At 43.5% G+C, this 63903-nt stretch overlaps 1 protein-coding gene, 1 long non-coding RNA gene, 1 other non-coding gene and 7 pseudogenes across 3 annotated transcripts in view, besides 7 other annotated features; 7 read left to right on the forward strand and 3 right to left on the reverse strand.

The window, feature by feature from the left end:
• The window catches only part of LOC105378947 (proline-rich extensin-like protein EPR1), a 25011-nt gene extending 18950 nt beyond the window's left edge, over nucleotides 1-6061 (reverse strand). Inside the window, exons 1-3 of the mRNA XM_011542538.1 lie at nucleotides 5876-6061; nucleotides 3847-5514; nucleotides 2719-2820 (exon numbers count right to left, since the gene is read on the reverse strand). Of these exons, the coding sequence (XP_011540840.1) occupies nucleotides 2719-2820; nucleotides 3847-5514; nucleotides 5876-6061 (1956 nt within the window). The remainder of the gene's footprint in view (nucleotides 1-2718; nucleotides 2821-3846; nucleotides 5515-5875) is intronic.
• A 16082-nt stretch (nucleotides 6062-22143) lies between these two features.
• On the reverse strand, nucleotides 22144-23773 carry LOC101928626 (uncharacterized). Its single transcript, NR_125957.1, has 3 exons — nucleotides 23683-23773; nucleotides 22725-22987; nucleotides 22144-22587 (listed from the first exon to the last, which is right to left on the reverse strand). It is a non-coding gene; the product is annotated as an uncharacterized LOC101928626 (long non-coding RNA).
• Nucleotides 23826-24204, forward strand: MTND1P23 (MT-ND1 pseudogene 23; annotated as a pseudogene).
• Nucleotides 23917-24660: an enhancer, noted in NCBI's record as "OCT4-NANOG hESC enhancer chr1:564533-565276 (GRCh37/hg19 assembly coordinates)". NCBI's record gives its function as "activates a minimal SCP1, AML or CMV promoter by ChIP-STARR-seq in primed H9 embryonic stem cells {active_cell/tissue: H9 hESC(primed)}" and the evidence as "EXISTENCE:reporter gene assay evidence [ECO:0000049][PMID:30033119]".
• MTND2P28 (MT-ND2 pseudogene 28) lies at nucleotides 24404-25450 on the forward strand (annotated as a pseudogene).
• Nucleotides 24661-25404: an enhancer, noted in NCBI's record as "OCT4-NANOG hESC enhancer chr1:565277-566020 (GRCh37/hg19 assembly coordinates)". NCBI's record gives its function as "activates a minimal SCP1, AML or CMV promoter by ChIP-STARR-seq in primed H9 embryonic stem cells {active_cell/tissue: H9 hESC(primed)}" and the evidence as "EXISTENCE:reporter gene assay evidence [ECO:0000049][PMID:30033119]".
• Nucleotides 25575-26175: an enhancer, noted in NCBI's record as "OCT4 hESC enhancer chr1:566191-566791 (GRCh37/hg19 assembly coordinates)". NCBI's record gives its function as "activates a minimal SCP1, AML or CMV promoter by ChIP-STARR-seq in naive and primed H9 embryonic stem cells {active_cell/tissue: H9 hESC(naive and primed)}" and the evidence as "EXISTENCE:reporter gene assay evidence [ECO:0000049][PMID:30033119]".
• MTCO1P12 (MT-CO1 pseudogene 12) lies at nucleotides 25838-27380 on the forward strand (annotated as a pseudogene).
• Nucleotides 26602-27211: an enhancer, noted in NCBI's record as "OCT4-NANOG hESC enhancer chr1:567218-567827 (GRCh37/hg19 assembly coordinates)". NCBI's record gives its function as "activates a minimal SCP1, AML or CMV promoter by ChIP-STARR-seq in primed H9 embryonic stem cells {active_cell/tissue: H9 hESC(primed)}" and the evidence as "EXISTENCE:reporter gene assay evidence [ECO:0000049][PMID:30033119]".
• Nucleotides 26873-27167: a silencer, noted in NCBI's record as "tiled region #5852; K562 Repressive DNase matched - State 24:Quies". NCBI's record gives its function as "represses a minimal TATA promoter and a strong SV40 promoter by Sharpr-MPRA in K562 cells {active_cell/tissue: K562}" and the evidence as "EXISTENCE:reporter gene assay evidence [ECO:0000049][PMID:27701403]".
• MIR12136 (microRNA 12136) lies at nucleotides 27379-27449 on the reverse strand. Its single transcript, NR_162149.1, has one exon. It is a non-coding gene; the product is annotated as a microRNA 12136 (primary transcript).
• MTCO2P12 (MT-CO2 pseudogene 12) lies at nucleotides 27521-28202 on the forward strand (annotated as a pseudogene).
• MTATP8P1 (MT-ATP8 pseudogene 1) lies at nucleotides 28299-28505 on the forward strand (annotated as a pseudogene).
• On the forward strand, nucleotides 28460-29140 carry MTATP6P1 (MT-ATP6 pseudogene 1; annotated as a pseudogene).
• Nucleotides 28523-29498: an enhancer, noted in NCBI's record as "OCT4-NANOG hESC enhancer chr1:569139-570114 (GRCh37/hg19 assembly coordinates)". NCBI's record gives its function as "activates a minimal SCP1, AML or CMV promoter by ChIP-STARR-seq in naive and primed H9 embryonic stem cells {active_cell/tissue: H9 hESC(naive and primed)}" and the evidence as "EXISTENCE:reporter gene assay evidence [ECO:0000049][PMID:30033119]".
• Nucleotides 29140-29686, forward strand: MTCO3P12 (MT-CO3 pseudogene 12; annotated as a pseudogene).
• Nucleotides 41096-41597: an enhancer, noted in NCBI's record as "NANOG hESC enhancer chr1:581712-582213 (GRCh37/hg19 assembly coordinates)". NCBI's record gives its function as "activates a minimal SCP1, AML or CMV promoter by ChIP-STARR-seq in primed H9 embryonic stem cells {active_cell/tissue: H9 hESC(primed)}" and the evidence as "EXISTENCE:reporter gene assay evidence [ECO:0000049][PMID:30033119]".

Here is a 63903-nt window from a genome sequence, read left to right on the forward strand (position 1 = left end):
GCGCAAAGCGAAGGGGCGGCCTGTGGCGTTTTCCTGTAAAGTTGGGCACACGCTTCCCACATGACTCAGCAATTGCACTTCTGGGTATGTACCCGAGAGAAACAAAAGCTTATGTTCACACAAAAACCTACAACGCAAATGCACAAACAGCTCTATCCAACAACCCTGGAAGCAACCCAAACACGCTTCAGCGGCACAGGCGCCTCCACGCGGAACCCCACGCGGCGCTCAGCACGGACGAGGAGGGAGCCGCGCACGCGCGGTCGGCTCGGCGAGGAGCCGGTCTCCAAGTGCCGCCAGCTGCGGGATTTCCTCTGCAAAAGACAAACCACAGGGAGAGCTGCCGGGGCTGGGTGGGGGAGCGTGACTGTGAACGGAGTTCTGGGGGTGATGTAACTGTTCTGTATCCACAGTGTTGCTACATGAATCTATAAATGTGTTAAACTCATAGAACTGTACACCGAAAAATAGCAGTTTTGCTGAATGTTAATTCAGAAATGAAATTAAAATTTTAAATTAACAACAAGCAACTTTACAAGAGAAAAAAAAAAACCTCATTTCCTCCCCACAAAGCCACCTCATGAGCCTGGGTGGTGCCTAGCCAGTCCTGCTGCTGAACCTGCTCTGACCTGGCCTAAGGGTAGGACTCGAGGCTGGGAGCCAAGGGCCAACCACAGGACAGGCAGCAAGACCCGCTTCGCTGGTCTGTCACACACACCGCACCAAGTCGGTGTTCAGGATAAACCGGGGCACACTCTGAGCTGGGCCTGTCTCCGGCTTCAACCAAAAAGCCTGAGCTCTGGCAGGTGAAGGACCAGACGTTTCTGTGGGGCTATGGACTTGTCTGGGAGGCAGCCACCTCTAAGCCACCCAGGATGGTTTCGGTTGTGTTTGGATGGAGTTCTGAGTTTTGCCAGTTAAAATTCCCCCTTCAGGAGCTCTCTATGGGGGTAAAGTGCAAGATTTGGGGTAGAAAAATGACAAGTCAGAGGACTGGAAGGAACATTATGGACTGTCCTCCCTTCTGCCTGAAGAGATGGGGAGACTCTCCCAGGCCATGTGGAAGACCTCACAGGGGGACCAACTGCTGCCTTTCAGCCTGGCCGAGGGAAGAGCCCCTGACTCAGCCTCCGCAGGAGGAGGTGGGCTGGAACCAAGTTTCCCTGCATCAATCCAGGCAGGCAGCCCCGAACAGTGCACTCCAACATGGGATAGTGAGCCAGCTTGGGGGACAGCAGCTGTCTAAACAGGAGCATGCAACCCCCGTGCTGAGAGTTCCCCAGGGTCACGACTACCCAGAGTCAGAGCTGCCCAGGGTCACAGCTACTCGAGGTCAGAGCTGCCCCAGATCAGGGCTGCCCAAGGTCAGAGCTGTCCTGGGTCAGAGCTGCCCATGGTCAGAGCTGTCCTGGGCATCAGAGGCGCAGAGGTGGGAAGGGCTGGCTTCAGGTGGGAGTTATAGGTGGGAGTTATGCTACAAAGGGTCTTGAAGGCCAGTGTTGTTGACAGGGTAGGGTGCCTGGGTAATAGCAGAGGAAGAAAAAGGCTTAGAGTTGGAGGGAAAAACATGGAGTTGGGGGAGTGCACCTGCCCCCTCAGAGACCACAAAGCCTCCCCAGGGCTGGGCTGTGGCTGCTGGAGCTCCCAGACCATGCCAAGTGTCAGAGCCTGGGCAAGACCCTCTGGGGCAGCCCGGAACCACCAGAGGTCAGAGCTGGAGGAGGCTCAGCTGGGGCCCTTGCACCAGGCAGGAGGCCCAGAAAAGAGACAGTGCTCTTGAACTGCAGGAAGGCAGCTCCGTAGAGAGGCAAATCTCACTCCAGCTCGGGCAATACTCAACTACACGGACGTGGATGCTCTCAAGGGGGCTTTGGGGCATGTGGTGTCGGCATTGGACCCAAATATGGGCTCAAAGCTTTCCTTTACCATATTCCTTCTACATTTTTCTTGCAGATTGAGAAGGGATAGGGAGGAGTTTAGGGAAGTGAGTGAAGCAGGAAGATGTTGACCAAGGGAAGTTAATTCCATAAAGAGGAGGATGAGGGGACAGAAAGGCAGGAGGAAGAGGAGGAGGAGAATCTTTGCACAGGGGGTGTCAGCTGATGGGGGCAGCATGGGTGCCCATGGAGCCCTTTAGGGGTCGTTGGTTGTGTGCAGAGAGGCCACAGCAGGCGAGGCAGGCAGTGTCTACCACCCCCAAGGAGACACCAAGAATCCCTGTCCTTAGGAAGTCCCCTCTTCCTCCTCTTGAGTCTCATCTCGGAAAGAGGGAGCTGTCAGTCAGAGCTCAGGCCAAACACTGGGGCTAATAGGGGTGAGAGCAGGGACCTGTGGGGTCCTCACCACTGTCCCCTTCTCACCTTTCTGGCTCAGGCCAGGCTCAGCCCCCAGTGGTCTATTGTCTTTCTATCTGTCATCTATCTACCTACCCACCTATCTAACCATGCCATCTATTTCATCTATTTTTATCTATCAACCATCTATCATATATCTACCTACCTACCTTTCCATCTATCATCTAGTTCATCTATTGCTATCTATTATCTAATTTGCCTATCAAGTATCTATCCATCATCTATTTCTATCATCTATCCATCACCTGTTACCTATCACCCATATACCACCTATCCCTATCTATCATCTATCTAGCCAGCAATCCACCCATCATCTACTTCATCTATTTCTACCCGTCTCCCACCCCCTCTCCCCACCCCTCACCAGAGAGTATGCAAGCACGACCACGTCAACAGGCCCTGAAGTCACAGGTTCACACAGCACGTTTTCTGCTCCATCACGTGTATGGGGCAGGGGGCAGCAGAGCTGGGGGAGAAGAGATAAAGGAATTATGTCAAACAGGGACTGTCTTGTCTGCCCCAAGGGCCTTTCCTCATCTATAAAGCAGATTTTTCTTGTAGAGCACCACGAGAGCTGTGAAATGGGAGTGAGGGGTGAGGCAGGCCATGGGGCCTTCCACAAGGTGGGCAAGATGGTTGTCTCTGGGGAACCAGCTGGCCAGAGGGGGCCAAGTGCCAACCGGTCTGGATGAGAGCAAAGCAGCAGGCAGAAGGTTACAGAGGCAAGTGTCGGCACCAGGGGTGAACGCTGGGATTTTTCAAATCCAAGAGGCATTTCAAGTAAGGGGAAAACCTCCCCCGGGGCTGGGCTGAGAAGCTAGTCGGGTGATGGGATGAGTGAGAATGACAAGTTGCGTCTGATTGTCCTGGAGACCTGGCTGAGAACTCTGTGTGAGTGTCTTAGGTAGACGGTTACACTTGTTTTCAGTGAGAGTCAGTTTCCATAGAGAACTGCATGGTAGTCACCAAGAACCGAGGGGGCCCAGGAATGCCCCAGCAGTGGTCTGGAAGGGCTTGTGGGGCTGAGCAGGAGGTGGGTGGGGACCGGGTGCAGGCAGAGGGAATTCAAGGGTACAGAGGCAGAGAGATGGTGCCGCCTGGGGAACGCAGCGCACCCAGGACAGAACAGGCCTGAGAGCCACACACACTCACAGCGGCTTCCCAGAGTGTTTGTTTTCTATGTACCAAGATGCTCCCCCAAACCCTCTGCAGCCTGTTCCCTGCCTTGGGGGTCCTGAGGGCCACCCTTCGGGTATGGGGTTCAGGTCGCTATTCCTTTCTCGATGCCCCTGGTGTGTCCATGGGATGAGCTGACTGGCCCACCTAGTGGGAGCCTGTGCACCACGGTTCGTGTGGCCCAGGGGAGGAGGTTTTGCCTTTCCTGGACCCCACTTTATGAAAGGAAAGCCTGAACCCCTGGGCCAGCTAGGGGAGTGAGCTAGGGTGGAGGGCAGTGCTGGTCATGGAGGGCAGTGTCCAGCCCTCTGCTCACCAGCTCCAAGAGTGATTCTGGAAACGGAGCCCAGTCCCTGGGCCCAAACCTTTGCCTCTGTCCTTCTTTCTCTCTACAAATTAGAGGCCACATCCCTGGCCGCTGAAGCCTTGTACCCTGACCCACTGTCTGAACCTGATGGAGTCTAAATGCAGTGAGCGGGTGCCAGCCTTCCCTGGAGCTCTGCAGAGGCAAGGAGGGGGTGGATGGAAAGACGGGAGTCCCTCCCCTTAGGTGAGGGGGGGAACTAGGGCCCGGGGAGATGCCCAGGCCTGGCGGCCGGCACACGCGGGTTCTCTGTGGCCAGCAGGCGGCGCTGCAGGAGAGGAGATGCCCAGGCCTGGCGGCCGGCGCACGCGGGTTCTCTGTGGCCAGCAGGCGGCGCTGCAGGAGAGGAGATGCCCAGGCCAGGCGGCCGGCGCACGCGGGTTCTCTGTGGCCAGCAGGCGGCGCTGCAGGAGAGGAGATGCCCAGGCCTGGCGGCCGGCGCACGCGGGTTCTCTGTGGCCAGCAGGCGGCGCTGCAGGAGAGGAGATGCCCAGGCCTGGCGGCACACGCGGGTTCTCTGTGGCCAGCAGGCGGCGCTGCAGGAGAGGAGATGCCCAGGCCTGGCGGCCGGCGCACGCGGGTTCTCTGTGGCCAGCAGGCGGCGCTGCAGGAGAGGAGATGCCCAGGCCTGGCGGCCGGCGCACGCGGGTTCTCTGTGGCCAGCAGGCGGCGCTGCAGGAGAGGAGATGCCCAGGCCTGGCGGCCGGCGCACGCGGGTTCTCTGTGGCCAGCAGGCGGCGCTGCAGGAGAGGAGATGCCCAGGCCAGGCGGCCGGCGCACGCGGGTTCTCTGTGGCCAGCAGGCGGTGCTGCAGGAGAGGAGATGCCCAGGCCTGGCGGCCGGCGCACGCGGGTTCTCTGTGGCCAGCAGGCGGCGCTGCAGGAGAGGAGATGCCCAGGCCTGGCGGCCGGCGCACGCGGGTTCTCTGTGGCCAGCAGGCGGCGCTGCAGGAGAGGAGATGCCCAGGCCTGGCGGCACACGCGGGTTCTCTGTGGCCAGCAGGCGGCGCTGCAGGAGAGGAGATGCCCAGGCCTGGCGGCCGGCGCACGCGGGTTCTCTGTGGCCAGCAGGCGGCGCTGCAGGAGAGGAGATGCCCAGGCCTGGCGGCCGGCGCACGCGGGTTCTCTGTGGCCAGCAGGCGGCGCTGCAGGAGAGGAGATGCCCAGGCCTGGCGGCCGGCGCACGCGGGTTCTCTGTGGCCAGCAGGCGGCGCTGCAGGAGAGGAGATGCCCAGGCCAGGCGGCCGGCGCACGCGGGTTCTCTGTGGCCAGCAGGCGGTGCTGCAGGAGAGGAGATGCCCAGGCCTGGCGGCCGGCGCACGCGGGTTCTCTGTGGCCAGCAGGCGGCGCTGCAGGAGAGGAGATGCCCAGGCCAGGCGGCCGGCGCACGCGGGTTCTCTGTGGCCAGCAGGCGGTGCTGCAGGAGAGGAGATGCCCAGGCCTGGCGGCCGGCGCACGCGGGTTCTCTGTGGCCAGCAGGCGGCGCTGCAGGAGAGGAGATGCCCAGGCCTGGCGGCCGGCGCACGCGGGTTCTCTGTGGCCAGCAGGCGGCGCTGCAGGAGGGGAGATGCCCAGGCCTGGCGGCCGGCGCACGTGGGCTCTCTGTGGCCAGCAGGCGGCGCTGCAGGAGAGCTCAGGAGCAGGGGCCTGGGCCTGCTCCGGGGGAATCCGCCCACCCCACCGCGGCGGCCTCTCCTGAGGTTCCCTAGTGGCCGCGAAGGGTGGGCTCAGGGTGAGGGGTCAGGCCACACCAGTGGGTGCGGGGATGGCTGCGGCCACGGGAGGGCGTCCAGGGAGGAGGCCGGAGCTCAGGCCCACTCTGCACACCCAGCCCGCCACCTCCCCCGGCTCTCTCTTCCTTCGTGCACATTCTGGGGCTCATGCTTCTGCTGTGGTCCCATTTAGCCAACCTGGCCAGCCTTTCATGCCTGCTTCATGGGTGAGACGTGGAGGCCAGGTCAGCCGCAGAGCCCGGGGCACACGCCGCAGCCAGCACAGCAGCAGGTGGGCGTCTGCGGCCGGGGCCAGCGCAGGGCCCACTGGGCCTCGGAGGGGCCTCCCTGCCGACTCTGCCCCCGTCCTGTGGCCGTAAGTCCACCCAGAGCGCTCGATCTTCCGTCCACCAGGCCAGGGATGCGCGCAGAGTAAGGATGTGTGTGTCTACGCATGTGGGGGTGTGGGTGTGACAGGGTGTGTTCTGTGTGAGAACATGTGTGTAGTGTCCACATGTCCTCTGTGCGTGAGTCCCTGTGTGTGATGTTGTGTTCTCGGTGTGAGTTCATGGGTGTGATGGGGTGTGTGCTGTGTGAGAACGTGTGTGTAGTGTCCACATGTCCTCTGTGCGTGAGTCCCTGTGTGTGATGTTGTGTTCTTGGTGTGAGTTCATGGGTGTGACGGGGTGTGCTGTGTGAGAACGTGTGTGTAGTGTTCACATGTCCTCTGTGCGTGAGTCCCCGTGTGTGATGTTGTGTTCTCGGTGTGAGTTCATGGGTGTGACGGGGTGTGTGCTGTGTGAGAACGTGTGTGTAGTGTCCACATGTCCTCTGTGCGTGAGTCCCCGTGTGTGATGTTGTGTTCTCGGTGTGAGTTCATGGGTGTGACGGGGTGTGTGCTGTGTGAGAACGTGTGTGTAGTGTCCACATGTCCTCTGTGCGTGAGTCCCTGTGTGTGATGTTGTGTTCTCGGTGTGAGTTCATGGGTGTGACGGGGTGTGTGCTGTGTGAGAACGTGTGTGTAGTGTCCACATGTCCTCTGTGCGTGAGTCCCCGTGTGTGATGTTGTGTTCTCGGTGTGAGTTCATGGGTGTGACGGGGTGTGTGCTGTGTGAGAACGTGTGTGTAGTGTCCACATGTCCTCTGTGCGTGAGTCCCCGTGTGTGATGTTGTGTTCTCGGTGTGAGTTCATGGGTGTGACGGGGTGTGTGCTGTGTGAGAACGTGTGTGTAGTGTCCACATGTCCTCTGTGCGTGAGTCCCCGTGTGTGATGTTGTGTTCTCGGTGTGAGTTCATGGGTGTGACGGGGTGTGTGCTGTGTGAGAACGTGTGTGTAGTGTCCACATGTCCTCTGTGCATGAGTCCCTGTGTGTGATGTTGTGTTCTCGGTGTGAGTTCATGGGTGTGACGGGGTGTGCTGTGTGAGAACGTGTGTGTAGTGTCCACATGTCCTCTGTGCGTGAGTCCCTGTGTGTGATGTTGTGTTCTCGGTGTGAGTTCATGGGTGTGACGGGGTGTGCTGTGTGAGAACGTGTGTGTAGTGTTCACATGTCCTCTGTGCGTGAGTCCCTGTGTGTGATGTTGTGTTCTCGGTGTGAGTTCATGGGTGTGACGGGGCGTGTGCTGTGTGAGAACATGTGTGTAGTGTTCATATGTTCTCAGTGTGAGTTCATGTGTGTGACGGGGTGTGCTGTGTGAGAACCCGTGTGCAGTGAGATCGTCCCCAAAGGTAGTTCAAAGCTGGGGCCCTTTCATTTGCCAGGATCTAACCCAGCTACTCAGGAGGCTGAGGCAGGAGGATCACTTTAGGCCAGGATTTTGAGAGCAGCCTGGACAATATAGTGAGACCCTGTCTCTACAAAAAAATTTTAAAAATTAGCCGAATGTGGTGGGGCATGCCTGTAGTCCCAGCTACTCCGGAGGCTGAGGTGGGAGGATTGCTTGAGCCCAGGAGTTTGAGGTTATAGTGAGTAGTGATGGCATCCCTGCCCTCTATCCTGGACGACAGACCAAGAGTCCAGCCCTAAAAAAAAAATTTAATTAAAAATTTTTAAATCTTTAAAAATTAAAAATCTTAAATTTTTCTTTAAGATTTATAAGAGGACTCAGTAAAGGCTGTGCTGGCAATAACATCAAACTACTGAATTCTTTAAGAACTCCTTGGAGATTATTATTTTGCATGACATAACTAAATATCTTAATGATTGACTTAATTACTTAGATGTCAGTCTGTATGTTTTTGGTGTCGTAAGTACAAAGCTTAGAACTGCTACTTTTAGGGCCAGGAGCAGTGGCTAACGCCTGTAATCACAACACTTTGGGAGGCTCAGTCAGGCGGATCACCTGAGGTCAGGAGTTTGAAACCAGCCTGCCCAACATGGTGAAACCCCGTCTCTACTAAAAATACAAAAATTAGCCAGGCATGGTGGCAGGCACCTGTAATCCCAGCTACTTGGGAGGCTGAGGCAGGAGAATCTCTTGAACCCGGGAGGTGGAGCTTGCAGCGAGCTGAGATTGTGCCATTGCACTCCAGACTGGGCGACCAGAGCGAAACTCCGTCTCAAAAAAGAAAAAAAAAATTACTTTTAAAACCAAGTACTAGCTCATCTCTAAGTAATACTATTTAAGTAGGCAAAAGCCCCTGGAGGTCGCCTGAACTTTTTATACTCTTAGCTGAGGGGACAGAAGAGAAATGATATGACATTTACAGAAACCCCTATGTGGCCTGGCCTCATTGGAATTTTTTCTGTTAGTTAAATAAAGACCATTTGTTTCTATTGATTAAAAACAAAATTATTCATATAATGGGTTCAAGAAAACAAATTATTTCCCTAATGGACAGTGTAGGTCAGGACTAGAAGCAAACAAGGATCTTCTATCCCTCACACATCTCAACACTCAAGCAAAAACTCAAAGAAAACAATGATACTGATGGCCACGTCATGCACCGTGCTCACACAAGGATGCCAAGAGGCTTCATATGTGTTCCTTACCTGGACCCTTTTCACTGGATCAGAAACATGGATGTCTTAGTCTGATAGGCATCCTCTGCTAATGCATTTTAAATGATTGAATCAATAATTTGATGGGCCACTTTTTATAAGATGCTACGATATCCTATGAAGCACTATTAAAATATTCATTTTTCTGCACACCAGATGTGGCCCAATTGTTAATAACCAATATTGGTTCTCTGGCAAAAGGAGCAAAGGCAGCCCTCTAAGATATTCCTCACTGATATTCCATTTTTCAGTGGGTAGGGAGACATGAGTAGGAAGCAAATCTGGGTCCCTGCACCCACGATCTTGGTGCCATCAAAGTGCCACTGCTGGCAGGTTCCTGGGCACCATCTGAGACCAACCCCACTGTGAGGTTGAAGGAGGCTGATCAGAACAGTGGTCCTCCACCTCCTCCCTGACACCTTGGGAAGATGACTTCCCAAGTCATCTTCTATTTATGTGGTCTTATTCCCATAACTGGGGCCAGATGATCCCACCCTGGGAAGACTGGGGAAATACCCAGAATGCTGACCTGAAAGTCCAATTTTCCCAATGTTTCTACTGTTCCCATGTCAAAAGTCTTTGGGCAAAATCTCCCAGGCTTGAGAGATTTCAATCCAGCCTGGATCACCTCTCCACTTCCTCCATCCCAGAGTGAAATTAAAAATCCCATCTGCTGTCAATGAGGAGTCCCTTCAGGCCCTAAAGTTTAGGAAGAGGAATCCCTATCTTGTCTTCTTCACTGTCATCCCAGCACATCAGTTACTTAAAACAACCCAATTTCAAGAACTGATAGACCTTCATTTCTGGACACACCAAAAACAAGCAAATTCCAGAGGATCAGCTTCAGGGTGGCAGAATGGAAGGAGTAAAAGCCAACCACGGGGCCAGGTGCAGTGGCTCACGCCTGTAATCCCAGCACTTTGGGAGGCTGAGGTGGGCAGGTCACCTGAGGTCAGGAGTTCAAGACCAGCCTGGTCAACATGGTGAAACCCCGTCTCTATTAAAAACACAAAATATTAGCCAGGCATGGTGGCGGGCGCTGGTAGTCCCAGCTACTCGGGAGGCTGAGGCTGGAGAATCACTTGAACCCAGGAGGCGGAGATTGTGGTGAGCCAAGATTGCACCACTGCACTCCAGCCTGGGTGGCGAGTGAAACTCCATCTGAAATAACAACAACAAAAAGCCAACCATGGGATCTGTGGCACAGCTCTCACTTCACCATTAGCTCAGCCAGGACTGGCAAGGGAGTGCCGACTGGAGAATCTTATCCTCTGTTCCTTAGCTGTTTAGATGTATAAAGCCTGAGGGCTTGGCACCTAATTAGGGTTTCAGAGCTTTGTTTTTCTCTCATCTAATTACATTTGCCCTGTGGGGAAGAGCCTCTGTCCAGGAGGCATTGCTCTCTGAAAATCTGTCTCAGCCCAACAACAGGTGCGAGAAGGTGAGCAGCTCCTCTCCCCACCAATGCGGTGAGATGCTGAGCCAGGCCCTGGCTTCTTCTTCCTCCTCTCCTTTCATTATCTCTAACTCCAGTGTCAGCCCTCAAGCAGTCCCCTGCTTTGTCACCCCTGGCAAGGTGGGGAATGTTCTCTTAACCTGCAGCTTTCTCCTTCAGGAACAAAGCGCAGCCTCTTAGCAGCTAGCAATCAACTCCTGTGCTCAGGGCCTTCCAGCCAGACCTTCTGCAGTGCACCCTGGTAGGGGGTAAATTATCCTGAGCTTGGAAAATGTGACTGAAATCACCTCCGACAGAGGGAAATGGGTTTTCATAAAAGACGTTTCCTCACCTTCGGTTGCAACTCAATTCAACTGACCATTTCCCACCCTGGATCTCAAAAGAAATTTCTGCTTTGCTTCTGGGTATGAGCCTGGGTGATAATGAAAGGTACTTAGGAAGCCAGGCCTATTGAAGCAGCGTAGCCCTCAGAGGGGCATGGCTGACTTGGCTAAGAGTAGGACAGGGTGTGGGGTTGAGGAATCCATGGGGACTCAGGGCATCCTGTCGCAGACACAGGAGCTGACCCAGCCACAGGGTCACAGGACAGCCTGTGTCACCACAGTCTCTGTGCAGAGTCCAGAGTTCACAAATGAGATAAATGGACATTTGCTGACTGGGGTAACTCAGCATCTATTCACCCTATTTCTGGGAAAAGCCTCAATTTACATGTGGGAATGGACCACCCCCTTATTGTTATAGGAGTTATTAAGAAATTATTTTAGGCAGATAGAGAGGAAAAGAGGTCCTTGGGAAGTTTTTGTTTCTTTTAAAGCAGATCCAGAAACCTTTCTTGTCTAACAGGAGAGCGCCAGCTCTAAGAGTCACTGGCAAGCTTTGATATGCAAACGCAGGCCACTGGAAACTGAGTCCACCCAAACATGGAGATTCCAGGTTTCTTCCTTGCCCCAACAGGTGGCTGGCAACATGGCCGCCCCCACATATCCCCACGTGTGTAGAACATCATGGCGCCCTGCATTTGCATCTTAAAAGGCTAGACTGTGAGGGCCAGCTTTTTCGCAGGCTATGTGAATGACCTGCCTGGTCAAACCAATCCTCTGAGCCCTATGCAAGCCAGCACCGCCTCCTCCAGCCTCCTCATATAACTAGCTGATTACACCACACACACGCCCTCCCCCCACATCCCTTCTCCCCACCGGGGTTTTCTCTCTGTTCAAATCCCCTCTCCCTCTGTCTCTGTACTGGGGAGCTGTTTTCTTCTTCCTTCCTTCTTTCTTGTATATTAAACTTTTCGCTCCTTAAAACCACTCCAGGTGTGTCTGTGTCATTTTATCCAAGTGTGTGCTAGACCAAGAACCCTGGTGCTCCTCCAGTCATCTGAGCCATATCATTATCTCATTCTGTTTTTGATGGCACTAACCACCAGCATACCCTGCTCCATCAGAACACTCATCCTCCTGAGCTCTGTGAATGGCTCAGGATGCACAAGTGAGAGAAAAATGTAGCCAAGTGAGGAGGCAGAGAGAAACTGCCTCCTGGTAACACAGTGTGCGCCCCTGGATCAAGCCATGCCTGAAGGCAGTTTATTCTGAACTTTTACAATAAGTGCTCTTTTTGTTTAAATCACTTTGGATTGGGTTTTTGTTCACTTGTAAGCAAAAGCACACTATGATAAAAGGGGATACAAGACAAGTATCACAAATCCAGAAATGAGAAGGGCCCAACCCCAGAGCCCAGGCCAGTCAGGGAAGTGAAGAAACAGACAGCATCTGAGATGCCTATGCCCAGTATCCAGGGGCTAGGTCCATGGCCTTTGAGCCTTAAGATGCAGGAGATCCCTGTGGGGAACTTCACAACAGCGTAGATTCCCACTCATTCCCACAGCCAATTCTCATCCTTCAGTCTGGAAGGGGAACCAGAGGTTTGGTTTTTAACCAATATCCAGGCAATTTGGAAGCAGATAACACAGAGAATACTTTGAGAAACACTTCCCTACACTCTGAGCTGGGAGTTAAAGGACAGGGTTCCAGTCTCTGCGGTGAGGCAGTGGCAAGAGCTCCGTGGGCGGGAAGAATATTAGGCCAGAGCTTAGAACAGGACTGCAGAAGCAAGCATGGAATGGAAGCACATCTGGTGATCTGTGACATACAACGAGCCTGCAGATCACAGGCAATGATTTTTGGAAACTCATCACACAGTAGTTTGAAGCAGCAGGAACGATTTCATCCAAAGTGCCATGAGAACACTTCCGAGTCTACAAATGCTTTCATAGGTCAATCTAAGCTGTTCCTCCCAACCAACCTGTCTGGCAATTAGAAATTAGGAAATTAAAACTCAGAGTGTCTAAATAGCATGCACAAAGCCACACAGCTCACTGGTTCAGTAGCCTAGACCTGGGTCCCAGTCTGTCTGACACCAAAACCCACACTTTTCAAATAATTCTCCCTTCCACCGGGGGAAGGGCTGGGTCTCAGGAAAGGTCTAAGGGACACACAGTGCGGGGATCAGTGAGACCCTACTCAGCAGGCCCAGATGAGGGAAGGGGGTGCTCCATCTGACTGCACAGGAAGGCAAGGCCATTTTAACTTTGCAGCATCTTCAACTCATCTGGCTCAAGAAATCCCAGCCCAGCTTGGGGATGGAGAGTGGAGGAACACAGGGGCACTCTTGCAAGTGAAGACTAAGCTCTGATTTTTTTTTTTATCTTACCCAAATTCCCTATCTAAAGGGTCTGGGGAGTGATGTCCTACAAACCATAAATTCTCATCAGATGGATTTTATTTAACCCTATATATTGTGACTTACTTTCCAAACTGACTCTGTCATAACATTATGAGACAAGGAAGAAAATCAAAATATTTTACCCCAAAACATAGGCTTTTTTGTCCATATCTTGAAATGGCCCTGCAAAGCTGTCCTTTGTGGGGGAAAATTTGTATCTGTAAAGAATCTCTATTAACATAGCTAGATATTTTTCTTCCAGGCCCTCCCAATCCTAAAGAGATTAACTGAAAGTCTAGCACTTTGTTTTTTTTTTGTTTGAGACGGAGTCTCACTCTGTCGCCCAGGCTGGAGTGCAGTGACATGATCTCGGCTCACTGCAACCTCTGCCTCCCGGGTTCAAGCGATTCTCCTGCTTCAGCCTCCTGAGTAGCTGGGACTACAGACGCCCACGACCACACACAGCTAATTTTTATATTTTTAGTAGAAATGAGGTTTCACCACATTGGCCAGGATGGTCTCAAACTCCTGCCCTTGTGATCCACACCCACCTGGGCCTCCCAAAGTGCTGGGATTACAGGCGTGAGCCACCGTGCCTGGCCAAGTCTAGCACCTTTTAAAGATCTGAATAGGAAACATTTGCCATCTATTGTCTCTGAGGACAGCCTCTATAAGACTTCAAAAGAACCTTGGTCTCCACCATCTTTTATCTTAACTTGAAAATTCCCTTTCTATGGATCCCAGGTCTTTAGACAAACTCACTGAAATTTACCTATAGCCTGGAAGCGCCCCTCTCCTCCTGCTTTGGTCCCACCTTTCTGGACCAAACCAGTGTATTTCTTAAATGTACTTGATCGATGTCTCATGCCTTTCTAAAATGCATAAAACCAAGCTGTACCCCGACCACCTTGGACACATGTTCTCAGGACCTCCTGAGGGCTATGGCAAGGGCCGTGGTCACTCATATTTGGCTCAGAATACATCTCTTCAAATATTTTACTGAGTTTGACTCTTTTCGTCTACAGGAGCAATGGAAATGATTTTCTTTGATCACAGTGTCAGCTCCTGACATTGGGTTGCGCCCATCTGTGCTGTGGACTCTTCCCTCGGAATGAGAGAGGGAGATGGCTCCCAGTGTGGTTGGAAGTCACCCCGCCCCACAACAACACAGTGCAACAGGCCCCAGCTTCACGCCCATTCAGTTCAGGACAAGTTTTTTGGAGCATCTACTCTGGGCCAGGCCCGTAGGATACTAAGATGAAATAGAGACAGTTCCTGCCTTTGAAGGGTGGTGATTTACCGGTGGGGAGAAAGGAAGAGGCCCATGAAAAGTCGTGTCTGTAGAAGGTAAGAAGGGGCACAACCGCCATGGCAGGGGAGTCACAAAGGAGAAGCACTCAGCCTGCCGAGAGGTCCCAGGACTTTCCTGGAGGATCAGTCCCCAAACTGACTGTGACAGGGAGCTATACCCAGATAACAGCAGAGGCCCAGAATAAGAAAGAGTCTGTGAGTGGGCAGAATTCCCTCCAGGGTCATGAGGGGAGCTGACTTCTGATTAGGGCATTTCATCCTTCTCTGAAATGCAGCTGAGAACTGGTCAGCCTCACTCCCTTGCTGAGACCAATAGCAACCCCTGATGATCTCGCCACAGGTCCAGCAGGTGCCCCATCCACACTTTGTCCCCAGCCCCTACCAGGAAGCTCCAAACACCTACCTGAGGGGCCAACTCTGATTCCCAAGGAGGTGACACCTCCTGCCCCTTGTTGATAGAACATTGATAAGGAAATAGGACTGAGTTTTAAGCTTCTTTCCATGTCAAATATTTAAAGGCAATATAATGTTCACGTTTAAATAATATTTCATGTGTAATTAAACAATCCCTTATTGTTAAATAGATGGGTTCCAATTTTGAACTGCTATAATCTGTGTATGTGTCCTTGATTAAATCCTTAAGAGAAATCCCTAGAAACATTATCTTAGGGTCAAATGGCTTGGATATTCTGTAAACTGCTGATAATTATGGGAAATTGCCTTCCAGGAAGGTTATAACAATTTGCCTGATCCCCAGCAGCAACAGACTTTACAAAGTACTCAGTATCTAATATTTAACTTTGATAAAGATAAGCTTCTCCCTTCTTTTTCACTTAAAATGCTGTGTCCCACCTCACTTTTCAGTGTCTCTTCACACTGACTAGACGGTTGGCTAATACTTCAGAGCTTGCAGAGCATCTTTATACACTTTTAATCCTCCTAACAACCGTGAGAGATGGAGCTTACTATTATCATCCGTGTTTGCAAATGAGGCCCTGAGAAGTTGAGTGATTTCTGTAAGGTCTCAGAGCCAATAGACACTGGTAATGAAATAAAATGCAAGGCCCCTTATCTTTGGAGCCCAGTGTTCCTTCCACATAGGTGGTTCTCCACCCAGGCTGCCCAGGAGAATGTGGAATCTCCAGCAGTTCTGACTTAACTGGCCTGGTGTGGATGTCTGTGATGGGTGAACATTCCCAGACCCTTTTAAGAACGTGATAGAAGTGGTAGACCCACTTCCCAGAAAAAGGGACGCACAACAAAATAATTGTCCTGAGTGGGTCTGACAGAATCAAGTGAACCCTTTAAATCTGGATCTAGAGGTCAGAGACTGAGAATGTCAGAGATGCAAAAGAGATTCAGTGCAAGAGAAATCCTCCTACTGGTTTTGAAGATAGATGTTGGCACCCTGTGTCAACAACCTGAGAGTGGCCTTGAGTTGCTGGGAGCACCCCAGACTGACAAACAGCAAGAAGAATATGGGGACCTCAGTCCTACAACCACAGGAACTGAATTCTACTGACAACCAGTGAGCTTGCAAAGAGGACTTGGAGCCCCAGATGAGAAGCAACCCTGGCTACCCCGATCTCAACCCTGTGAGATCCTAAACAGACAATCCAGCCATGCAACACCCAAACTTCTGACCTATAGAAACCCTGAGATAATAAATGGGCATTGCTCTAAATCACCAAGTTTGTGGTAATTTGTTACACAGCCATAGGAAGTGAATCGACCCGATGTATCTGAGCACCTGCTAGGTTATCATTAAGATTACTCTTCAAAGGTAAAAATTATTTTTCAAAATGTTTCTGCCCTACCTTCCGTGAGCATCTGGTGATGGATGGACACACACACATAAAGGTAGACTGTGTTTAGGTGGGCATGGTGGTGCATACCTGTGGTCCCAGCTACTCAGGAGGCTGAAAGAGGAGGATCACTAGGGCCCAGGAGTTCAAGGCTGCAGTGAAGCTGTGATTGAGCCATTGCACTCAAACTTGGGCAACAGAGCAAGACACCAGCTCTAAAAAAAAAAAAAACTGCTGAATGCTATAAATAAGATTGGAACTTGCTCTGCTTTTACAAGACCACTGTTAGATGACCACTGACAAGAAGACTGTGAGCTGGTCTCTGTAGGAAGCAGGGGCCTGGGCAGCTCTGGGGGCACAGGAGACAGGCCTGGGGCAGAGACACCTCAGGGCATTTTCAGAAGACAGCCAAAGCAGCCATTCCAGCTTGTCCAGGTAGATGGCAAGTCAATGGGAAATCATTCCAGGAAGGTAGGGAAAGATGGAATTCTGGAGAGCATTGGACCTCAGATTGGGAGTCTGAACGTCTTTCCATATGCATCAGGAAGCCATGGAAAATTCACAGACTGGAGTGACTTTGGCAAAGGTGGGATTTAGGAAGACTGATCAAGGCACGGGATAGACCCATGGATGAATGGCCTTCTGGTCAGTTTGTCCCTGTGGTTTTCTATGCTGAGGAGGTGGGAATGTGCTGGGTGAGTCAGCTGTGGATTTGTGTCCCTGCCTCACCTCACTCCCCACTGTCGTGGATTTGTCGGCTCATCTTTAGTGCGCTCCCTGAAGAAACACTCAGTTCACTCAGCTTGTTTCTAACCCAAAACACTCTGCAGGGCCCATCCTCTTGTCTTTGCCTGGGGATGCCAGACCATGCACTGCGGATGCCTTCCGCCTTAGCACTAGTGGGCTAAATGATGACTGCCTTGCTGTCCCAACACCACCCATCAAAGGGAAGACATCACCACTGGGGTCAGTACAGCCCAAGTGACAAACTCTATTCCCTCCTTTCTCTCCATCCCATGGACCCTTGATTTGCTAAGTGGGAAGACACTTTCTCGTGGTTCAACATCACCTAATCTGCACAATTGCTTCTGCAGGCTAATTCAGCCAGAAACCCTGGATATCTGGGCAGAAGCGCATGGAACTTTTAGAAGGATTACTACTGCTTTTAATATTCCCTCTGTCTTGAGTCAGACCACCACCAAGATCAGAGTTAATATTATATATCAAAGTCCTGCCATCAGCCTGTAGGATTTATTACTAGCATCTCTCCACTTCAGAGCTATGGGAACCAATGGAATTGGATCTAAGGTTTTGAGTTGGCTCTTGTGCATGGAAATTTGATGCAAACACTCTAATTTATTGGCCCTAAAGGGCTTTGGCAAGTCATTTTGGCAAGTCACCCACTGAACACAGAGTGAAATTTGCAGAGGTTTCCCCTCTGCTCGAACAGTGGTGTTCTCAGCACGTACAGGGAAGTTCTGCCCCCTTCCAGCCAGGTGAGCTAGGGGATTTTGCCTACCCTTTCTGAACCTCAGTTTTCTCATCCATAAGATGGGAATAAAAACATGGTCCTGGATGTATGTCTCATGCTAGGCACTGAGGCAGGGTACTCTCTCCCCTGAATGCCTTGCTATTGATGCATCACCAGTAAGGCATGCATTCATTGCACAGAAACTTAGGCATATGCCTACCAACATGCCCGATGTTGTGTGAGGCCTGACCGCTGTGAGGATGGACTTCCATCTGTGTGAATGGATTCATGAGACCAGCCCTCACTCTCAGGACTGAGGGCATTGGTGCTCTAACTTGTCTGAATATGGAATCAGCTGGAGAGATTCTGTAAATTACCAGTCCCATTCCACCCCTGAGATCCTGATTTCATCGGTCTTATTTCATTGCAGCCTGGTCGTTGGGATGTTTAAAACTCTCCCTAGGAATTCCAATGTGCAGCCAAGTTTGCAACTACACGGAGCCAGGTTAGTGGTGCGGTCAGCATGGTGATAATTGGGCTCATGAACCCATGACCTCAGCTTCATCAGGAGACCCACTGTAAGTACTGGCCCAACAGGAGGGAAAGGAGCTGAGTCAGATGATACCACTGAGGGGCATGAGCAAATGAAAAAACAGGAACCCAGCCATGAAGCTCGGCCTGAGTGTTGGAGATGCCACTATAGAGACCCTGGTCTTAGCAATCCAGACTTTTCCCCAGCAGAAGGGAGAGGCGAAGATTATCCTGGCCAGGACTGTGTAAGGCCTTTGAAGGTTGACCATCCATCTCACCCTGCTGTTTCCCTCCTTCCCTGCAGAACAGCCGTTCACCTGAATGTTCCAGGCTTTTGGTTAACAACCCCTGGTCTTTTGTACCCATTCACACTCAAAATCAGGGGGAATTCCTTGAAATGGTTAAAATGCAAAAGTGAAATTTAGAAGCCCTATGAATGAAACAACAATCCAACAAAAAATTCCCAACACTTTAAGCAAATGCTTTTCTGGCAGAGCCTTCAAATTGCTACTGTCCCACTATCTTCTGGAATCGTGTGTGTGTGTGTGTGTGTGTGTGTGTAGAGCAACAGGTGAAGCAGCAACCATAAGGTAGCCTACTTCAGGTCTGGCACCTCTTTTCACTGCTGTCATGCCCTCTTCACTGAGATCCTGACTTAAATATGTACACATGTGAATGCTGATTTCTTAGCATGAATTTTAACTCAGCTGTTGCTCGAGCATCAATGATTCCCAATTCCCATCAGAGTGAATGGCCCCTTCCTGGTCTCTGCAGTCAGCCCTCTGAAGCTGCTCAGCTGAACCCCTGGGAGCTGAGGGGCCAACTCTGACTCCCAAGAAGGTGACCTCTATCTCCCTTCCAGGGCCAGAGATGCAACATCACACACACACTGTCTTTGGAATGTGTGATTAAGCTTTTGGCTGCCAGTAGCCTGACAGCTTCCAGCAGCTTTGTCTGCCACCGTGTCCACTTCTCTGTGCCAAAGTCACTGAAACAAAGGGACTGCAGATGTTGCTGTGAAGTCTTTCCGATTCTCCAGGACAGAGGAAAGCACTACATTGGGTGGGGGGTGGAGTGGGGATGATGGACTGTGGGAAACCTGCATGATGGGCATGAAACAATAAAAATGAAGCTGATTTTCTTCATAGCACTTGCTGCCATAGAGATACATTTGTTTCTGTGACCCTCTCACTGGAATGTAAACTCCCTGAAAGCAAGGACTTGGCTTATTGCTGTATCCCAAGAGCCTGACACAGTGCCTGGCACATGGTAGACACTCAATAGATGTTTGAGATAGGGAGGGAGGGAGGCAGAAAGGGAGGGAGGCAGAAAGGGAGGGAAGGAAGGAGCAAGGAAGGAAGGAAGGAAGGAAGGGAGGGAGGGAGGGAGGGAGGGACATAGACAGTGGATTTGGATAGACTTGGCTTTAATCCTTTCTGTAGCAATTCTAGCTGTGTAAAAATACGCGAGTGAGTCATTTATTTTCTTTGAGTCTCTTTCTTCATCATAGTACCAATTAACAGGGCTGGGGTAAAGAGTGATACATGTAAGGTTGCTAGCACTATTGGCAATCAAAACATGAGAGCTACTTATTTACATTGTGAGTATTGCTACTACTGATATTATCATTTCTGGACATTACTAATGATGTGAGCACTGGCCTTTCATCAGAGATTACTGGATAAGGAACATTTACCGTCTTGTCTCTGCTCATTGTGCTAAAGTTCCTTCTTTATCCAACAACACTTTCTCCTGTTTTCCCAATTTAGTGAAAGGATTAATCTTTTCACTCTCATTCTTCCTGTTTTGTTTCCCATAATATGGGTCCCATCCTTCCTCATGAGATGGGTATCTCAGCAATTGAGCCCACCCCACCCACATATTTGACCCTGATCCAAGACCCTCATTTCTGGGAATGAACCCCAGATCAGCCATGATAGAGGATAGCCTGGTTTTATCTTTTTGCTTCTGAGCAGGATCCAACAATTCTCATAAAATTTTCCCCAGCCTGTTCAGTGGAATTGTCAAAGCATCATTTTCAAAAAGTGAAAACATGATTCTTATATAAGTCTATAGGGAGTGTGTATAAAGATCTGTTTACTTCACAAAAGAAAGAACCAGAGGATGGTAAAGCTGTTTGAAAAGAGAATTGGAAGGAGAAAGATTTGGATAGACCATCAGAAACAGCATGCTGACATAAGTTTGCTAATTTGGAAACCTCACTCATTAATGTCCTGTGGAGCAATAAAATCTTTTTACAGGACAAAAATCATTTGTATCTCTACCAGACAAAAATTAACATGTAACTTGGCAGAGTCTGGGCCCTAATCAATAGTAAATAGTAAGTCAAACAAAAGTACCTTCCCTTAGAGAGTTAAAAAAAGCTTTGGTGGTTTGTTAGGCAACCTTCCAGTATGGCATTAGAAAGACGTGCAGTCATCCTATTTTTACTTCCAAGTTTGGGATACTTTTTTTTTTGAGATGGAATTTTGCTCTTGTTGGCCAGGCTGGAATGCAGTGGCATGATCTCACCTCACTGCAACCTCCACCTCCCTGGTCCAAGCAATTCTCCTGCCTCAGCCTTCCCAGCAGCTGGGATTACAGGTACACACCACCACGCCTGGCTAATTTTTGTATTTTTTAATAGACACAGGATTTTACCACGTTGGCCAGACTGGTCTCAAACTCCTGACCTCAAGTGATCCGCCCACCTTGGCCTCTCAAAGTGCTGTGATTACAGGCATGAGCCACCATGCCTGGCCAAGTTCAGGATACATTTTTAAAACAAAATTGGTCCCCCTCAGCCTGGTGGATGTCCCTGCAGAATTTAAAAATACTATTATGTTCTAGATGTCTGATGCTGTCAATTCTCAATGGCCAGAAGAGGGCATCTGCCCAGATCAGTTCAGGTGTCTATCCCTGGTCTGATCGCCTGTGCCCACGGTAGCGTATCAGGTACACGGCGCTGTTTCTTCCCTGCTATTGGTAGAACAGCTTTTCCAAGAAGGGGATAGGCTGGAATGGAAGAAAAGAGTCCAAAGAGGAAGGAACCACAACAGAAAGAGAATTGCTTTCCTTTCAGTTGTGGGAGCACCAGCTTAATGCCTCTTTTCCACATTTGCCCAGCAGAGGAAATGTTTGGGCCGAATGACAGAAAACCTAGGGTAGCCTTTTTGGTGCCTCCTGACAATCACAGAAGCAGGCTGGGATCCTACCCAGGTATGGCAGAGCAAGTGAGCCCACCTAGGTGGGAATCCTTACCCTCCTAATCCTGCAGGTTCACTTCACAATCTTGTGTAGACCTTAAACCATTGTTTAGACAGTTATATGAAATGGGGTATTTTCTAGAGAAAAGGACAGTGAATGGGGATATGGGGATTTTTTTTTTTTTTTTTTGAGACAGAGTCTCACTCTGTCGCCTAGGCTGGAGTACAGCCATGCTCCCAAGCCATGCTTCCTGTATGGCCTGTGGAACATAGAGTCAATTAAACATCTTTCTTTTTTTTTTTTTTTTTTTTGAGATGGAGTCTCGCTCTGTCACTCAGGCTGGAGTGCAGTGGTGTGATCTTGGCTCAATGCAACCTCCACCTCCAGGGTTCAAGCAATCCTCCTGCCTCAGCCTCCTGAGTAGCTAGGATTACAGGTGTGTGTGTGTGTGTGTGTGTGTGTGTGTGTGTGTGTGTTTAGTAGACACGGGGTTTCACCATGTTGGCCAGGCTGGTCTCTAACTCCCGACCTCGTGGTCTGCCCACCTCGGCCTCCCAAAGTGCTAGGATTATAGGCATGAGCCACCGCGCCCGGCCCACCTCTTTTCTTTATAAGTTACCCGGTTTCAGGTAGTTCTTCATAGCAATGCAGACTAATACAACTACTTTGAGTCTCACCTTTCCTTATTTGGAAAAATATTTCCATTGAAGTGTTATGGTGAAGATTCAATACAATTAAATGATATAACATATGTAAAGGGCTTAGCAATAACCCAATGGCTAATAAGCAGCCAAGGAGTGGTAGCTCTCAGTATAGTCAGCCTCTAAGAAGAGAGCAAATGTTTATTTTCAAGAAGAATTATGCAGAAAGGGCCACTTTCAGTCTACCATCCCCCCAGATTCCTTGAAGGCAGGATGATGTGAGCAGCAAGGGAAGAAAGGGGAGTGGGCACGAAATACTACAGAACCTGCAGGGAACGAAGTCCCTCTGTCTGTGTGTGCCTATATCAATAACTTAAACTTACACATTCATGAGATGCACTGTGTTTATTAGGATGTACATGTGTCCCTAAGAATCTGAGAGCTCCTGAGAGACAGAGACGGTGTCTTACTCATCTGCTCTCCCCAGGTCCTCGCTTACTACCTGGCACTTATTGGGTAATAAATGTCTGTTGAATGCATGAAAAAAGAAAGGTAGGAAAGGTGTGAAGGAGAAGATGGAGGTCATGACCAGTAGAAATCTCAGCAGTTCTGCCTGGGCTCCATGTCATCTCCCTGCTATTAGGCCCATCAGAATGTAAGCACAAATGCCTAGAGAATGACAAGCTTCTTTGGGACTCTGCTGACTAGACATGACATAAGACTGGACAGCTCCTGGGGAACTTCCAAGAGCTGGCTCCAGGCAGTGACTAATCCTAGGAGCTGCTGGCTTGGCTGCCTCTCTCCCTTCCTTATTTCCAAGATTGGTCACCTCCTGCTCTGAAATAGCAATTGATTTTCAGACATGAGTTGATAGAACCATGATTTTCTAATACTGTTCCAAAGAGGCTAAAGTACCTCTGAGGAGCAGTGCAGGCTAGGATCAAACTCTCCCTACCTTCCACTCCACTCCCTACCTTGCCCCTCCACCTCTGCCCACTTTCTATTTCTTCAGGCACAGCAGCTTCTACCTTATGGATTACAAATTCTGATCATCTATGGTTGCATTAGGAAAAGAGTACTGCTACTTTCATTTTCTTTTCTAACCACTGCCCTAGAAGAATAACACCTCACATTCTCTGGTAGACTGAAGCCTGCAGCTGCAAGGATGCTCAGAAAACCAGACTTCTATTCATTGGCCACTTGCTGCACGCTCTGTCCCTCGATCCTTGCAACGTACCTTTGAGGTAGGCACAAAAATTCCCATTTACAAGTGAGAAAACCAAGGCAAAAGAGGTTCAGTTTATTTCAGGCTCAAATGTGCTTCCAATAGCTTATAGCCTCTACAGCTAGTGTTTGAACCCAGGTCTGAAACAAATAGGATTGACAAGGGGAGGGAAAAGAGGAACAGAAATTCTTTTCTATAAGACAATTGTTTATGCAGCCAGGATTTCTTAAAATCCAGTTTGTGCCTACGGACATAATCTTTGAATTTGCTTTGTTTCTCGATGAATAACTTGGAAGCTATTCAAATAACTTGGAAGCTTCCTTTAAAAGGAACATCAGGAGGTGATTTTTGACTAACCCTAGGTGTCCTTTCTGAGCCAAATAGATTTTCAAATAAGAAAATGAGAGGACATGAGCTTGAGGAAAATGATAGGCATTCCAACCTCATCCGCTTGCTGACGACCTCCACGTGATTTCAACAATGATTTCAAATATTTCACTTTTTAAGTCAGTGTGACTTAAGTATGAAATTGCCTCTCCCTAAAGCTCCCCTAAGGCCTAAACAGTCGTCATTACCATAGCTGTGACAGGGAGACTGTTGAATTTATAATCTATTGGCCATTCACAGCATAGCGTATAAACCTAGCTCATGATTTCTTTGCAATAGAAGTGTACTTTTTCATCACATTCCCTTCACAACTTACTCACCAGATCAGACTTTGAGCTCTCCTCCTGGCTTAGCCTGGATCGTTTGAAATGGTCATCCATCCTTTGGCCCCAATACCTAAACTAAGGTCTATGAACAATAAGATGATTTTCTTCAGTGGGACTTTTTTGTTTAATATATTAGATTTGACCTTCAGCAAGGTCAAAGGGAGTCCGAACTAGTCTCAGGCTTCAACATCGAATACGCCGCAGGCCCCTTCGCCCTATTCTTCATAGCCGAATACACAAACATTATTATAATAAACACCCTCACCACTACAATCTTCCTAGGAACAACATATAACGCACTCTCCCCTGAACTCTACACAACATATTTTGTCACCAAGACCCTACTTCTGACCTCCCTGTTCTTATGAATTCGAACAGCATACCCCCGATTCCGCTACGACCAACTCATACACCTCCTATGAAAAAACTTCCTACCACTCACCCTAGCATTACTTATATGATATGTCTCCATACCCATTACAATCTCCAGCATTCCCCCTCAAACCTAAGAAATATGTCTGATAAAAGAGTTACTTTGATAGAGTAAATAATAGGAGTTTAAATCCCCTTATTTCTAGGACTATGAGAATCGAACCCATCCCTGAGAATCCAAAATTCTCCGTGCCACCTATCACACCCCATCCTAAAGTAAGGTCAGCTAAATAAGCTATCGGGCCCATACCCCGAAAATGTTGGTTATATCCTTCCCGTACTAATTAATCCCCTGGCCCAACCCGTCATCTACTCTACCATCTTTGCAGGCACACTCATCACAGCGCTAAGCTCGCACTGATTTTTTACCTGAGTAGGCCTAGAAATAAACATGCTAGCTTTTATTCCAGTTCTAACCAAAAAAATAAACCCTCGTTCCACAGAAGCTGCCATCAAGTATTTCCTCACGCAAGCAACCGCATCCATAATCCTTCTAATAGCTATCCTCTTCAACAATATACTCTCCGGACAATGAACCATAACCAATACCACCAATCAATACTCATCATTAATAATCATAATGGCTATAGCAATAAAACTAGGAATAGCCCCCTTTCACTTCTGAGTCCCAGAGGTTACCCAAGGCACCCCTCTGACATCCGGCCTGCTCCTTCTCACATGACAAAAACTAGCCCCCATCTCAATCATATACCAAATTTCTCCCTCATTAAACGTAAGCCTTCTCCTCACTCTTTCAATCTTATCCATCATGGCAGGCAGTTGAGGTGGATTAAACCAAACCCAACTACGCAAAATCTTAGCATACTCCTCAATTACCCACATAGGATGAATAACAGCAGTTCTACCGTACAACCCTAACATAACCATTCTTAATTTAACTATTTATATTATCCTAACTACTACCGCATTCCTACTACTCAACTTAAACTCCAGCACCACAACCCTACTACTATCTCGCACCTGAAACAAGCTAACATGACTAACACCCTTAATTCCATCCACCCTCCTCTCCCTAGGAGGCCTGCCCCCGCTAACCGGCTTTTTGCCCAAATGGGCCATTATCGAAGAATTCACAAAAAACAATAGCCTCATCATCCCCACCATCATAGCCATCATCACCCTCCTTAACCTCTACTTCTACCTGCGCCTAATCTACTCCACCTCAATCACACTACTCCCTATATCTAACAACGTAAAAATAAAATGACAGTTTGAACACACAAAACCCACCCCATTCCTCCCCACACTCATCGCCCTTACCACACTGCTCCTACCTATCTCCCCTTTTATGCTAATAATCTTATAGAAATTTAGGTTAAATACAGACCAAGAGCCTTCAAAGCCCTCAGTAAGTTGCAATACTTAATTTCTGCAACAGCTAAGGACTGCAAAACCCCACTCTGCATCAACTGAACGCAAATCAGCCACTTTAATTAAGCTAAGCCCTTACTAGACCAATGGGACTTAAACCCACAAACACTTAGTTAACAGCTAAGCACCCTAATCAACTGGCTTCAATCTACTTCTCCCGCCGCCGGGAAAAAAGGCGGGAGAAGCCCCGGCAGGTTTGAAGCTGCTTCTTCGAATTTGCAATTCAATATGAAAATCACCTCAGAGCTGGTAAAAAGAGGCTTAACCCCTGTCTTTAGATTTACAGTCCAATGCTTCACTCAGCCATTTTACCTCACCCCCACTGATGTTCGCCGACCGTTGACTATTCTCTACAAACCACAAAGACATTGGAACACTATACCTATTATTCGGCGCATGAGCTGGAGTCCTAGGCACAGCTCTAAGCCTCCTTATTCGAGCCGAACTGGGCCAGCCAGGCAACCTTCTAGGTAACGACCACATCTACAACGTTATCGTCACAGCCCATGCATTTGTAATAATCTTCTTCATAGTAATACCCATCATAATCGGAGGCTTTGGCAACTGACTAGTTCCCCTAATAATCGGTGCCCCCGATATGGCGTTTCCCCGCATAAACAACATAAGCTTCTGACTCTTACCCCCCTCTCTCCTACTCCTGCTTGCATCTGCTATAGTGGAGGCCGGCGCAGGAACAGGTTGAACAGTCTACCCTCCCTTGGCAGGGAACTACTCCCACCCTGGAGCCTCCGTAGACCTAACCATCTTCTCCTTACACCTAGCAGGTATCTCCTCTATCTTAGGAGCCATCAATTTCATCACAACAATTATTAATATAAAACCCCCTGCCATAACCCAATACCAAACGCCCCTTTTCGTCTGATCCGTCCTAATCACAGCAGTCTTACTTCTCCTATCTCTCCCAGTCCTAGCCGCTGGCATCACTATACTACTAACAGACCGTAACCTCAACACCACCTTCTTCGACCCAGCCGGAGGAGGAGACCCCATTCTATACCAACACCTATTCTGATTTTTCGGTCACCCTGAAGTTTATATTCTCATCCTACCAGGCTTCGGAATAATCTCCCATATTGTAACTTACTACTCCGGGAAAAAAAGAACCATTTGGATACATAGGTATGGTCTGAGCTATGATATCAATTGGCTTCCTAGGGTTTATCGTGTGAGCACACCATATATTTACAGTAGGAATAGACGTAGACACACGAGCATATTTCACCTCCGCTACCATAATCATCGCTATCCCCACCGGCGTCAAAGTATTTAGCTGACTCGCCACACTCCACGGAAGCAATATGAAATGATCTGCTGCAGTGCTCTGAGCCCTAGGATTTATTTTTCTTTTCACCGTAGGTGGCCTGACTGGCATTGTATTAGCAAACTCATCACTAGACATCGTACTACACGACACGTACTACGTTGTAGCCCACTTCCACTATGTCCTATCAATAGGAGCTGTATTTGCCATCATAGGAGGCTTCATTCACTGATTTCCCCTATTCTCAGGCTACACCCTAGACCAAACCTACGCCAAAATCCATTTCGCTATCATATTCATCGGCGTAAATCTAACTTTCTTCCCACAACACTTTCTCGGCCTATCCGGAATGCCCCGACGTTACTCGGACTATCCCGATGCATACACCACATGAAATATCCTATCATCTGTAGGCTCATTCATTTCTCTAACAGCAGTAATATTAATAATTTTCATAATTTGAGAAGCCTTCGCTTCGAAGCGAAAAGTCCTAATAGTAGAAGAACCCTCCATAAACCTGGAGTGACTATATGGATGCCCCCCACCCTACCACACATTCGAAGAACCCGTATACATAAAATCTAGACAAAAAAGGAAGGAATCGAACCCCCCAAAGCTGGTTTCAAGCCAACCCCATGGCCTCCATGACTTTTTCAAAAAGATATTAGAAAAACCATTTCATAACTTTGTCAAAGTTAAATTATAGGCTAAATCCTATATATCTTAATGGCACATGCAGCGCAAGTAGGTCTACAAGACGCTACTTCCCCTATCATAGAAGAGCTTATCATCTTTCATGATCACGCCCTCATAATCATTTTCCTTATCTGCTTCCTAGTCCTGTACGCCCTTTTCCTAACACTCACAACAAAACTAACTAATACTAACATCTCAGACGCTCAGGAAATAGAAACCGTCTGAACTATCCTGCCCGCCATCATCCTAGTCCTTATCGCCCTCCCATCCCTACGCATCCTTTACATAACAGACGAGGTCAACGATCCCTCCTTTACCATCAAATCAATTGGCCATCAATGGTACTGAACCTACGAATACACCGACTACGGCGGACTAATCTTCAACTCCTACATACTTCCCCCATTATTCCTAGAACCAGGCGACCTGCGACTCCTTGACGTTGACAATCGAGTAGTACTCCCGGTTGAAGCCCCCATTCGTATAATAATTACATCACAAGACGTCTTACACTCATGAGCTGTCCCCACATTAGGCTTAAAAACAGATGCAATTCCCGGACGTCTAAACCAAACCACTTTCACTGCTACACGACCAGGGGTATACTACGGCCAATGCTCTGAAATCTGTGGAGCAAACCAGTTTTATGCCCATCGTCCTAGAATTAATTCCCCTAAAAATCTTTGAAATAGGGCCCGTATTTACCCTATAGCACCCCCTCTACCCCCTCTAGAGCCCACTGTAAAGCTAACTTAGCATTAACCTTTTAAGTTAAAGATTAAGAGAACCAACACCTCTTTACAGTGAAATGCCCCAACTAAATACTACCGTATGACCCACCATAATTACCCCCATACTCCTTACACTATTCCTCATCACCCAACTAAAAATATTAAATACAAATTACCACCTACCTCCCTCACCAAAGCCCATAAAAATAAAAAACTATAACAAACCCTGAGAACCAAAATGAACGAAAATCTGTTCACTTCATTCATTGCCCCCACAATCCTAGGCCTACCCGCCGCAGTACTGATCATTCTATTTCCCCCTCTATTGATCCCCACCTCCAAATATCTCATCAACAACCGACTAATTACCACCCAACAATGACTAATCCAACTAACCTCAAAACAAATGATAGCCATACACAACACTAAGGGACGAACCTGATCTCTTATACTAGTATCCTTAATCATTTTTATTGCCACAACTAACCTCCTCGGACTCCTGCCTCACTCATTTACACCAACCACCCAACTATCTATAAACCTAGCCATGGCCATCCCCTTATGAGCGGGCGCAGTGATTATAGGCTTTCGCTCTAAGATTAAAAATGCCCTAGCCCACTTCTTACCACAAGGCACACCTACACCCCTTATCCCTATACTAGTTATTATCGAAACCATCAGCCTACTCATTCAACCAATAGCCCTGGCCGTACGCCTAACCGCTAACATTACTGCAGGCCACCTACTCATGCACCTAATTGGAAGCGCCACACTAGCAATATCAACTATTAACCTTCCCTCTACACTTATCATCTTCACAATTCTAATTCTACTGACTATCCTAGAAATCGCTGTCGCCTTAATCCAAGCCTACGTTTTTACACTTCTAGTAAGCCTCTACCTGCACGACAACACATAATGACCCACCAATCACATGCCTATCATATAGTAAAACCCAGCCCATGGCCCCTAACAGGGGCCCTCTCAGCCCTCCTAATGACCTCCGGCCTAGCCATGTGATTTCACTTCCACTCCACAACCCTCCTCATACTAGGCCTACTAACCAACACACTAACCATATACCAATGATGGCGCGATGTAACACGAGAAAGCACATACCAAGGCCACCACACACCACCTGTCCAGAAAGGCCTTCGATACGGGATAATCCTATTTATTACCTCAGAAGTTTTTTTCTTCGCAGGATTTTTCTGAGCCTTTTACCACTCCAGCCTAGCTCCCACCCCCCAACTAGGGGGACACTGGCCCCCAACAGGCATCACCCCGCTAAATCCCCTAGAAGTCCCACTCCTAAACACATCCGTATTACTCGCATCAGGGGTATCAATCACCTGAGCTCACCATAGTCTAATAGAAAACAACCGAAACCAAATAATTCAAGCACTGCTTATTACAATTTTACTGGGTCTCTATTTTACCCTCCTACAAGCCTCAGAGTACTTCGAGGTTAAAATATTAGATATTTCCCCTGATACAGGGCTCAATCTTTTTCTTTTTAAAGCAATATTTCTCAAAGTACTTTTCACAGAACTTAAGTTTCATTAAGCACTTCACTAAAAGAAAAGTCTGTGATCTAATAAATTTGGAAAATATTGAGAATTAGAGCCCCCTCTTAGATATGTACTGTAGCTACTCAGCTTGTTACAGATGAAGTAAACATTGTAATATTCACCCAGCTTTTGAGTGATGTCTATTAACATCACCCAAATGAGTATTCCATGGAATGCACTTTGCAAAAACCTATTATTCAAGAAAATTCTGGAGCATGAAAGCTATTAATGATAAACCCATTCACAAAATCACACCAAATATCTAAAATCATGTTTAAAATCTCCTAGAAATGGGTTGAATTGCCCACTTCAGAGACAAAGTGATTCTTTTGTAATAACGAGTTTTGTTTAGTGAGTACTTATTATCTCATTGAATCCTGAGGACTACCTCACAAGGTAAGTATAGCTCTTTTCATTACACATGACAAACAAGGCTCAGAGAGGTTAAGTAACTTGCTCAAGATCACAAAACTGCAGAGTGACAAAACTAGAATTTTGAATCTAAGCTCAAAAGGTCACCAAACCAAATTTGGGTCCACCCACCCAGCCTATCAAAGTCAAGCACTGATATCGGCATTGCTGAGACAGAAGTTGAGGAATTTATTGCAGGCAGCAAGCAAGGAGTATCAGGCAGCTAATCCTTAAGGCCTAATCTCCCTGATGGCTTATGTGTAAGGGTTTTTAAAGGTGGGAAGGCAGAGGTTGCAGGCAAGGTCATACAATACATGGAGGCTACATATTGGTTTGGCCAAAAAAGGCAAAATATCTCAAAGTGAGGGCCCACAGGATAGGTGACCATTAGATGAATTCAAAGATTTTCTGATTTGAGACCAGGTGCAGTGGTTCACACCTGTAATCTCAGCGCTTTGGGAGGCCAAGGTGGGTGGATAACTTGAGGCCAGGAGTTTGAGACCAGCCAGACCAACATGGCAAAACACCATCTCTACTAAAAATACAAAAATTATCTGGGCATGGTGGTGTGCACCTGTAATCCCAGCTACTCAGGAGGCTGAAGCATGAGAATCGTTTGAACGTGGGAGGCAGAGGGTTCAGTGAGCTGAGATCGTGCCACTGCACTCCAGCCTGGGCAGCAGAGTGAGACTCTGTCTCAAACAAACAAACAAAAACCCAAAGATTTTCTGATTTGTGATTGGTTAAGTTTTGGCTACAAACTTGGGGTCAGCAGAAAGGAATGTTCTGCTCTGGCCTGTGGGTGTGACTTCCTCCAGGTCCCTCAGGAAGAAATTTAGAACAAAGAACAGTTGTGAGTGTTCAGTCCTCAGTTCCTCCTTATCTGAGATCTACGAGCCAACAGGTGGTATTTTCCATTTAGCGGGGTCTGGGTTTCTACAAAACAACTCAGGGACATATGTTAAGATGTTATCTCTAGTTTCTATAGGGAAACAAACATTTTGTGGCTCTAATTTTCTTTTTTTTTTTAATTATACTTTAAGTTTTAGGGTACATGTGCACAACGTGCAGGTCTGTTACGTATGTATACATGTACCATGTTGGTGTGCTGCACCCATTAACTCGTCATTTAAGATTAGTTTGTGGCTCTAATTTTCTTGACTATTGTTTTAAGCTATTATTACCTTCTTACTTATCAGGGTGCTCATCTACTTCTTGAGGCTAGCCAGGTGGCTGGAATTTTCCTTGGAGGGACTCAAGAGTTTCCTTTATTTTTCATGCCTTAAATGGGTCTGTTCTCCCTCTTCAAAGCTCAAGCTCTTAAGGACTATGCTATTGTTAGATTTTTCGTATTGGAGCAGTCCTTCCCTCCTACTCAAGAACACCCCTTCTTCAGACAGCCTGGCTGGGTCTTCATCCTGGGAGAGCTCATGAAACACAAACCAGATCTTGGCCCTCACGTGTGTCTAGGCAGAGCTGAGCCTGGGCAACACCAAGCGTGCCCCCAATTTTGCATGCCCCAGCCAATTCAGAGTCAAGATCCACGCTCAGCTCCTTCCCTGCAAAGTGCTAATGATGAAGGATGGGGATCAAGTCAGCAAACTCCAGAAATGGTCTTAGACTAGGAGTCAAGCCTTGAGATCCTATTACACACCAGATTCATTCCCTGATTAGAGCTGCTGAATTCTTTTACTCTCACTGCACTCATGCTAAAGTTTCTTTCCTCCAGCCTCATAACCCCAGAGGAGGCTGAGCCATGATACCCATTGTCTAGCAATAAATATTTAAGGAGCCCCTGAGATATGTCAGGCACCATCGCAGGTGCTGGGACAAGTGAATGTGACCAGGAAAGTCCCTCCCCTCTCAGAGGTTCTTTTCAAGTTGGAGGACAGCAAATACAGAAATATAGAGTCTAACATAACAACAGGGAGTAATAAACACTTTGAAGAAAAATAAAGTGGAATAAGAGGGTAGGGTTGCCATAGGGTTCTCTGGGCAGTCTTCTATGGAAAGGCCACTTGTTGGGGCAGAGAAAAAAAAGATGTCTGAAAGGAGGACTACCGGCCCCCCATAAGTGCGCTCCGGTCCATGCACAGGGCAATGGGCATGTAATTTCCTATGATTAAGACCTACAGTATGTACAATATTACTGCAACAGACACTGAGACTGACTTAGCATTGTTTCATAGCATCCGAGTTGCTCTGTTGGAGGAAAGTGCATGTGATGGGCATTCATTTGCTTCCGCCATCAGACAGATTCTCTACCTTTGTCTTTCCTACAAGATTCCCTAGGAAGGCAGGGCTCAGTGGCTCATGCCTGTAAGCCCAGCAATTTGGGAGTCTGAGGCAGTCAGATCACAAGGTCAGGAGTTCAAGACCAGCTTGGCCAACATGGCGAAACCCCGTCTCTACTAAAAATACAAAAATTAGCTGGGCATGGGGGCACGTGCCTGTAATCCCAGCTACTCAGGAGGCTGAGGCAGGAGAATTGCTTGAACAGAGACCCGGGAGGCAGAGGTTGCAGTGAGCCAAGATCGCACCACTGCACTCCAGCCTGGGCTACAGAGTGAGACTCTGATAAATAAATAATAAATAAATAAATGATTCCCTAGGAAGCTGACTCCCACTGAATGTGCCACTCAGGAGTCCCTGCTCTCTAGATTACAGTTGAGTTTGCTCAATGCAAGGCCCCAGCAGAAATGTTGAAAGTAAGAGCAAATAGATAGTTAACCACTCTTTAAGACAACAATGGATGTATACTTCTCTGGCCTCAGCTCCTGTGGGGAAGCTCCAGTGCCAGTCCCTGGGTGCTTCACCATTTTCCGTTAGTTCCTGAACCTTGTAAACTGACCCTTCACTAAATTCTTCCTAGTTAACCCTTTGAGAATGAAACCATTTCCTGCCAGGACTCTGACAGATACAAAGAACCCACAGCCGACTGCTGGGTGCGCGGCAGACCTAGTGCATGGCTCCACACTGCCATCTTGGGGGCTGGCACAGGCTGGCACTGAGTCTGGGGAAGGGAGCTGGGGCTGGAGGTGTGGAGGGGAAGACCGTGCATAGTTGCTTCCTGATCAGCTCTTTATTCGATTGAGAGTGAGGCAGGGAAGATTAGAGGGAAGCTTACAGTGGAATTCAGGGCTGAGGCTGCTATTCTTTTGCTCCTTGTAACTTCCTACAGTGTTGTCAGCATCCACATACTTCTCTGTGGGGTTGGTCTCAGAGCCAGGTTACCTTGTCTTAGGTCCAGTGGCAGCCTGACTGGCTTGGTGTCCTTGAACAAGTTACCTAACCTCTCCATACCTCAGTCCCTCAGCTGTAAAATTTTTTTAAAAAAAAAGAAGAAGAGTACCTACTGTATAGCATTGATTTGAAGATTGAATGAGCTGGTATTATACAACGTTTAGAAGCAGTGCCTGACATGCAAAAGGCTCTCAACAAATACTATCCTTTACTAATATCCTGTGTGTCTGTATCAGAGCTGGTGGGGTGGAGGGACAGAAAGAAGTAGGAGAAGGTAAAGAGATGGGAAAATGATCTCTAAAGTCTCTCTGGCACTAACACAATTCTTTATTATGTGTTTTGTCTGGCTCTTTATATTGATAGCTGTTCCAGAAGCAATCAATAGCTATTAGTCGGTTTTATTCTTATTTTTCTGTCTGATCTTACAGGGGAGCAAACTGTGGCAAAGCATGAACTTACTTCTCAGAAAATTAACCATTATGTTGGCAATCACTGTGATTATTTGAACTTCAGCATCTGGACAAATTTAGTCACATGAAATACAGAAGAGAGATTTCTCATGGTTAAAATGAAGCTCTCTTTATTTGCTTCTGCTAATTAAAAAATCAGAGCTAAAGATACTTAAACACTACAGTTAAAATGCCATGGTTGTCTATTGGCTTAATGAATTCTCTTATGAAATCAACTCTAAAATGTTATCCATCATAAATCATGAAACACAATTTTTCTTATTCTCTTTAGAGCTTTACAATTCATCTTAAAGACCAGTGTTTACACTCTCTTCCGTAGGTTGTACAATAACCTTTGGCGAGAAAAAATAAATGTCTGGCTTTCTGACTCATAGGTGTGTTCCCTTTAACAGAAAAAGAAAATATGTCCTCTTTAAAACTGATGATCATTGGTCACCTCAATTTTATTGAAGTTCACTTCTGACCTCTTTAGATGTAGTTCTCTACATAAAACTGCCCAACAGAATTCTCTGTCTGAATGCCTCCTCCACAAACAAAATTTTAAGAACTAAAATCATCATCTTTCCTTCCAAATGTGCTCTCCCTATGTCCCCAGGGCTCTCCATGTGTAGAGCTGAGACCATTTGCCACTCAGTTTCCTCACCCAATTAATTACAAGTCCCAACAATTTTCCGTTGTTTTTTTTTTTTTAGACGGAGTCTTGCTCTGTCACCAGGCTGGTGTGCGGTGGTGCAATCTCAGCTCACTGCAACCTCCACTGCCTGGGTTCAAGCGATTCTCCTGCCTCAGCTTCCCAAGTAGCTGGGATTATAGGTGTGTGCCACTACATCCAGATAATTTTTGTATTTTTAGTAGAGAGGGGATTTCACCATATTGGCCCAGATGATCTCAATCTCTTGACCTCATGATCTGCCCACCTTGGCCTCCCAAAGTGCTGGGATTACAGGCGTGAGCCACCATCCCTGGCCCAGTTTTGCCTTTTTAACATCCCTCAGCTCTTCAAATCCATTTTCTCTTCTCTAACACCTCCCCATTCCCCAGCTCGTAATGAACTCTTAAGTAGATTACTACGATCACCTCCCAAATGGTCTTCCTGGCTCCATCAGCCTTGTGACCTTCAAGTTCATTCTCCACATGGATGTCAGAGTAACTTTCTAAAATGAAAATCTGACCACGTTACTCTCTTGCCTAAATCCGCCTATGGCCGCTGTTAGGATCAAGTCTAAACTCCCGACCCTGGAACATCAGGTCTTTGTGCTCTGTTCAGTGCTTCTCTACCTCACCTGCAACCAACACCACTCCCACATCCATATTCTGCTCACCGTGTATCAACATGAACAGGAGGTGGGTGCTTCAGTCCCCAGGAAGACACTGGGCCTTTTCAATCATCTACTGCTGTGTAATAACCACCCTGCAAACTGACCACATGATTTCATTTTGCAAGGGTTCCTTCCTTGGGCTGTGTTCAGCAAAAGGGTTTACTGAGCTGGCAGGTCCAAGATGGCCTCACTCACAGGACTGGCTGTTGATGGGAGCCTTGATGCTCTTGGGCTCACCCCTTATCCTCCAGTAGGTTAGAGCTTCTTACAGTGGTTTCAGGCAGCATCTGAAGACAGTAAATGCAGAAGCTCCAAGGCTTCTTACATTCTAGCCTGGAAAATCACATCACATTGCTTCCTTCATATTTTTTTGGCAAATCAGGTTGCAAGGCTTGCCCAGATTAGGGTAAAGAGGCAAAGAGGCTCCTTTTCTTTTCTTTTTCTTTTTTTTTTTTTTGAGTCAGAATCTTGCTCTGTTGCCCAGGCTGGAGTGCAGTGGCGCGATCTAGGCTCACTGCAAGCTCTGCCTCCTGGGTTCACGCCATTCCCCTGCCTCAGGCTCCCAAGTAGCTGAGACTACAGGCACCTACCACCACGCCTGGCTAATTTTTTTTTTTTTTTGTATTTTTTGGTAGAGACTGTGTTTCACTGTGTTAGGCAGGATGGTCTCCATCTCCTGACCTCGTGATCTGCCTGCCTTGGCCTCCCAAAGTGCTGGGATTACAGGCGTGAGCCACCGTGCCTGACCAAGAGGCTCCTTTTCTTGATGAAAGGAGTAGTGAAGTCACATTGCATGTCCTTGCAAAGGGACATGCAGACCACATTAGTGAGAATATGTGCCTGTATTTTGCAATCTGTAACATGGGCATAAACTAAATGTTTTCCAAAGGGAATAGGGCAAAACAAAAAGGACCTTGACCACTCCTTTGGCCCTGAATAAATCTAGGAAGCCTAAGAGTATGACTATCCTGAGGTAGAAAGAGGGTCACATGCTGGATAAGAGGTACCTGGGCTCTCCACTTACAAGAAGAGAGCATGGTTACATTTATAATCACCATTCCCAACACGCTGTGAGTGCAGGCAGCTACCAGGAGGAGAACAAAGGAAATAACCAGGACACCCATCTCTAAACCTGTTAATTTAATCACACGGAACACTTCTATTTAAAATTCCCGAGGGTTAAGATGTAAGAATGCTTATCAAGGTAAATGCTGTTCACACTGCTTGGAGTGTCAGGCCTAGATCTCTATCCATCAGAAACAACAATATCAATAACAACAACAGCAACATGATGATGGGGCAATTTCTGAAAAGCACCATGTATTTTATCGATACATGTCCGTTGCAGAAAATCCAGGTGAATCCAAAGAAGAAATAAATGTCTTCCACAATCCCATAGCCCAGAGCTAACTAACCACTATAAAGAACCCAGCGTGGTTTTAACTAATGGATCAAAAGATGCTCATCAAAGGCTCTGAGCTTTCCTGAGTGCTAACAGGAAACATCCAGCATCACTGGTCTCTCCAAGGCTGCAGGTGTCTTTGCCCATAGTGCCTGTTTTGTGTCAGGGAAAGAATCAACCTGGGAGCCAAGCCCAGGAATCAGGATGACCAAGACATACTGGACAAGGAGGGAACAAACCCATCCAAGGACACTCAAGGACAAATCAAGCAAATGAATTTAAGGGAGACCTGCTCATGGTCTGCTTTGCTGCTCAGCATGGCTGGGAGGCACAGTGGAAGATCATGCATCCTTCCCCTGGGACTCCTCTGCCAGAGCCTGAGAGCTTTCTCCTGCACACAGGCTAGGGGTAGGGCAGTTGGAATTGATCCATGCCTTCTAGCTAGACTGTGGGTCCCCTCAGTCTTGGGCATGGTGACAGCCCAGCATCAGACAGAGGTCAGTATCAAACTAGAAAATTTAATAAATGCTGTCAGATTTGTAGACCCAAGAAAATATAAACTGCCAATCACGGAGGAAAAAAATCTCTCAATGATCTTATCTTTATATGATTCCCTTGCTGCCTGGAGATTGACATTTCCTTGGGGATAATCTGGTCATAGGATTGGTGAAGGTGGAAGGGAGGCAACCTCCGAAGGTGGGGCCCTCTGCTCACCTGGGACAGGGAGGGCCTGAGGTAGGTGTCTGTGTGGGCTGGGGAGGAGGATGGGAGCAGTGCTTCTAGATGTTTCCACTTTCTCCTCATTAGATAATAATGAATGGGTGATTTCCCTAGTCACTGCAGTGTGAGGAAATCTACAAAATTAATTTCACAATACACTTTACAGGATAGGTGGAGAAACACATGAAGCACAACTGCAGTGGGTTATAAAAAATGGCCTTTCGAGTTGAGCAGTAAATTCGTTCAAGCAGCCATTCTGAAGGACAAACTGGCTCTGTATTTAACAGGGGCATTCCAGCACTTCTCTAGCTACTGGGTTGACAATGACTCACCAAAGCCTCTGGTAGCCACCACAGGACGCCCAGAGCACGTTTTAAAGCTGAACACCAAACTGCGGACTTCGGGAGTAAGTGAACTGACTGGTTTTTATTTTGTTTTACTGCTTTTAACATTACAGTAACTGTTACAGGTTCCAGCAGGATAACTGGGTGGAAATGAGTTTGGTTTCACTTAGTCTCTCTAAAGAGAAAGCAAGTTGGTAGACTAATACCTAATAAAAGCAAAGCTGCCAACAATTGAAATTGCCTGGACTGCTCTGTGTGTCCCACATGCATGGGTGTGGGTGCCAGTGTGTGTGCGTGTGTGCATGCATGTGCATGTGTGTTGGGATAGAGTGGTAAGAAAATGGGAAATAATAAGAATGTTCAGTCCATAGCCCTTCATTATAAAAAGGTGAGCTGTAATAAATACTAGTGCCACATTTAGCCAAAACTTTACTCCAGCCAAAGGTGATATTTTCATGATAACATCCTGTGATTGCTTTGTTCTTCGTCTTTTATGTTCTTCCTAGATGGGCTCAGAACATACAAGAATTAAGTACACATCTTATTTTCCAGTGATAATGCTACCGGCAAATTCTGTTGTTTGTATAAACATCAGCCATGTTTATATAACTAAACTAGTGTTTTGTTTTGTCAATTCAGCAAGAAATTAGACCACATGGTGGCTTAATGCTGCATTGATTTGGCTATCAATTTGTTTTCACTTTTCTGCAAAATATTTAATACATTATTAAATTGAATTATGCTGATGCCACAGTTGTTCTTATCTCAATTGTCTTAAAATTCATTTAATTTTTTTTTCCTTTGGTTTCATTATTCAAATTTTAACTTCAGTTCTCAACATTTTATCTGATGGAAGAGATGGAGTCCATTACTAAGGACTCCATTGTGCTCCATCATGCCAGAGTTGTAAAATAGATCTTTTAAAGGAAATTTACTGTGATTTTTTTCTATTTAAGAGCTTCCTCTCCAGTTGAGCATGTAAGAAAATTATACCAGGAGAATACAGTAAACTCTATGAGGCAAGCTATAAACATGTAGCATTGTGATTAGGGCTGGTTCTCCTTCTAGAGACATGGTAGGATTGCAATTTCATACCATCCTTGAAGTTAGAGAGAGCCACGTGACTCATTTAGCCAATGAACTGTGAGCAGAATGACATGTCACTTCCAGCAGAAGCTTTAAGAATCTGAGAGACATTCATACGTTTTCCATGTGCTGTAGCCTTATACCCAAAGCCTGGGTCCCAAGTGACCATGACAGGCAGAGCTCCCTGTTGAGCCACAGAGATTTAGAGAATGGCTGTTAACACAGCATAATCCAGCCCATCCTGACTAATCTGATATTAACATGTATAATAAAGAATTCTATCAATGCTGAGGGAAGATGATTAGTTAAGGTCCTAGGTTGCAAGTCTCAAAACCTCTTCTAAGGATTGTAGACAGGAAATTAAATGACTTCTAGTCCCTAGAGTTCCCAATCTCCTACCATCCCATCCTAATATGACAGAAGTAATTCCTGAGTTGCTTCTGAAACCAGAGCTTCCCTCAGAACCCTTAGCCTGCCAGATGGCTTCTTGGAGAGCCCTCACTCACTTTTCTCCTTCTGCTATTGCTGCTCATTCATTCCAGCTTTTAAAAATTCATCTTTATCCAGGAACCTCGCTTCTAGAAAAGTCATACAGGTGCTTCCAGGAGGCTACATGGGCACCCATATTTTTCTAGCCACTTTCATTAGACCAATGCAGCAGAGAAGAAAAGCCTCAATAATTATTATGACATGGCATGTTAGGATACCAGGTAAATTGCATTTGTAAAATGTGATTTTCTGTTGGTGTTCACTTCGGCTCTACTGACATTTGGTAAGTATTATTGACTGACTGACTAACTAATGTGGTCATTAGTCTTCATAAAGAAAGGCTCTCTACAAAAACGGAGGGATGCCCTTTTTCTGGCATTTAATACGTAAGAAATTGCCTCCGATAGAAACCAGAGTTGCCTGATTACTATCAGCACAGGAGAAATGTATTAATGTGCCTTTCTAGTAACAGGTTTTTAGAAAGTCAAATATAAACAAATCTGTCTATTTGTGTGTGTGCATGTGGTAGTGGGGAGGGAAGAAAAAAGGAGGGGGAGAGAAAGAGAAATAAGAACCAAGTTTATTATACTGTATTCAGGGGGAAAACATTTTCCCAAGGTTCTAACAGAAGAGCAAAGTGCCACTGTCAATAGCCTCAGTAGTGTGAGGGTTGCTTTTATGTATTTATTTATTTACTTATTTATTTATTTTTCCTTTTTTTTTCCTTTCTCTTTTTTTCTTCTTTTTTTTTTTTTGGACAGAGTCTCACACTGTCGCCTGGGCTGGAGTGCATTAGCGCAATCTTGACTCACTGCAACTTCTGCCTCCCAGGTTCAAGTGATTCTCCTGCCTCAGCCGCCCAAGTAGCTGGGATTACAGGTGTCTGCCACCGTGCCTAGATAATTTTTTTATATTTTTAGTAGAGATGAGGTTTCACTATGTTGGCCACGCTGGTCTCAAACTCCTGACCTCATGATCCACCCACGTTGGCCTCCCAAAGTGCTGGGATTACAGGCGTGAGCCACCGCCCCTGGCCAGGATTGCTTTTATAGCCAGTCTTCAGGTGCCCACTGTAGGAACAATGTCATTTAGCCCTCGGGATTATTCTGTGCCAAATATGGATAATGACTAATATTCAACACAGATATTCTCAGCTCAGAAGAGCAATTAGCAAATTCATAAATTAAGTGCTTGCTTCCTTTTTAGTCAAATACAAACATTTGTTAAAAGATATTATTTTGCTTTACACTTTGTCTCTCAGAAATAAACAGATGCTTGAATTCCCACAGTGCTGCTTGAGCCTCACACCATGTCATCCTGCCAGGCACCCAGATCCAGTTCTAGAGTTTCACATGATCATGAGTGTTGGTTAATAAGTCACTGTGAACTGGGAGGGGAGATTTTTCAGGAGTGCCACAGGGCTCTCCCTTTAATCACATACACTCCCTGCTTTCATTGGAAAGTGTATAATGATGTCAGAGTGCCCCAGAATGGAGCTAGTTGGAAGACTGCCGTCATAGGGATGCCTTAGTGAATCAATCAGGTTTTAATTTCTGGCTCTCAACTTTGTAGATGTAAAAGTTGATTTATCAATATGTGAGAAAGGATGAATCTTTCTGAAGGTTATGTCATCACACTCACTAAGCACACAGAGAATAATGTCTAGAATCTGAGTGCCATGTTATCAAATTATACTGAGACTCTTGCAGTCACACGGGCTGACATGTAAGCATTGCCATGCCTAGTACAGACTCTCCCTGCAGATGAAATTATATGGGATGCTAAATTATAATCAGAACAATGTTTGGTGAGCCAAAACTACAACAAGGGAAGCTAATTGGATGAATTTATAAAAATATACCTCAGCCAAAATAGCTTAATTCAGTCTCCCTTATCATAAGGATACTCTTGCCTAAAGGGACAGTAATATTAAAGACACTGGGAATAACCTCTGTACTTTGGACAGTAGACCTGCATAGCCCATTAGGCCTCAATGAAGTCTTATGCAAGACCAGAAGCCAATTTGCCATTTTAAGGTGATTCTCCATGTTTCTGCTCTAACTGTGCTTCACAATACTCAAGACACTGAATCAGGATGTTTCCTGGAGTGCAGGGAGCTGTCCGTGTTACTGAGCAGTTCTCAGCAACACAAAGATCCTACTGACTCCTCATCAGACTTCTTTCTCACTGGAATTTTACACCTGGGCTGTTAACACCAGGCCAGGTCAAATTCAAAGGAGAGAAAAAAGCTCATTATGAAGGGTAAAATCCAAAACACTGTGCATAAAGATATGTGTGCACAATTTTTATACATAAAGATTTCATAAAGCCAAAGCATCAGGAAATGAAAAGAGATACAGAAAGAAAAATGATGGTAAATGAGACATTAATTTACCCTTCTAATCTCTATCACAGCAAAAAGGTAATTAAAAAATCTATATGAGGACCAAAAAATACACAAAGATTATGTAGCAAAGCCTATAGCCTAAAAAAGTAAACATTGAAATTTGTATGTCCATAAAATGTTTACAAAATTCAGTACATATTACACACCCCACCCTAAAAACATCTAAGCAAAGTAGAGAATGTAGAAATGCTACAGATTATATTCTCTGATTATGACACGACAAAACTAGAAATTACAGCATGGAAATTTAAAAGCTTTCTCTTAAATAATTCTATGTCAAAAAGAAATCCAGGCCGGGTACAGTGGCTCATGCCTGTAATTCCAGTACTTTGGGAGGCCAAGGTGGGCAGGTCACTTGAGGTCAGGAGTTCAAGACCAGCCTCGTCAACATGGCGACACCCTGTCTCTACTAAAAATACAAAAATTAGCTGGGCCTGGTGGCGCATGCCTGTAATCCCAGCTACTTAGGAGGCTGAGGCAGGAGAATTCCTTGAACCCAGAAGGTGGAGGTTGCAGTGAGCTGAGATTGCACCACTGCACTCCAGCCTAGGTGACACAGCAAGACTCTGTCAAAAAAAAAAAAAAAAAAGAAATCCAAATAAAATTTCCAGAATATGTGGAAAATAGTGACAATAAAAATATTACACATGTGTAATCCCAGCATTTTGAGATGCCAAGGTGGCAGGATCACTTGAGACCAGGAGTTCGCAACCAGCCTGGACAACATAGGGAGACTCCATCTCCACACACGCCAAAAAAAAATTTTAAATAGCCAGGTATAGTGGTACTTCTTGTAATCCCATCTACTTGGGAGGCTAAGGTGGGAGAATCACCCAACCTCAGGAGTTCAGGGCTTCAGCAAGCCATGATCATATCACTGCACTCCAGCCTCAGCAACAGAGCAAGATCCTATCTCAAAAAAAAAAAAAAAAAATCACATGTGGGAAATAGCTATAGCACAATAAAAATAAATGTATTAAGTATGAACAACAAAAAAGCTAGTAAAGGTTGAACAACAACTATCCTTAGGAAAGTGGAAATAATGTGTTAATAAATATGAAAGCAGGCTAGGCACGGTGACTCACATCTGTAATCCCAGCACTTTGGGAGGCTGAGGCAGGCAGATCACCTGAGGTCAGGAGTTCCAGACCAGCCTGGCCAACATGGTGAAATCTTGTCTCTCCTACAAATACAAAAACTAGCCAGGCTTGGTTGCGCACTCCTGTAATTCCAGCTACTTGGGAGGCTGAGGCAGGAGAATCTCTTGAACCTGAGAGGCAGAGGTTGCAGTGAGCCAAGATCATGCCACTGCACTCCAACTGGGGCAACAGAGTGACACTCCATCTCAAAATAAATAAATAAGAAAGCAGAAACTAATAAATTAGAAAACAGAAACATAGAACTAATTTATAAATCAAAGCACTATGCCTTGAAAAGAGGGAGAAAAATTGTGAATTAAGGAAGGGAAGAGATGGTTGGAGAGGAGGTGGGAGAAGGCAGAGATAATTGAAGGAGCAAAAGCATCTGGAGAAGCAAAGCCACTGAAAGATGAACAGGGCTCTGAAAGAAATGCTTGATTGCTATCTTTTCAAATGACTGCAGTTCCCAGTGACATCATTTTTCTCCTCCCTGGAAGTCTGAGGGGCAGTTCACTTATCTCCTCCCCTCCCCTACTCCTCACCCCACACTCAAAACCTGTCTATGCTCCTTTCATTCTCATATGACAGATTTCAGATGGCATTCTTATTTCCCTGATTTCTTTTTGAGATAGCTTGCATTTCCCTACTCTATATAAAGCCACCGTTTATCAAATGCCTACATGGACCAAGCAGTCCACAAGGGCTTCACAGACAGTTTTACTAAACTCATGCCAAAACTTTCAGGTTTTATAGATAAAGATCTATACCTTATAGATAAAGGTATCTATAAGGTATAGATAAAGGTAAGGTATCTATACCTTATAGATAAAGAAATTGAAGCTTATAGAGTTTAAGTAATGTTCCCAAAGCCTCGTGGCTAGTAATTCAAACCTAATTTCTGCCTACTCCAAAGTCTATTTTTCCTCATGATACTATACTGCCTCTCCATGGATAAAGACAGAGATCACATATTAATAAAATTTGCACAAAGTCGGCAAATTGTTGAAAGGGAAGGCTAAGATGATTAATAAAATCAAGAGCCAGATGATCTCAACAACCTGAAATAACTGGCTGACAACCAATTTGAATAACTCCCTGCGGGTGAAGTTCAAAGTACTATTTGGGGTTTTTTTTTAAGTTTGGCTGGGTGCAGCGGCTCACGCCTGTAATCCAAGCACTTAGGGAAGCCAAGGTGGGTGGATCATGAAGTCAGGAGTTGAAGACCAGCCCGGTCAACATGGTGAAACCCCATCTCTACTAAAAATAAAAAATTAGCCGGGCCTGCTGGTGGATGCCTGTAGTCCCAGCTACTCGGGAGGCTAAGGCAGGAGAATCGCTTGAACCCAGGAGGTGGAGGTTGCAGGGAGCCGAGATCGCACCACTGCACTCCAGCCTGGGTGACAGGGCGAGATTCCGTCTCAAAAAATAAAATAAAATAAAATAAAAAATAAAAGTTTGATATATTCAGAATCAGGGAGGTCTGTTGGGTGCAGTTCATTTGAAAAATTCCTCAGCATTTTAGTGATCTGTATGGTCCCTCTATCCGTCAGGGTCCTAGCAGGAAATTGTTGCACTCTCAAAGGATTAAGCAGAAAGAGTTTAATGAAGGGTCTCTTTCCAGGGTTAAGGGAACTGCTAGGGTTTGGATATTTGACCACTCCAAACTCATGTTGAAATGTGATCCCCATTGTTGGAGGTGGGGCCTAATGGGAGGTGTTTTGGTCCTGAGTGTGGACCTCTCACGAATGTCTTGGTGCCATCCAAGTGAGTTCTTGCTCGCTCTTTTTTTCTTTTTGAGATGTAGTTTCACTCTTGCTGCCCAGGTTGGAATGTAGTGGTGCGATCTTGGCTCACTGCAACATCCACCTCACGGGTTCAACCCATTCTCCTGTGTCAGCCTCCAGAGTAGCTAGGATTACAGGTACCCACCACTATGCCCAGCTAATTTTTGGTATTTTTAGTAGAGACGGGGTTTCACCATGTTGGCCAGGCTGGTCTCAAACTCCTGACCTCAGGTGATCCACCTGCCTCGGCCTCCCAAAGTGCTGGGATTACAGGCGTAAGCCACCGTGCCTACCTAGTTCTAGCTCTCTTAATTCCCACAAGAGCTGGTTGTTAACAAGAGCCTGGTACAAACCCCTCTCTCTTGCCACGTGATCTCTGCACATGCCAGCTTCCCTTCCCCTTCTGCCATGAGTGGAAACAGACTAAAGCCCTCACCAGAAGCAAATGGTGGCACCATGCTTCTTGCACACCTTCAGAACTGTGAACCAAATAAACCTCTCTTCTTTAAAATTATTCAGCCTCTGGTATTCCTTTATAACAACACACACACACACACACACACACACACACACACACACACGCAAAAGCAGACTAAAACAGGAACTAATTAGAAATGGTAATGCACCGAGGGATTGGCACCGAGGCTCCCCAACAGGAACTGAGGCCATGGATAGAAGGACACATTCATGTTATTTTTTTCTAATGGTTAAGTAATTATTTGCTCTTACTCTCAAAATTTCTGCCAAGGCCTCCCATGGACCAAACTCAACTAGGATCTAGGAAGCAGAGAACCTGAGTGTTGCATTCAGCAGAAGTCAGCTTCCTAGGGAATATTGCAGGAAGGGTGAAGGTAGAGAATCTGGTGGGGAAGCAAGCAAATGCCCATCACATGCACTTTCCTCCAACAGAGCGACTCAGATGCTATAAAACTTGCTAACGCAGTCTCAGGGTCTGATCACAGTAACATACAAGCCAGGTTTTAGTCATCAGAAATCGCAGTCCTATTGTCTTCTGCACAGACCCAAACACACTTGGAGGTCATGTTCAATATGAATACCTCACAGAGAAGGAAATTTACACACGAGAAGTACATCTGCAGAAAGCCAGCTGGCATGTCAACCATTCGAAAACTCAGGGTGTTCGGGATAAAGAAGACTCAGGAAGACAAGTATGAAGCATAATCTGTGACATTATTGATATCTTCCTGATATCAATATTATTGATATCTTCCTGAAGAACATAATTCCTGCCTACCATCAACAAGCATCAATACTTTCTACCAGCTATTCTCAACCCTCATCATCGGAAGAGACAGACACTGACTGTGTCAAAGTATTAGTCCCATCATTCAGCAATTAACTTTAGCTCAATGCTTCAAAAATTCTTCAGGCCCTGTGTAATTTCAGCTATGTACATTAATGATGAGTACCCATACAACCATTCTGTTTCTTATTTTCAGTACCATATTTAATAAATATCAGTTATTCAATACTTTATTTAGACATTTTGTTAGATTATTTTGACCAATGAAGTCTAATCTAAATGTTCTGAGCATGTTCAAAGTAAGCTAGGCTAACCTATAATTTTTGGTGTGCTAAATGCATTTTTAACTTATGATATTTTCAGTTTACGGGGGTTTGTTGGGACATAACTTCATCATACATCAAGGAGCATCTGTATATGGGATATAGTTAAAGCAGTGATCAGAGGAAAATCTATAGCCTTAACACATTTATTAATAAAAGTGTAGGAATTAAATTATCAGCTGAAAAATGTAAAAAGTATCTAAAAGAGTAAGCAGAAAGTACAAGAAAGAACCCATAGTAGAAAAAAGTGAAAATTAATAAAATAAGAAGCCAAAAAACAGATCAAATCAGTAAACCAAAAATCTTGTTCTTTAAACAAATCAACAAAGTTGACAAAAAATTAGATCTTTTAATCATGAATAAAAAAAGAGAAAGCACAAAAATGAATAAGGAATGGTGAGAGAAATAACTATTGATAATCAGCAAATAAAAAATCATTAAAAACAATGTTGTTCACATCTATGAAAAACATTGAAAGCTAGAGGGAATGGGTAATTTTCCAGAAAAATACAATTCACCACAATTGACTTCAAAAAAAAAAAAAAAAAGAAGTACAGCACTTATGTGAGCAATTTCCATAGAGAAATACAGTTGTCATGGAATTATAACACACACACAAACACTAGGTTTAGATGTTTTCACAGAGAATTCCACCAAACCTTTAGAAATCAGATCATCCAAAGGCAAATTAACAACCCTCAGCCATTTGAGGCAAAATATTACAATTGAGGCAAGATATACTGTACTGAAAACTTGAGGAAAAAGCAGGAGAGAAAGTTCCTTTGGGAAATTCGAATACTCAAAAGTGCTTACATACAATGAAAAATTTGGAAATCCATAAGCATGGCCAAGGTGGGACACATGCTCAGAAAAGGCCTGAGAAGACACTAATAACTCACCTTTAGTAATTCCTAGGCTCACAGCAAGAAAAAATGAAGGCTAAGGCAGAATTATATATGGCTCCGCTAAGTGTTGAGGGAGCCCCAATACAGAGTCAGTAAGCAAAGTCTGGGAGATGTTTTTCATATTTTTTTCTTTTTTGGCTCCTTGCAGTCAAGGAAATCATTTTTAAATCACTAAATGCTAAATGAACACAAGCTAAAGGAACCGAGCCGCCTTCAAACATCAAACATAAAAAAGAATGCAGATATTACAAAACCAGTTTACAAAAGTTACTAAACAAATAAAAACTACATCCCACAGTGGGTAACAAAAATAACCTTGAAGAAGGGAAAAATTTGGTTTCCAGAATAAACACATTATAATATCCAAAATGTCCAGTTTTCAACAAAAATTAAGAAGCATGCAAATAAACACAAAACTATGGCCCATTTACAGAAGAAATAAATGAGACTCTCCCTGAGTAAGCAGATATTGGAAATATTAGACAAAAACTTTATATAACTGTCTTAAATAAACTTAAAGAGCTAAAGAAACCCAAGAGAATGACATATAAATAAATAAGAAATATGAATTTTTTAAAAGGTACAAAAAAATTCTGAGGCTGAAAAGTACAATAACTAATTAAAAAGTTACTTTTTACTTAGGGTTCCAATAGAAGATTTGAGCAGCTGGAAAAAAGAATCAGTGAACTTGATAGATCAAGTGAAATGATTCAGTCTGAAGAGCAGGAAAATGAAAGAATGACAACAAAAAAGAATAGAGCCTAAAGACCTGTGTAACAACATCAAGAATGCCTACATACAGAATCCTGGTGGGGAGTGAGGGGCAGGAAGACTATTTGAAGAAATGTGTTTGAAAGCTTCCCAAATTTCACTAAAAACAAATATATACATTCAAAAAGCTCAGTGCACTTCATCAAGGAAATATACAAAGATATTCACACCAAGACACACTATGTTTCAAATTGTCAAAAGGCAAAGCGAATGTTTGAAAGCAGCAAGAGAAAGGCAACGCGTCATTTACAAAGGATCCTCAATAAGTTTGACAGCAGATAGTGCATTATAATCCATGGATGCCAGAAGAGCTTAGGAAAAAGGCAATGCATCATTTACAAAGGATTCTCAGTAAGTTTGACAGCAGAGAGCTCATTATAAACCATGGGTGCCAGAAGAGCTTAGAATGACATTTTAAAGTTCTGAAAGAAAAAAACACTGTCAACCAAAAATTCTGTAACTTGGAAGATGCCCCTTCAAGTATTAAGGATAAATTACACATTCCCAGATTAAAAAAAAAAGAGAGAGAGAAAGAGAAAGAAAGAAAGAAGAGAGAGAAAGAAAGGGAGAGAAAGAAAAAGAAAGAAAGAAAGAAAGAGAAAGAAAGAAAGAAAGAAAGAAAGAAAGAAAGAAAGAAAGAAAGAAAGAAAGAAAGAAAGAAAAAGAAAGAAAAGAAAGAAAGAAAAGCAAGCAAGCTTTAAAAGTTCATGTTTGGTAGGCTGTACTTCAAGATACACTTTTAAAAAAAAAGACTCCTTCAGATACAAACTAAAAAACACTAGAAAGTAACTCAAAACCACATAAAGAAATAACTCCAGTAAAGATAACTACATAGGTAAATATAAAAGCAATTATCATATTTTTTGTAAGTCTTTTTAAATATTCTATATGTTTTAAAACAAATGTGTAAAATAATGACTATAAATCTATGTTAATGAAGCATGATGTATAAAGATGTGGTTTGTGAAATTACCAACATAAAGAAATTCATAGGAAACTAAATAATAATAGAGATTTTGTATACTATTGAAGTTGTTTCAATTTACTCTAAATTGTTCCAAATTAAGAATGTTAATTGTAAATCCCCATGGTAACCACTAAGTTAATATCTTTTGAAAATACAGAAAAGGAAAGCAGAGGGTAAACACAGTGATATGCTACAAAATAGCAACTAAACACAAAAGAAGGCGATAATTGAGGAAATTAGGAACAAAGGAGGTATAAGACATACAGAAAACAAAAGCAAAATGGTAGGAGTAAGCCCCTCTTTATCAGTAATTACATTAAATACAAATGAATTAAACTCTCCAATCCAAAGAAAGAGATTGACAGAATGGATTTTTAAAAAATGATCCAACTATATTGTCCACAAGATACTCACTTTAGATCAAAATACACAATGAGTTGAAATGAAAGGATGGGAGAAAATATTCCATGTAAGTAATAACCAAAGGAGATCTGAGGCAAATATACTTATATCAGACAAAATAGACTTTAAGTCAAAAACTGTTACAAAATACAAAGAACAGTATATATTGATTTCAAAATTAAACAAGAAGATATAACAATTATAAATATATGTACACCAACTAACAGGGCTCCAAAATATATAATGTAACCATTGAGAGAATTAAAGGGAGAGACAGACAATTCCACGAAAATTGTTGGGCATTTTAAAACCCAACTTTAATAAAGGACAAAACACCCAGAGCAAATATCAAGGGAGGAATTAGAGGATTTGAATAAAACTATAAGCAATAACTATAGATAACACTTCTCTCAAAAACTGCAGAATACACATTCTTCTCAAGTGAACATGGAACATTCTCCAGCACAGATGATATGTTAGGCCATAAGATAAGCTCAATAAACTTAAAAAGATTGAAATCATGCAAAGTATCTTCACTGACCACAATGGAATGAAATAAGATATCAATAACAAAAGAAAAACTAGAAAATTTACAAATATTTGGAAATTAAACAACACAGTATTTACCAACCAATGAATCAAAGAACAAATCATGAGGGAAATTAGAAAATGTTTAGAGACGATTGAAAACAAAGATATAACAAGATGGGTGTGATATATCAAAAGCAGTGCTCAGAGTTGTAACACCTACATTTTAAAAAAGAAACATGTCAAATCAATAACCAAACTTTACTCAATAAACCATAAAAGGAAGAGCAAACAAAATCCAGAGCTAGCAGAAGGAAGGAAATAAAGATTAGAGCAGAGATAAATGAAATTGAGAATTAAAAAATTATACAGAGATCAACAAAACTAAAAGTTGGTTCTTTTAAAATATCAATAAAATTAATATACTTTTACATAGACTAAGCAAAACATCTCTATTCAGCTGACTTTTTTTTACAAGGGAGCCAACATTATTCAGTGGGGAATAATAGCTTTTTCAACAAAAAGTGCTGGGAATACTGAATATTCATATGCAAAAAAAATGAAGCTGGACCCCTACCTCACATTATATACAAAATCTAGATTGGATCAATAATGTAAATATACGAGTGAAAACCATACATGCTTAGAAGAAAACATGGAAATAAAACATTGCTGTGGATTGGCAATGCATTCTTAGATAATACAACAAAAATACAAGCATGAAACAAACAAATGTAGCCAAAATGTACCAGAATCTGAAAACATGTATTATCTATAAAGAATTAGAGGGGAATTTGGTGAAAGAAATATGGGAGAATGGGATATTGCTCTGTGAATGCTTTTGTGCATAATTGTACATTTTTAATTAAGTTAATCTTTTACACTCTCAAAGTGTGATATTAAGCAAGCAAAGATAAGTTATTACAAGACTCTAAAACCGAATGCAATGAGAAACAAGTGAATCCAAATATATTTCAAATGAATGAATGACATAATCAAACTTAAGGGGAAAATAATAATTAATCTGATTAATTTTTGACTGTTCTCTTATTTCAAATTGACTTTTGAACATACTTTGACTACATACTATTGCTTGAAAAAATAAAATATCTGCAAAAAATTATTAAATCTTCATGATAGGATTTTTTCTTTTTATATTAGTATAAATATAACAATTCTGAAACAAATGTATGTGCATTGTAAGATTAAGCCAATGAGTAAATATTAATATATTTGTATTGCTAGAACCCCAGATTCTCACTGTGAAAGGACAGAGATACAGATATGGAATAAGACAAGGAAAGAAGCAGCCCACTGAGTTACATTAGAATCAGTATTATCAACATAAATATACAATGTGCTCTCTCACATGCTCTTTCCTTCTCTTAAAAAATATATAATATGTACATATTATATATTATATGCATAGACACACGTGTGTCTATACATATCCTACATGTACATATTGAGGATTAACAGGTGCTAGTAGAAAATATTAACTTTCTTTGTATTAACAGGTGTTAGTAGAAAGTAGTAGTAGGTGCTAAGATAAAAGCCATAATTAAACCTCCTGGTGAATGAACACACCATCACCTACAATCTTACCAAAAATAGAACCAAGCACGTGTCCTAGTCAAACCTCTGGATTCAACTGTCATTTGGATAAAACGCAAAGGATAGTGAAAATGTCGATCTTCACTGAGAGTCTAACCAGCAAAATTCACAGTGTGGACACCAAGTGACAAAAATCCCAAATTTTTCAACAAATATATTGTATGGGAAAGAAAACTTTGAAAAGAAACCTGTATGTTAGAAGGGATTTTAAAAACACGACAAATGAAAACAAATGGGCAAGACTAAATCATAGTGTCTTGGAATGCATGCAGGAAGGACACAGCCGTGAAAATGCAAGGACGCCTCTACTGGAACAGTCACGTTTATCGTCACTTTTCAGGAGAAAGGTGGCTGCAACTGAGGAGAGTCACATGCTTCAGGGCTGGCAAAGTCCTATATCTTGACTTATGTGATGATTACAGGGATGTTTACAAAAATCAAACTATAAGTTTGTTTTGTGCCATGTTTTGTATTGTGTGTGTGTGTGTTTTGTTTTTCAACTTAAAAATAAATAAAATCAAAACCAAGGCTTCATTATCAAGTAGCACAAAGTCTCCAATCTATAACCTCCTTTGTCTGGATATCTGCATTTAACTACCATTGCCAGAGCTAATCCTGACAATGCATTCATATTTTTAACACTGAAACACAGTAAACAGGGAAAATTTTGCTCCTCTAAAACAGGGCATCTTCAGGCAATCAGAACAACTCAGAAAGTTTCTGTCTGTTGCATAAAACTCCCCTGTGCAAAGAGTTACACAAAATGCTGTCATAGTAAAGGTAGTTAACTAACGGCACTAATTGTTCTTGGGCAGTGGCCAAGTGGAACTTCAGAGACCTGGCATTGCCAGCCAGAAATCACTTGTCATGGGAATTGTCTCCTGGAATCACTTTGGTTGTCCCAGGGTAACGCAGGGAAAGTGGTTAATGGGTCACTTGGGGGTGGCATCTTCATCAGTAAATCACATTTACTTTCTCCTACTAAGAATTTTATTTTTGGCCATGAAGCCAAAAGTCAGCTCTTAAATAACAAGGGAAGCAAATAATCATTGAATAAAAATAGCAGGAAGAAAAAGCTGTGCAAAGAAATTTATGTTTTTAATTTGTTATATATGTATATTTTTATCATACTTTAAGTTCTAGGGTACATGTGCACAATGTGCAGGAATAAAATTTATGTTTTTAAAATTTATTCTACATTATGAATTCTACATTAGAAAAATAAACCATAGCCTCATCACAGGCACTTAAATACACTGAAGCTGCCAAAACAATCTATCGTTTTGCCTACGTACTTATCAACTTCCTCATAGCAAACTGGGAGAAAAAAGCAATGGAATGAATAAAATGATAGCCACAAAAATCAAGGTGGGAGAAATACTTATTATATGTCCATAAAAAATTTTAATTAATGCAAAGTATTAACACCAATGATTGCAGTAATACAGATCTTACAAATGATAGTTTTAGTCTGAACAGGACTATCCAAAAGTTAATTTTCTATAGTAACAGTTTTTAAATAAAATATCAATTCCTGAAACACATAAAATGGTCCATGAGTATACAACGAGTGAAAAAAAACAAATTCAGAGCAAAGATAAATTAAGAAGTATCTAATATTCAAACATAGTCAAAGAGAGGGAGATTTCTGGATAATCACTTAAACCCATGGTTAAACATAAATGCACATATGTTAATGTTTACTGAATAACTTATCTGTGCCAAGTGGTGTATTAATGATTCATTTTTATTTTTCACTAAATCTTTTCTCTAAAGTTGGTGTAGCCTGCAACTAAATGCAAGAAATCTGACCTAGGACCTGCACTTCTTACCATTTTGCTCATATTTATTCCCTGTGCATTTTTGTAACATGTATATGTTATATATATAGAAAGAGAGAGAGGCAGAGATGGAAAGTAATTTATGGAGTTTGATGTTATGTCAGGGTAATTACATGATTATATAATTAACAGGTTTCTTTTTAAATCAGCTATATCAATAGAAAAATAAATGTAGGAATCAAGAGACTCATTCTGTCCATCTGTGATAGTTCCATCATGATACTGCATTGTCAAGTCATTGCTCCAAAAATATGGTTTAGCTCAACACTGAGTGACTATAGGAAACCAGAAACCAGGCTGGGCGCTAAAGATGCAAAGATGAATGAGACATCATCTCTGCCGTCCAAAAGCTTACTGTCTAGTGGGAGAGTTACACACGTAAGGACAGTAATCTAATAAGAGCTAATAAGTGAAAACTAAGATAAATTAATAATACAAGATTACAGGGAAGGTTTCCAAAGTCAATGAGGCCTCAAATGAATCTTGAAAGTGTGCAAGGATTAACCAAATGAAGAAATGTGTAAGTTTTTCAAACAAAAAGGAACAGCATGAGCAAATGCAAGGAGGCCTAAAATAAAGAGATGTGTAAAGAGGTGTAAGCAGCTTTGTACTGCTGCCTGATAATTAGAAGAATATCGGGAGTAACAAGAGCTATAGAAGAGAGTCACAATTACGGAAAAATATTTATTAAATTATAAGAAATTTATAGCATAAGGAATAGTAGGACCGTTAAATGTTTTAATAAAGATGATGCTTCTTTTTTTAATATTTATTTTTATTATACTTTAAGTTCTAGGGTACATGTGCACAACGTGCAGGTTACATATGTATACATGTGCCGTGTTGGTGTGCTGCACCCATTAACTCATCATTTACATTAGGTATATCTCCTAATGCTATCCCTCCCCTCTCCCCCCACCCCACAACAGGCCGCGGTGTGTGATGTTCCCCTTCCTGTGTCCAAGTGTTCTCATTGTTCAAGTCCCACCTATGAGTGAAAACATGCGGTGTTTGGTTTTTTGTTCTTGAGATAGATGATGCTTTAAATTGACCACTCTAGCTGCATTGTGGGAGGAAAAAAGATTTTAGAACAAGACTAGAAACAGAATAATTAGAAAAATGCAACTACAATGCAGATGAGTGATTATCAAGGTCTGAACTGAATAGTGGAAATAGAGATAAGGAGGCAAATTCAAGATATGTGCGTGACAGTAAAATTAACATGACCTGGTGTTTGATTGACTCTGTAAAGTGAAAGGAAAGGATGAATAATCAACAAATAATATTTATTCTACCAAATGCCTCCATGCCGCTTTGATGACAGGATAATATGTAAGCTTTTCTATATTTCAGAAACTATATGACATGACGAAAAGTAAAAAGGGGATGGGGGTAAGGAGGTATCCTGAATTGACTGAGAAATAAGGAGGTATTCCACAGAGAATATAAAAAAACATATACTTAGTGTTCAAGGAATAATAAAAAAGAGAACATCTATGTGTCCACCATACAGGATATGAAATAGAACATTTGCCGGCCATGGTGGCTCACACCTGTAATCCCAGTACTTTGGGAGGCCGAGGTGGGAGGATCACTTAAGCCCAGGACACAGGTTGCAGTGAGCCAAGATCACACTATTGTACTCCAGCCTGGGCCACCATGTCTCAGAAAAATAAAAAAACTAGATGTCTTGGAGGATTGGAAACAAAATAGAACTTTACTAGTGCCTTAGACGCCCATTGGGTGCTCCTTGCCAATTGTGTTCTCCTTTATTTCCTGCTGGATATGACCACTGTCCTTCCATTGCATTGTATGTGTTTTTTAATAGACTTTAATGGTTCTCAAGTGATGCATTATTTAGTTTGGTTCTTTGAAACTTATATAAATGAAATTATTTTGTAGAAGTTCTTTCACCTTTATCAGAAGGTACTTTCACCTTGATTCAATAATAAGTTTGCATATTACAACCTTGTTGAATGTTGGTGTAATTCATCCATTCGTATTGCTATATGATATTCCACTACATGAATATGTCGGACTTCATTCCTCAGATCTATTGTTGATGAACACTTGAAATTTTTCCAGTTTTTAACTATTACAAACAATGCTGCTATGAACATTCTTTTGTAAATCACCTGGTTCATATGTGCAAGATATCCTCTGGGGTATATATTTAAAAGTAAAATTATTGAGTTATTCAACATTACCATGAAATGCTACACTATTTTTTTTAACAATCCTACCAATTTACACTTCTACCACGAACAGATAAGCATTACCATTGGTCTTCATTTGTAGGAACCATATTTGTCTTTTGCTCTGGGGGCTTTGTTTTGTTTTGCTTTGTTTTTTGCTTAGAAGTGCTTTGGCTATTAGGGATCTTTTTTTGGCTCCATGTGAACTTTAGGATTTTTTTTTAATTTTGTGAGAAATAACGTTGGTAATTTGATGGGAATTGCATTAACTCTATAGATTGTATGGGTGATATGGTCACTTTAGCTATTGATTTTTCTAATCCGTGAGCATGGGATGTTTTTCCATTTGTTTATGTCATCTATAATTTCTTTCATTAGTATTTTGTAGTTCTCCTTGTAGAGATCTTTCATTTATATAGTTATGCATTCCTAGGTATTTTTCATGGCTATTGTAAATTCAGTTGAGTTCTTAATTTGGTTCTCAACAAATTAATCTCAACAAACATTCAAACAGCTTGAATGTATTTGGTGTATAGAAATACAACTGATTTTTGTGGCTTGTTTATCCCAAGACTTTACTGAAGTCGTGTATCAAGTCTAGGAGTCTTCTGAAGACTTTAGGGTTTTCTAGGCCTACAGTCATGTCATCAGTGAGCAGAGATCATTTGACTTCTTTTCTAATTTGTATACCTTTTATTTCTTTCTCCTTTCTGATAGTTCTGGCTAGCACTTCCAGTACTGTATTGAATAGGAATGATGAAGGTGAACATCCTTGCTTTTTTCCAGTTTCTAGAAGCAACACTTCTAACTTTTGCCCATCCAGGATGATGTTGGCTGTGGCTTTGTCATAGATGACTCATTTTTTGAGGTATACTCCATCTATACCTATATTGTTGAGGGTTTTTATCATAAACAGATGTTGGATTTTATCAAATGCTTATTCTGCATCTAATGAGATGATCATAGGGTTTTTGTTCTCAGTTCCATTTATGTGGTGAATCATGTTTATTGATTTGTCTATTTTGAACCATTCAAGCACCCCTGGAATAAAGCCCACTTGATCATGATGAATTATCTTTTTGATGTGTTGTTAGCTTCAGTTTGCTAGAATTTTGTTGAGTATTTTTACATCTGTGTTGATCAGGGATAAGGATTTGTAGTTTTCTTTTGTGTTCTTTTTAAAATTTTCCTTGTTAATTTTACTGCACAGTATTATTTTAATGATGAATAAAGTGTTGAGCTGGACATGTGTACCTTGTTCCTCATGTTACAATGAAACTGTTTAATATGTCATGATTATTTATAATGTTGAGAGTAGTTTTTGTGTATATATTAAGATATTTACATCAGTTCTCTTCTATTCCTAGTTTGTTATTATTACAAATAGTTTCAAATGTGAACAAGTGCTTTTCCCACAGCTATTGAAATAACCATATTTTGTTCTTTTATTCAGTTAATGTGGTTAATTTCATTGTTTGGTTTTCTAATTTTAAACCATACATTCTTGAAATTACTGCACTTAGTCACGATGTATTTTTCTTTGGAGTATATTGTTGGATTATATTTGCAAACATTTTTGTTTAGAATTATTATGTAGTATATTAGTCTGTAATTTCATTTCTTTTAATATCCCTGTATGGTTTTACTATCATGGAGGTACCACCATATAAAACAAGTTGGAAAGTGTTATGTCTTCCCAATTCTCTAAAAATATTCATGTAACATTGGCATTATTTCTTTATTAAATATTTGGTAATATTTCTTTATTAAATATTGCATCCACCTAGCCCTGGAGTTCTTTCTACAGGAAAAAAAAATTTTCTAAATAAAATTTCTACAATGAAAAAAAAACTACTCAGTTTTTCTAGTTTTTTTCTGATCATTTCATAAAAGTAGGTATTTTTCATAGGAACTTGACCATTCCTTATGATTGTCAAATTTATTAATATAAAGTTTCATATTTTATATTTATTTTATCAGATAAATAAAATTATATGTTTTGAAATATATATTCATTGTAAAATAGCCATGTTAAGCTAACATATGCATTACCTTACATGCTTATCTTTTTTTATGAGAACACTTAAAAATCTACTCTTAGCAATTTTGAAGAATACAAGTACATCCCCTATGGAGAACAGTTTGAAGGCTCCTCAAAAAAGTAAAAATAGAGCTACCATGTGGTCCAGCAATCCCACTGCTGCATATATACCCCCCAAAAAAGAAATCAGTATATCGAAGAGATATCTGCACTCCCGTATTTGTTGCAGCACTATTTACAATAGCGAAGTTATGGAGTCAACCTAAGTGTCCATCAACAGATGAATGAATAAAGAAAATGTGGTACTTATATACAATGAAGTATTATTCAGCCATAAAAAGGAATGAGACCCTGTCATTTGCAACAACATAGATGAAACTGGAGGTCATTATGTTAAGTGAAATAAGCCAGGCACAAAAAGACAAATACTATGTGTTATCACTTATATGTGGAATCCAAAAAGCAAACAACTGAACTCATGGAGATAGAGAGTAGAAGGAAGTATACCAGAGGCTGTGAAGGGTAGTGGGGGTTGGGAGAGGTGGGGGATGGTTAATGGGTACAAAAAAAGAAAGATTTAATAAGACCTAGTATTTGATAGCACAACAGGGGGATTGCAGTCTAAAATTCAATTATACATTTAAAAATAACTGAAAGAGTATAATTGGATTGTTTATAACACAAATAATAAATGCTTGAGGGGATGAATATCCAATTTTCCATTATGTACTTATTGTACATTGCATGCCTGTACCAAAATATTTCATGTACCTCATAAATGTATACACCTGCTATGTACCCACAAAAATTAAATTTAAAAACAATACATTGTTATCCACTATAGTCACCATATTGCACAATAGATCTGTTGAATTCATTCCTCCTGTACAATGCAATTTTGTACCCTTTGACCAACATCTACCCAATCCTCCTGGTAACCATCATTCTACTCTGTACTTCTATGTGTTCAGCCTTCTTAGACCTCCACATACAAGTGAGATTATGCAGTATCTGGCTTTCTGTGCCTGGATTATTTTACTCAGTATAATGTCCTCCCGGTTCATTCATGTTGTCACAAATGATACTTTTTTTATTTTTTAAGGTTGTATACTATTCTATTGTGTATGTGTACCACATTTTCTTCATCCACTCATGTGTCGATGGATACTTAAGTTAATTCCACATCTTGGCTGTTGTGAATAATGCTACAATAAATATGGGAGTACAGATAACTCATTGACACACTGATTTGATATCTTTTTAATATATGCCCAGAAATAGCATTACTGAATCATATGGTAATTCTATTTTTACAGAATCATTTATACTGTCTTTTACAATGGCTGAAATAGTTTACATTCTCAACAATTACAAGGTTTTCCTTTTCTCCACATCCTCTCCAACACTTGGTATCGTCTGCCTTTTCTGTAACAGCCATTCTAACGGATGTGAAATGGCATTTTATTGTAGTTTTAATATGCATTTCTCTGATGATCAGTGATAATTAGCATTTTTATATATCTGTTGGCCATTTGTATGTCTTCTTTTGAGAAATGTCTATTTAGATCCTTTGTCAATTTTTCATTAGGGTTCCTTGTTTTCTTATTATTGTGTTGTTTGAGTTCCTAAGATATTTTGGACATTAGCCTCTTATCAAATGTATAGTTTGCAGATAATTTCTCCCATTTTGTAGGTTATCACTTCACTCTGTTGACTTTCTTTTGCTGTGCAGAAGCTTTTTAGGTTGATGCTATTCCATTTGTGTTTTGTTGCTTTTCTTGCCTGTGCTTTAGAGTCATATCATAAAATATTATTGCCCAGACCAATGTCTTGGAGTTATTCCCCTGTTTTCTTCTAGGAGTTCTATAGTGCTAGGTCTTACATTTAAGTCTAACTTATTTTGAGTTTATATTTTTATATGGTATGAAATAAGGGCCTAATATCAATCTTGTGGACATTCAGTTTTCTCAACACCATTTTTTGAAGAGACTGTTCTTTCCCCATGTGTGTTCCTGGCACCTTTGTTGAAAGTCAATTGACTATAATATGTAGATTTATTTATGGGCTCTTTATTCTGTGTAATTGGTCTATGTGTCTGCGTTTATGCCAGTACCATGGTGTTTCGATTGCTATAGCTATGTAGTATAATTTGAAGTCAGGTAATGTGATATCTCCTGCCTTGCTTTTTTTGATCAAGATTATTTTGGCTTTTCAGAGTTTTTTGTGATTCCATACAGATTTGAGAGTTGTTTTTCTATTTCTGTGGGAAAATGTCATAGGAATTTTGATAGAGATTGCATTCAATATGTACATCACTTTGGATAGTATGGACATTTCAAACATATTACTTTTTCCAATCCATGAACATGAGATATCTTTCCATTTATTTGTGGCTTCTTCAATCGCTTTCATCAATGTTTTGTAGTTTTCAGTGTAAAGATCATTCACCTCTTTGTTTAAATTTACATCTAAGTATTTTTTGTTGCTATTATAAATAGGATTGTTTTCTTGATTTCTTTTTTTGTATAGTTTGTTGTTGATGTGTAGAAATGCTACTGAATTTTGTATGTTCACATTGTATCCTGCAACTTTACTAAATTCATTTATGAATTCTAAATTTTTTGGCAGAGTTATTGGTGTTTTCTATATATAAGATCATGTCAACTGCAAACAGAAACAATTTAACTTCTTCCTTTCCAATTTTCATGCCTTTTATTTCTTTCTTTTGCCTAATTGCTCTGGCTAGGACATCCAGTACTATGTTGAATAGAAGTTCTGAGAGTGGGCACCCTTGTATGAAGTTTCCCACAACATCTCTTATCTTTTTATTAGCTATATATTAATACGGATGTTTCTTCTTCATCAGGAGTTTGAAAAATATGTCTTTTCTCTATATTGTTCTTAATCAGTCTTCCTAGAAGTATTTCAATTTCAAAAAGTAGCAACAACTGTGGGAGTTCAGTCAGGCTGGTGGGAAAAATTTTAAAGATAGTTTTAAGAAATCGACACAAACCTTCATGGAAGGCTGGGGGTGTTGTATAGCTTCAGTAATAGATCTGAATGAAGGCGGCCTAATCCTTCCTTGAGTAAACAGCTTAAAGTAGGTGCAAAGGAATGTAAGGGAGTTTATCTAAATAACTTGTTTACTCATGTGGTCCTGAAGCCAACCTTTGATCATTCACAGGCAGGATGGCTCTCTCTCGGGGGAGGGTGACCAGGTTAATTACCCTCTATTTGTGTTGACTAAAAGCCCCTGTCATTTAATGTTTTTTCAATAAATGCTGGCAGGGCTAGCTAGTCAGGGCTCGTGGCTGCCAGAACTCTTTCTGTGCACGGCCCAGCCCCCTAGCGGCTCTTTCACTGAATAATTGGTGTCTGAGTACATTATTCATCCCTCGTGCAGCTGGGGTCTGCAGGACAGACCCCCACAAACAACAATTTGCAAAAGCAAACTTCCCTGTTTTGTTTTTTTTCCCGAGATGATAAATTAGAGGCTTTTAGTGTGCCTCGGCCACTTAGAAATAGCAAGAGAGTGCACAAAGGTCAACTCTGTGAGCTCTACGTCAAGAAGGAAAATGGGAATCCACCAGAATCATGAAGGACATCATAGATCCCAAGAAGGAGAATGTGAGCAAACAGTCAACATGACAGCAACCAGCTTATAAAAGTGAGCGAAGTCCTAGTATGTGAGAGAGGCAGAGAGCCTCCCTCTGTAACTGACATTTTCACTGTGAATCTGAGCAACCCCAGCCAAGTTGTTGCATTTTGTTTCTCCCAAGGCCTGGAGTCAACATGGGGAGAGGCTTGGAGATGCTGTGAAGCAAAGACACTGGGAACAGCTGCAGACATTTTCCCAGACCAGGAAGTAAGAGCAAGATGCCATTTTCAATCTGGATGCATGCAAAGTCAGCTTTTTTTTTTTCTTTTTGTGACCCAGCAGAATGCCTGCACAGGCATTTTAGTCTCAGGCCAAAGATTGGAACAACTGCTTTGGGGCTTGGTAGGGACCTTCACAGCCATATTGTGGGAAACACCTCAGCAGTATGTGCTGGAATTGTGCTTTCCCCCATCGCAGCCTCGGGGCAACAGAAAAGCTGCTACAGCTGTAATTTCTCCCAGGTGATGAAACTTGCAGCCAGGGCCAGCTTGGAGACCTACAACCAGTCTGCAGGTGTCATTGCTGGGTGCCCCAGCCTGTTCCCCTGAGAATGTGATACAGCAGGGCTTTCTCTGCTTCACCCCCAGGCAGAAATTCAGGCATTGGAGCACCTGTCTACCTGGACCAGCATCCTGAGCTACCCCACCGTTTGTAAACATAGGTTGTGGTGCAGTGGGGCCCTCTCCAGTCTATGGCCAGGCAGATTTCCAGGTATGTGGAGTACCCACTTGACTGGATCAGCAGCCTGAGCTTCCCCAACCTTCCTGTGCTGAGATTATAGTGCAGTGAGGCCCTCTCATCTCCACACATAGGCAGACCTCCAAGCAATTAGAGCACCTGCTCCTATGGAGAACTTAAATTTACAAGAAAAAAAAAACCATCAAAAATTGGCCAAAGGACATGAACAGACAATCCTCAAAAGAAGACATGGATGTGGCCAACAAACATATGAAAAAAAGCTCAAATCACTGATCATTAGAGAAATGCAACTCAAAACCACAATGAGATACTATCTCAAACCAGTCTTAATGGTGATTATCAAAAACTCCAGAAACAACAGTTGCTGGTAAGGCTGTGGAGAAATAGGAATGTTTCTACACTGTTTGTGGGAATGTAAATTAGTTCATTCACTGTGGAAGGCAGTGTGAAAATTCCTCAAAGATCTAGAACCAGAAATGCCATTTGCCCCAGCAATCCCTTTACTGGATATATGCCCAAAGGAATATAAATCACTCTATTATAAAGATACATGCACAGGGCTGGGTGCAGTGGCTCACACCTGTAATCCCAGCACTTTGGGAGGCCAAGGCGGGTGGATCACCTGAGGACAGGAGTTTGAGACCAGCCTAGCCAACATGGGGAAACTCCATCTCTACTAAAAATACAAAAATTAGCCAGGTATAGTGGTGCACACCTGTAATACCAGCTACTTTGGAGGCTGAGGCAGGAGAATCGCTGGAACCCAGGAGGCAGAGGTCAAAGTGAGCCAAGATCATACCATTGCACTCCAGCCTGGGCAACAAGAGCAAAACTCCATCTCAAAAAAATATATATATACATATACATACATATATATACATATATATACACATATATATATACATATATACATATATTATATAGGTAAATGTATATATATGTGTATATATATACACACATATATATACACATATATATACATATTATAACTACATATATATACACACACACATACATATACATGCACACATATGTTTATTGCAGCACTATTTATGATAGAAAATACATGGAATCAACCCAAATGCCCATCAATGATATATTGGATAAAGAAAATGTGATATATATTCACCATGGAATACTATGCAGCCGTTAAAATAAATGAGATCACGTTCTTTGCAGGGACATGGATGAAGCTGGAAGCCATCACCCTCAGCAAACTAACACAGGAACAGAAAACCAAACACCACATGTTCTCAGTCGTAAGAGGGAGTTGAACAATGAGAGCAAACACGTGGATACATGGAGGGGAACAACACACACCAGGGCCTCTCAGGGGGACAGGGGTAGGAGACCATCAGGACAAACACGTGGATACATGGAGGGGAACAACACACACCAGGGCCTCTCAGGGGGACAGGGGTAGGAGACCATCAGGACAAACACATGGATACATGGAGGGGAACAACACACACCAGGGCCTCTCAGGGGGACAGGGGTAGGAGACCATCAGGACAAACACGTGGATACATGGAGGGGAACAACACACACCAGGGCCTCTCAGGGGGACAGGGGGTAGGAGACCATCAGGACAAACACGTGGATACATGGAGGGGAACACCACACACCAGGACCTCTCAGCGGGACAGGGGGTAGGAGACCATCAGGACAAACACGTGGATACATGGAGGGGAACAACACACACCAGGGCCTCTCAGGGGGACAGGGGGTAGGAGACCATCAGGACAAACACGTGGGTACATGGAGGGGAACAACACACACCAGGGCCTCTCAGGGGGACAGGGGTAGGAGACCATCAGGACAAACACGTGGATACATGGAGGGGAACAACACACACCAGGACCTCTCAGCGGGACAGGGGGTAGGAGACCATCAGGACAAACACGTGGGTACATGGAGGGGAGCAACACACACCAGGGCCTCTCAGGGGGACGGGGGGTAGGAGACCATCAGGACAAACACGTGGATACATGGAGGGGAACAACACACACCAGGGCCTCTCAGGGGGACGGGGGGTAGGAGACCATCAGGACAAACACGTGGGTACATGGAGGGGAACAACACACACCAG

The sequence above is a fragment of the Homo sapiens genome, chromosome 1, assembly GCF_000001405.40.
Source record: "Homo sapiens chromosome 1, GRCh38.p14 Primary Assembly".
Taxonomy (NCBI): domain Eukaryota; kingdom Metazoa; phylum Chordata; class Mammalia; order Primates; family Hominidae; genus Homo; species Homo sapiens.